The sequence below is a fragment of the Drosophila sulfurigaster genome, chromosome 3, assembly GCF_023558435.1.
Source record: "Drosophila sulfurigaster albostrigata strain 15112-1811.04 chromosome 3, ASM2355843v2, whole genome shotgun sequence".
Taxonomy (NCBI): domain Eukaryota; kingdom Metazoa; phylum Arthropoda; class Insecta; order Diptera; family Drosophilidae; genus Drosophila; species Drosophila sulfurigaster.
The window spans coordinates 29643101-29715189 of NC_084883.1; the positions used below are offsets into that span (position 1 = coordinate 29643101).

Below are 72089 nucleotides of genomic sequence, written 5' to 3' on the forward strand. Positions count from 1 at the left end.
TGAAGAGAAATATTCTTTCAGTAATTTTATTTAGGAATCTTTAGTTTTTTATGTATGTGATATAAATTTACTTAACTAATTTATATATATTTTGTATTAAACTCAGCAATTGATTTTATGGTTAGTGTATTAGTTCCATGTAACTCATTTGATTTAACTCATTTTGAAAGCCAAATATACTTATTAAATTTAAAATGTATTAAAATCTAATTTTAACATTTATTGAATACATTTTCATGCTCAAAAAAAAACTTTACTAATTCTTTTTTCTTTACAATGTTTTCTACTGATATGTATTAAGGTAAATTCTTATTCGTATATATATTTATAACCACCTGTCTGCTTTGCATTTCCATATTCCGTGTTATCATTTTATTATCTACTTTTCACAATATTTTGTACTACAAACAATTCCGTCATTTCTAGCTATTGCTCAATACTTTTTATAATATAGATAAATTCTTTGCTCAAAGTTCCTTTAACTCGCTTTTGTCGGAGCTATCAATCGCATTCTTTAGCTTTGCCGAGTTTCTCAATTGCATTTGACGCTCTCTACTCGGTTTATCGATCGACTGTTTGCTCATCCCCCCCGCGATACAATCTATAAATTATTTCCACATTATATTCTGGTTTACTCAATCCCAAGCCAGCTTGTGTCTTTGTCCAGTGCTTCTACTGTCTTCTTCCAGCGAAGCGCAAATAAACAAATATTGACCAAGAAGAGTCAGAACTCATAAATAAGTGAGCAGAGTCCATTAGCAGGCAAGCGACTCGACTCCGAGTTTCTCTGCAGCTGTCTACTATATAACAAAAGCGCTTGCACAACAATTGCAGAGGCGGAGTTTACTATATAGAAATCAGAACTGAAATTCGAACTGGAAAACTGAAACGCAAGGGGAAACTGAGGGGCGGTGGTCACGCCTCGGCTAAATAGTAAAAAGCTAGCCAAGTTTATCTTATCGTCGCCTGCCTGTTTTCCGCTTATCAGCAATACACTCAAAGGTAAACATTTGATAAGGCCAAACGAGAAACTTTGAATCATTGAACGCTTCTACTTTGCTATAGTAACGCATCGATTTCAAAGTCAAAAGAATTAGAATATTTAAGAACAACGCATAAAATCATTTTTATAGCCAGCAAAGTTCATCAAAATGCCATCAAAATTAAGCGAAAATTAAAAAGAAATCTTTTATAAGCCAATTTCTGTCTCTGAAATAGGCAAAGCAGATTTCTTTCTCTCAACATTGTATATAATTTATGTTCTATTCGATAAATTGTATATATGGTATTATAGTCTCTCAACTCGAGACCAATTTAACAACCAAAATCTCTCTCTCGCCCACAATTCCCTCTTTGGTGTGAATGGCACGTTTTAAGAATCTGCCTGGCGACCTGATTATGAATGCAATGTCTGTTCGAATATGCCCCATATAATATATAGTATATCTCTCTTTTTCTATCAAATAAATTCAGGCATCTCTCTCTCCCATTCTTTGGGGCTTTCAATTTTTAAATATTTTCAATTTTAATTGGTCCAACGTGAGTGCAATTTTAAAACAGACGCGCATCCGTTTGGTCAATGGTGAATTATGTTAATTAAATTTATTATTGTTTTTATTCAACTTGTTGTCGTTGTTGTTGTTGTTTCATTCCAACCATTGAGCACCACTAACCAAAATATAATGGCCCAAATAATGGGTAATTATTATCGCATGTCGCTCAGGTTTCAGTTGTTGTTGTTTTTTTTTCTGTTTTTCAGTTTCAGCTCAGTTTCAGTTCATTTACAACTGGCGACGTGTGTTTTTGGCTTTTCTCTCTCTTTTTTCAACTCTACTGCTCACTGTTCTCGGTTTCGGTTTCAGTTTTGCTGATTTCATTTTTTGATTGGGTTGTAAAAATTAATTGCAAAATATGTATTTTTAATAGACTTTGGCTGTCGGTTGGAGTCTCGCTATTAAAGCGATTGCTTTGACTTTGACTTGATTTGTTCGCTGCTTTTGTGAGTTGTTGCATGCTCAGAATTTTCTGTTGAAGTTAGTTTTCAACTCGGCTAAATTGACTTTAACAACTCGAGAGTTAAGTGCCATTGGAACTTGTTGAAATTTGCAACCGATAATTACTAATATTTGATGTGGATGTCAAGGTTCAAGTTATTTGGATTACAAGCTTGATATTATCTTAATTATGGTGCGGGTTTCCGAGAAGAATTAATTAATTTTAAAATTAAACATTATTTTGTGATATAGATTATTGTCTAAAATAAAAGAAACTAGATAATAATAAATGCAACGATTGAATCTATATGTTTATTCTTGATTAAAGATTAAAGATAAACCAAATTCCGTTTTGTTTATTTGTTCAATTTTTATGATAGAAATAATATGAAATATATAAGAACTATAACTATAATTATTTTAATTGTGATTGGAAATAATGTAAAAAAGATATGGGATATAGTTTGGCATATAGTATATTATATATACTAAAAATAAAATAAAAATTACAAAAGTACATATAAATTAGGATCAAAATCACATTCAATTCAATTAAATTTTTTATTCCCAATTTAAAACTTTTACAAATAGTATATAGCCAAGCATGTAGTATAAAAAATTGTATACCAAATATACTAAAAACCAAATCAACATTATAATAGTACTCTTTTAAACTTCTGTATATAAATTTTGATCTAAAATCAAAGTCACATCTAATTTAAATTGTTGATCTCCAATTCAAATTTAAATCACATTTTATTATCACAGCCTTACATTCTTTATGGTTACACAACATAATACTTATTCTTAATCTGGTTATATATAGTAAATTTATTCGAATCGCAATAAAATCTCATTAGCTATACTTAGCACTCAAGTGTTTTGTCTTCAGACCTGTTTTAGGCGCTTACATCATTCCCATTAGATTTGAATAACCTTCGGATATGAACAAGCATGCAAAATGAATGACATTTTCTCAAATGTACTACGAGTACAGTGAACACTTAGTATAATCGCATATCGCTAATTTGCATGAAACTTTCAGTTCGTTTTTTTTTTTGTTTTTGTTTTTCGATTTTAATTCGTTTTGTCTCGCTTCACACTTGAATTTATTTATGTGTATTTTTTGTTGTTGATCATTTTTCGTGTATTTCTCATGCATGCGAAACGTGTTTTGCAATAATGAAATAAAATAAAAATGACATTAGAAGACCGAAAAGTTTTTCGAGTGTACTCGTTGTAGATTTCAACTCTATGTAAGTTGCCGCTATATAAATAAATGACTTCATTTTGTTGTAGTTGTTGTAGTTGTTGTTGTCTTTGTTGTTGTCTCGCTAAGTGACTCGGACTTGGCTGTCAAGGTGAGTCAAGTCGTTTGTATTTAAATTTCGAAACGCTTTCAAATGTTCAGCGCACAAATCAGAGATATAACAAACGAGAGAACTTTACATAATTAATTAATAATTAGTTGCTTCATTGTTGGACAGGTGGCGTCTGCATTTCTGTGTGTTAAACACAAGTCGAGAGAAAGACGAAAACTTTTTGCCCCACTCGCGCTCTCATCATTAAATATTTAAATGAACTACATTTCCCTCTCGCTCTTTCTCTCTTTCGGTCGTGTGGCGCCCTCTATCGATCATCTATTTGCCTTTGTCTCACTCTCGCATGTGTGCTACACATTGGGATTGACCCAATAATTTGTTGCACTTAAGTACACATTAGATAAGTATGTGGTTTTCAATGTGTTGACATTTCCTCTGGTGAAATTGATTAAAAGTAAATATTTTGTACCAAAACTCTCTCCTTCTTCTTCTTCTTCTCCTACTTCCATTCGCAGTGTTGTAAAGAGACACAAATTACATAGTAAGCTAAGCATTGCCGCTGGCCAAATTCAAAAATATTCGATAGCTCAGTTTGATGATTTTGATTGGGAGGGAGTTACCCGAAATTATTGATTTTTTGCCGAATTGATGTAGTTGTTGTTGTTGTTTGTTTGTTTGTTGTTAGTGTGCTTATTTGTTTATTTAATGTTTGCCTGACTCGACAATTATTTGGGTTAAATCAACAGCAATGTAATCAATGAATAGACGAAATGCCCAATACTCAATTGAAAGTTGAATTTGTGAAAAATGAAAACGAAAACGAAAACGAAGCTGAAAGAGGGAAAATATTTGGAGTTTTGTTGGCGGCATAAATACTTCCTGGTTGCCGCAATTTGTTTAACAATTTTGGTTTTGTGTGAATTATGGTTTGTTTACAACCAAAACTCTGAAGTGGGCGGCGGCATTTCATCAAAGTTTGTTTAGCATAAGTTTTGGGTCTTCGAATTGAGCTGCGGCACTTTTTTGAGTTTATTCAACTGCAAGTAATATTAAAGCGTAAAGAATTTTGCGGTTATATTATTTCCCCTATTGACATTCAGTGCACTTGAGAACAATTCATTCGCTCTTGCTCTATAAATTAACAAAAAATTGCCAGCATTCAGATTCAAATACGAAACGAACCTAAATTGCCTGCGCTCCTCTCTCAGGCACGTGTCTTATCTGTGTGTCTCTCTCCCTCTCTCTCTTTCATTCTCATTGGCCTCTAAGTACTCGTACACAGACTATTCCAGAGTTGAGTTGTCACAGCTGACGGCAGCAGAAGCAGCAGAGGCGGAAGCTCTGCTCGCTGACGACCCCTCAGGCACTTATCAACAGCTCAGCGTATGAGAATTGTACACACACTCAATCGCACACACACACACACACACACTTGCACTCGTACGAGTTTGCCAATTAAAGTCGACCTAAGCTTTTACAGTTTGCAGAGCTTAAAGCGTCGCCCAAGTCAAACTAATAACGGGATCAAGCGAAAGGCAAATGCGCGCAGCCAAAGGCAAATGCAAAGGCAAAGGCAAATGTGCTAAAAGGTTTGCAAAGGAGCGTGGACGCAATGTTGACAAAAAGCCATAAAATGCCAGACGCTGAAACACAAGAAGCTGCTTAAAGGAGTGTGAGTAGGATAAAGAGTAAGACGAAGCACGTAGACAAGGGGAGCACATTGTGCTCTGGCGAAATAAAATGCTAAAATTATTCATTTTGCAAATAAGCAGCGTAAATATTTAATTAACAACTCAGCGCACACACAACAAGCAAGCTGGCGAGCAAGCTAAGCTAAGCAAGGGCTGAGAGGGAGCACACAGCACATGAGTGTTGTTGTTGCTGTTGTTTTTGTTGTATGAGTTCATGTCACTGGTCTAAGGTTTCCTCTCACTCTCACTCTCCCACTCACTGTATGTGTGTGTGTGTGTGCGACGGTAATACAATATTTATTTATACTGTGTGTCGCAGGCAGCAGTCGGGCGACAGTTAAATTCACCTACGAGTAGCTGCCGACAGTGACGTCACAACCAGCCGAACAATGACATTTATGCTTTTGGACTTCGGGTCGAGCATGTCAATGACACACCAAGTACACTGCATAAGAGGTACATAGTCGAATGCTCAATTTGTTATCAGTCAGTTAACCGATTAAATCGTTGTCCCCATTCATAGATCAGCAACTATTTGTGCTGATAGCGTTTAATAAGCTGAGTCGATATTTGATTTGGGGTAAGCATATCTACAAGAACTAGATTCGAGACTGTACGGAAATAGCTTTCATATATTTTATGAATTTTTGAGTTTGGAAATCAATGCAAGCCAAGCACTTTAATTATATCAGATAAGTGGAAATAGAATAAATTCTTTTTGATTCATAGAACACTCTACTTTAATGAAATTGAAAAATTGAGAGAATAAAATATGTGTTTGGAGAGTATTACAATTATTCTAAGAATGATTTTAATTTTCGGAAATTTTTTTTTTATTTTTCTTATAGTGTTCTATCACGACATTAATTATATTAGAAAATAATTCATTTTACTTCTAGGTGTATTCGATTTTATTTATTTTGGAATAGAACACTATATTTGAAATTTTTTATTATGATCTATTGTATTTAATATAGATTGTAGTTTTATATCTTTATTGAAATCAATACAATTCAAGCATTACTTAATTTAAGTTAACTAAATCAAGGATTTTGATCTTTTGTTATTTCTAATTTGTTTGTAAATTACAATATATGATGAATTTCAGAAAATAATATTCTATGCTAGGAAAAGTTTATCAACTTTAATTTTATAATCAGCTTGTTCAATTACTTAGAATATTTTACTTAATTCCTGCACCACTTTAACTTATCTCATCGCTGGCTTAATTTAGTTCCTGTTTTGCTCCATTTACTTTTCCGTAGTATTGGCAAACATTTCCTTGTTGTAACTTCTATATTTGCAATATGCCTTAATTATATTAGATTTGCAGGGCAAATTGCTGCAGCCATTCATTTATTTCTTACACCTTTTCTCGACTGCTTCGCTCTGCATAGCATTATTAAGATTGTCTCGCTCCACGTTTGATTTCATTTGCAGCAGGGCGAGGGGAAAGGACTAAACGCTTGGCTGACCTAAAAGACCCTGTGCTGACCATTTGCAGTTCCCCCCATTCCCCTCTCTTGGTTGCCCCTAGTGCTGTGTGCCCTGACTAATTAAATTAGTTAAGTCTGCAGTCGAGACGTTGCCGTTGTTCTTGTTGTTGCTAGTCATTGTAGCTGCCTCAATTGTTGTTGTTGGTTCGCTTTAATTGCTTCTGGCCTGGCTATGACTTAATAGCTTTAATACCAAACCAATCCCGAGCACGTTGCTTACGAAAACTTTAGTTTTTTGTTGTCTTAAAGCGGCTTAGCGAAAATCGATGGAGCCGCTAACACAAAACTGTGAAGCAATACGCTGGCAAATAAAGCAATTAATAACAAATATGTTTATGCATTTTATAAGCCATCAAAAGCGGCTCAGCACGTACCAAAAAAGCCCTGGACTCGAGGATTTTATGTGCAGGTGCTTAAATATTCCATTAAAAGCGCGTTAGAAGCCAGTTCACAGGAAGTGGGAAACACTGGACGTATAAAAAAGTCCGCAGCTCAAGTGGCAAAAGAGAAATGGAAACTCAACGCGGGGGAAAGGAGAGAGAAAAGTGTTGCGAGGTTTATTCGTCATTGTTTCAATGTGCAGAGCACAAACAACTCGTAAAAGTCAGCAAATATTATTGCCCGACTTTGGGGTCGAGCTATTAAAATGTCATCATTCCAAGCAAAGGGGTTGAGCTAGAACAAAGTGATAGAGAGAGAGAGAGAGAGAGAGAAAGAGAGAGTTTTGGTGCGATAAGTCAAAACACGCAAACTTCAATAGCATGCGCCCGTTTTTATTGGCTGTCCAATTCCCCAGTTGGGAGACCAGTTGACGTATTTATTATTTAACACCTAGAATCAGTCAGTAACAGTCGAAAAGTAACAGTCAAGACACCAACACCAACAGCAACATCAACAGCAGCCTAAGCGGAAAATAGCTATAAAATGTTGACCTTTTTTTTGGTTTTCTTTTTTGCACGCACCTTAAGTCAAGACATCATTCCATCATCATGCACAAGCCGCCTTCTGGGTGGTCTGTCTTTTTATGGGGTACTCTAGTTTTTACGAGTCGGCACACCATAAGTTCAAATATTTAAAAGTGTGCTTAATTATGCTGTGAACCAAACAAACAAACCAACGAACGAAAAAAAAAGAACCAACAACGTTGTGCTATAAACAAAACTCTCTGGGCACGACAACTGCCAAAAGGCCCATAAAGTGTTTTTGTTCGTCATTTTCTATTCTTTTGGCTCGCAAAAGTAATTTCTAAGCGCCAATAAAACGCAAGATATATTCAGAGTAAGGGTTTAATGTAAAAGCAAACAGTGAATGCTTCTGTATTGGTGAGCTTTTTACCTTGCCTATGTTTTTGCCTAAGCTGAGCCTTAAGCTCGTTTTTGCTTAAACTCTGTGTGCCGTGTATGTGTGAGCCTTTAACGCTAATTACTGGTTTAGTTAAGGAATTATTTTACTTTTTATTCCCACTCTAATCAACTTTTTTTTTCTTTCTCCATTTACAGTTAACCATCCACAGCTGCTAACATCATACATTTTTTTTGGGTAAGTTTTAACTGCATATCGATCTAAACGTTCCAACTGTCCAACTGTCCAAGCTGCTCTGTTCACGTGTTGTTTAACACGCTCTGGCGGCTGCCTGTTACCAATTTTTCCCCCACTCTCTGACCAACAACGAACAAAAAAAAACCTGAACTCGAGGCTGCTGCTGCAGTCGCTTGCTATTCATGTACGCTATCATAGACATTCAAATTGAATTACAACAAACACTGGCAACTGACAGCCGAATGGCTTTGGCTGCGAGTCCGATTCCGAGCCTGAGTCTGAGTCCGAGTCTCGACTCCATTCCCAATCTGAGTTTCGAGCTGGACGCATAAAATATGCAATTGCAAGTGCAGACATTGAAAGCAACTATGCGGAGAGTTTTGTGTGTGAGAGACGGTCACAACTCAGGTGATATATCGCAAAACTAGTTTACGCAACATGTGGCATGTGCATTTTGCATGCCACACACACAAGAAAATAGCAACAAAAAAATTGACATTTTGACATGTGGCGGTGCCTCAAGATTTGCCACAGATAAACTACAAGCAAAGAGCGAGCGAGAGAGAGAGAGAGAGAGAGAGAAGAGCGTAAAGTGTCTTTTAAATACAAATGGTTATCTAGCAACATGCAACAGAACAAATATCAAAATGTGTGTGTGTGTGTGTGTGTGCCACACTACGTGCCACATAATAGCATATATAGTTTTTTTTGGTGCTACAATTTTTAATGGATTGACGGCAGACAGCGAATACACATTAGAGATACTACCTGAGAGAAGCTGCACTCCAGAGTCATGCACACACATGAGCATCACTTTTGACTCTTTCCCCCTCCGCCTGGCTACTGCAATTTTCTTTCAATAACTGGCCGGCAGTTAGCAAGCCAGTTGCCAGTTAGGCACGTAACTGGCTTAAAGTATCTGTTGCACACACACCAAACTGGGAGTATCAGTTACCCAGTTAAACTCTACGGGTGTCAATGGGCGTCGCCTTGTGACTCTTGATATTGCATATATTTATTTTAATTGCACTCGCACTCACATTCGCATTCGCATTCGCATTCGTTGAGTGTCTTCGCCGATAGACAGTGTCCAAACTCTCGACTGTTTGACTGTTTGTTGTTAGAGGCCTTGTTTTCGCTTAGCTAATTGGCAAATTGAACAGCAGTTTGCGTTGCATTTTGCCAAACGTTTTCCATTTATGAGTTGCAGCCACCGTGCAACTATAATTTGTTGCACGTTTTCTACACTTTCGGCTGGGCATTTAAGTGAATTTCAAATAAACGGACTTAGTTCATCATTAAGCAAATGATTGGGTCAAATGTGAACTTTGATGCTTAGCAAATTACCACCAACTTAGCTGTAACACATATTAAGTATACGCTGACCAATAATACCTTAAACAACACTACACATATTAAGTATACGCTGACTGATAATACCTTAAACAATACTACACATATTAAGTATACGCTTACTGATAGTGTCCAATATACAATAATACTACACATATTAAGTATACGCATACCCACAATAAACAATGTAGAAATGAATTACTTCTATGTCAAAACTAATAACTATGAGTATGTATATATGTATGTATATTTTATATGCCTAAATTTATATGCCTAGCAAACTAACAGCTACTAAGATACTGAACTTATTAAGTATACGCATAATCCACTACCCATAAAATTGCCATAAATATTGCGTAAACACCACAGCCATCAAACCAAAAATACATGATTTATTTTTTAGTTACTTGTTTGAAAAATTCTTTTAAAATAAATAATAGTATTTAAATATCAAAATGAGCATTTAAAGATAAGTGTGTTGTTGTTGATGTTAGTTGCAAATTTTAATAAAAATAATAAAAGATAAATAACAAATAAATAATCAAATAAAATAAAGTTGAAATGCAAAGTATAGTAATTCAAATAATATAAAATAATACATGTAGTACAAAATTCTTTAGAGTCAGATAAATTTGAGTAAATGGAAATACATAAATTCGGAATCTAAGTATCATAACAATTATAATGTAGAGTTATAGCAAATAATAAATTTAGGCTGCATAAGAGTTCTCCGAAAGTTGCTTTTAGACATTTGTGTAATGTATTTTTTATTGCCAGAATACCAATACATTTTAAAGGCAGCACTTAACAAGTATCTTTTTGTTTTACAAAAGAGCGTCTAACAGCTGTCCAAAGTGAAATTGGTTAACATGCTTGGTAGATTTTGCGCTCATGCATTTTTCATGCAAATATCTCTAGACATATTTTGGCTAAAAGCATTCTTATGGCCAGGCCAAAACGGCGTCTAGACGTCTGTTTCTCTGACTGATATTTGCTTTTTTTTGAAAGCAGTCAACACTCTGTTTAAGCGCTGACTCAAACTATTGACCATGAGCTGATAACTGAGAAGAGAGAGAGAGATAGAACTGTGAATTGGAAGTCTCATAATTGATATTCATGTGCAGCTTTGTGACTGCATCTCATTAGCATCGCATCAGATAGCTTCGCACATAGCTTGTCCTTGGAGTGTGTGTGTTACCTGCGCTTATAAATAAGCACATAATCAGGCGACAAAATTGCGTTGGCAGTGGCAACAGCAACCAGTCGCATGCCACATGCATAAATAAATAAATAATTTGCAACAATTACCATAAGTTGCGTTGACATCTCTACAAAGCTGCAAAAGTGTTTGGCCATTCAAGTTATGACTAACTTGTCGTCGGCCTCAGTTGCTGCTGCTGCTGCTGCTGCTGCTGCTGCTGATGATGATGATGTTGATGATGTTGTTCCTAATGATGTTGATGATGATGTCAGCGATAGCTACCAGTCGATAAACATAAATAGAGTCTCTTCTCAATCTCCTCACTCCCCATTCCATCCCGAAAACAAACTCATATCGTTAAGTGTTTGGCTTTATGGCCAATGGGCGTCAGACGCGTCTCAATTCCGAGTTGCGGAGTCGGCTTTAATTAGCGGCTGACAATTAAATAATATTTTTGCCAGCTCTCTCTCGCTAGCTTGCTGCATGCCTCTTCTTTCCTTACTTCCTCTTTTTCCTTCTTCTCGCTTTGTGATGCTGCCGACTTGTTAACTCGCTGCCTGACAGTCTGCCAACAAGTTTTAATTACCAGACGGACAACGCAACGAAAGCAACGAAAAATGCGCAGAGCAAAAAAAAAAAAAAAAAAATTGTCTCCCGGGCAGTTAGTTTTTGATAGTCGCTGCTTTTTAATGACTCGCCCATTCAGTTGTTGTCGCTTTTTATTATCGTAGTTGTTGGATATATGCAAATAGTAGTATGTATTTTTTTTAACACATTTTATGGTCTGTGATTGTTATCCGCGCGACGGTTTTTAAAGCTTTCATTTAGGCCCAGTTTTCCCTCTGCTCAAAAGTAAAAAAAATATATATATGTATACATATCGCTGCTGCAACACAATTTGTTGAATTTATTGCTAATTTTATTTATTTATTTTTTCGTGGAACCTATCGATTTACGAGCTTTGATTATGACAGGCTTCTGGGTGTTGATTGTCTGTCTGACAGATTTGACATGCATTTTGTCAATAAAAACGGCAGCAACATCAGCATCAGCAGCAGTTTGTCATTTGATTTGATTTCAGTTTGATGAAGGTCGTTTCCATTAGCTGCTGTAAAGTTACGGAAATTTTGTGGCGGCCTTCCACATCGCTGCCAATAAAAAACCTTTCCCCATTTAAGTGATACAAATTTATGACAGCTGTAGAATGCGATAAAGGTATTCTTTTGTTGTGATAGTATTAGTGAGCTTTTGCTCACAAAGCTCTATTTGCATAACGTTGGCTAGAATGAAAGCTTTGTGATGCAAAAGCTTCTTTATGCGTGTGTCTCTTATATGAAGAGTTCTAGTTAGAATAAGATTAATTTTAATGAAAATCATATTAATAGACTTTTGTTGAAAAAGCTTACGCTACATTAAATGCAGATCAAATTCTTATTAATTAAATTGTAACTTTAATAGAACTTTTGGTGAATAAATGTAATGTATTTGAAGTGAGCTTTGGCTTAAAAAGCTTGAATTGCATTACATTTGATACACTGAGAAAAGCTTTTAGAATTTAAAGAATCCTGGATAAATGTATTCTAACTTTAATGTCATTGTTCTAAAATTCTACAAATGAAATCAGTGAAAAAATATTGGTGAGCTTTTGGGTATAAAGCTCCTTTGGCATTATTTGCACTAAACTACAAGACAAAGATAATATATTTCAAGTGAGCTTTTGCTTAAAAAGCCTGAATTGTATTACTTCTGCTGTACTGAGAAAAGCTTTTAGAATTTAAAGAATCCTTGATAAATTAATTCTAACTTTAATATCATTGTTCTAAAATTTTACAAATAAAATCAGTGAAAAAATATTAGTGAGCTTTTGCTAAACTACAAGCCTTCTACTGGAAAAGCTTCTCAAAGCGTGTGTCTTGCTCGTGAAGTGCTCTTATTAAATAAACTTTAACTTTAATGCTATGATTACAATTTAGTTTGCTCCGTCTAGAATTAACTTTAATTGAATTGACTTGCCATGTTGCTGTTGCCTTCTTTAGACGCTCTAACCTATTTCGCACCAGCTGCTGCTGCTGCTGCTGCTGCCACTTTAACCCGTCATCAAGTCAACGAGCTTCAGTCGGATGATAACGCCTTTTAGAACTGCAAACTGGGGAAAATGGGGAAACTGGAAAATGGGGAAACGCCCTTTAATACGCGAATTGCTTTTCGCTTTCTGCCTTTTCCCATTTGATTCTGCGTTCTTCGGCTTATTTACAACTTGACATTTCATTTGCCTGAATCGCGGGCGGGCACTTCAATGCGCTCCAATTGCATTTTATGACAGACCAAACTGACCTACTTAAAGCTCCCTTGAACAGGCACAAACATGCAGAGACACGCTGAGACACGCACACACGCGCAGCGTTGTCGTCGTCCTTTTCAATCGCATTATAAATTTAATGTGTTGACCTTTTTGGGTTCGGCCTCTCCAACTTGACTTGACTTGAGTTGAGTTGAGTTGAGTTGAGTTGAGTTGAGTTGAGTCGACCGCAATTTCAATACGAGTAGATTGCCTGCAGAAGAAATCAGCGCTAAAGCGAAGCGCAAAAGCGCTCTTAAAACCATCGTAAAATTTAACTAAAATGTCCATAAGTAGCTCTAGGGGTCATAACTGCAAGGAGAGAGAGAGAGACCTACAAGTGAGCTGCGCTTTTTTCTGAAGTCGTTTTGTATCTGGCAGATACTTTAAAGTCCTTTTGCTAGGGTTGTCGCATTTCACGCTCACTGCTCACGTCTCTCTCTCTTTGCCCCCCACCCCTCAATTGTGTGTCCGCCTATATACTTAGCCATTTCCTGCTTTTGTTTCTTTGTCTCTATCTTTTGTTAGAAGGTCGCCAGTTTTTCTTCTTTGGCACTTGCTCAAGTCATGGCTAAAAATTGTTGTGACAAAAGCTGCGTACTAGCAGCAAAACTTTGCAAAGAGTTTTTCGGTTTTTAATTTTTGCTGTTGCTTGGCATTGAATAAAACGTCTTCAACTAGAAGCAAAACATTGTAAATTGTTTTTCTTTGGCATACACAAAAAAAGACCCCCCCCCAACTCTTCTTTCTCAGTTTCCTTTCCCCTTCTACACATGTGTTCAGTGTTATTTTTGTTAAATTTTTCAGTCGCTGTCATCTCTTTGCTGTCTTCCTGGCCATGTGCACTTCAAACGCAGCTTGGCTAACGAAAAACTTTTCTTGTTTCAATGTTGTTTCATTGCCTGGGCCACACTTTTTTGTGAAGGACTTCCCTTTGGTCCTTCCTGTATTGATACAAAAGTCGTGCGCTGCGCTTGACTGATTTTTACTTGTACAAATATTTTATTGACTATTATTTTGGACGCTGTCCTTGCCGATGTGGCTCAATGCCGAGTTCTTCCTTTTGGTCCTTTGGGCCTGCTTTTATTTAAGGGTTTATTGCGGGTTCAATATACATGGGGATTCCGTTCTTTTTGTTGATTTGCCGCACAAACTTCGTTTAGCAGATACACACAGAGATACTTTGGCGAATTTATTTATAAAACGCGCTTTAATGGCCAATCAATAAAAATCAAATTGATGAGGTCTACTTTAAAATTTGTCGATGGTCAAGTATGATATATATTGAATGGATCTATGTGGGATAAAGATTTATTAGTGTAGATTGCTAGAAATGTGATGAAAAACTTGGCATGGAATCGTGATTTTTTTCATTAAATTAAAATATTTGCTTTTATCTGATACTTATTATTATTGTATTTTCCCTTGAAACAATTTCCAATCTTAATTGACTTGTTTAATAAATAAGAATATATTATTATTAAATCCAAATTCGAATGAGTTGCTTTATTTAAAAATATCTTTTTTAATCATTACATTAAATCTTGCATTTCATTTGTTGTGATTTCTTTTTACTTTATTATATCAATATTTCATCCAATTACTCAACTTCTAAAATGCATAAGAATATATTATTTTTATATTTAAATTCGATTTTATTATTAAAAAGCTAGAAGTATATTGTTTAATCACTTCAATTTCGTTAATATTAATCTTGCAAATGTTGACTTTCAGTTTTATCTTAATTAATACATTCTCTTTTGCTTTAATTATATCAATAACTCGTCAAATCGTTTAATGGCTAATGATTAAAATTATTAATACAAATTTTATGCTAAACAGCCTTTAAAAGAACTTTTCATTTTTATAATGCCAAAAGGCATTTGATTAACATTTTGCTGATAATCTATCAAAATGTTCATTATAACAAATTGTTCAAATTGCCGCTAATTTTGAGCGTTTCAAATTTTCGCACATCGCATTGGATCGTGAATTGCGGCAATTAAAACATTTAACACGCATAGAGAGAGAGAGAGAGATAGTGAATACAATTTATCATCACGACTGCGAATATAATATTTAAATAGAATGTAAAATATTTTATTCGTTTGGTTTCCACGCGGTCTGCGATGCTCATGCAATTAATTGAGTCGAGTCTTCGCTTTGGGGTCGCTTCAAACGGCGCGAAACTAATGAAAAAATCATCACGAAAAAAAAAACCCAAAAGAGCGAGGCAAATACAAATAATTAAAAGAGTGATGACCACAGGGAATGAGTGAGAGAGAGAGAGAGAGAGGAGGGAGAGTGGGAGGAAAACAATGCGTTTTAAAGTCATTGCCACTAATTTTATTGGACTCTCTTTTTTTTTGCTCGTGCCACGTTTCGTTTCTTGTGCTTGGCTCAAATGATTATGGCAAGCCATAAAAGGAAAAAAAGAGAAGAAAAAAGAAAACAAAGCATAGACAAGTTGCTGGGTGGGATCACAGCTGGTAAGAACAGAGAAATGAAACCATCCTTGAAATCTATTGTCTGTCCTTTGGGGTCCAAAGTCCAGACGCAATTGCAATGAAGCGGCCAAATGGCAACACACAAAAAGGGAAAATGCGAAAAGAAAACAGAAAATAAAAATGAAAACAACAACTGATGCCGCCGCCCTTACATAATTGAATAACATCAAAACAAACGCACAGACATCAGCATCAAAATGAAAATGGCAACAGAAACAGAAACATCTACAGAAATAGAAATAGAAATGAAAATGAAAATCAAAATATCTGTTAGATACAAGATAAATGCAATTTCAGACAAAATTGCCATCTTAAAATTTCAATGTAACGAGTATTGCTCTAGGTCTCATTTACTTTTGGCGACCCTCAACTTGATGTTTTCCCTATAACATTTGCATTACTTATTTGCCTGCTTGTTGTTTTGTAATTATGCTGCAAATTAAAAGAAAACATGCACAACAATTAAAAGTAAACAGCAAAATGGGAAAACAGTGCAAACACTCACAAACAACAACAACACAATAAACGATCAACAATAACACAAACTATTAGATAAATAATAAATATGCCACAGCAATTTGCCAATTTCCATTGTCAGGCCAAAAGTCAATTGCATTGTTGCAGTTGTAGGTAAATATTTTATTACAATAATTTGAATACATTAATCTATTTCTAGAGCCTTAGGCGATAATTGCCATTTTACTCTTTATTTATTTAGTGCCACAATTTGTTCATTAGATTTCTTTTTAAACCGGATGTTCTTCGTTGTCTTCTATTTGTTTTGTTTTTCTAAATGTTAAACACATTTATGTTATAAAAATTGATGTATATATTGAGGTAAATATTTATTCAAGGAATTGCTGTATACGAATATTTTTTTTTTTGCTTTTGTGAGTTGTATATTTTGGTCATAGTTAAGACATAAATTTGTAGAGCTTTTTCGTGAAATTACTTATCAGCAGATATTATATTATAGTAAACACATTTATGTCATAAAATTTAAGATTCATTTGGCCTTCAATTTTTTAGGTAAATGTTTAGTCATATTATTGTGTTCTAAAATTGGTTTTTCTTACTTTCCAATAAATATGAAATACAAATTCGTGGTATATTTTTGGCATATTATAATAGCTGCTGTTGAGTAATAATATATGGGCAATTCCGACAAATGGTAAACCATTACCGAAAAAAATTGTATCATTCATTGTATTTTTTTGTATAATGTCATAGAGAAATATCCAAATTTTCATAATACAAGGAATCCATAGCATATCTTAGTTGCTTTTATAAAAAAAATTGCCTAAAAAATGAAAAATGTAATTTTTTCACTTTTAGCTACTTTTATATGAATTATTTTGTTTAATTATTTCACAAGGAAAACATAAGATATGTTTGAATTTTTTCTACCAAATCTCTTATTAGCAATCCAATAATATATATATATATACATATATATATGTATATATATTATATACACAAGAAACAATAGTTTAAGCTCTTTATTTTAAATCATTATGTGCACATAATTTGATTTAAATTAAGAGGTTTTTTTTATAGTTTTACTTCCCATGAAATTACCTCGACACTCATCAGATATTACATTGCGTTTTTTGCAAGCGTTTTATGCAAGCGAAGCTCACGTCATATCCCATTAGCAACTAATATACCCAATTAAATGCGCGTGTGAAGAGCATGCAAATAGTCGAATATAATCATTAAGTTGACTTGCCATTCCAGTTGTGACGCTGTCATTACCATTACATTAAAATAATGAAAAGCTTTCACTTTAATGCAAAATCCGCCGCAGCAGCAGCAACAGCAGCTAGTCAAATGCCAGCAACAAATGCTGTGTAAACACCCCAACAGCAGTAACTGCAACAACAATAACAACAACAACAACCACAGAAGTAGCGACAGCAGTGAAAAAGTAAATGCCGAAACTGTGAAATTGTTGTTTGCCCACGTGGAAGCAGCAATGAGTGGGTTACTCACACACACAAGCATACTCACTCACACTCTTTGTCTCACTCTCACTTGCATAGGTACATTTAAACAGCAGACTGGACAACTGTTACTACTGCTCTAGTTAATGTTGTACTCTGGCTGTTGTTGTTGCTGTTTTTGCTGCTGTCGTTGCACGTAGGTTTCGCTGTGGCTATAAACAAGGACACGTACGCAATTAATTGCAGAATTATTACAAATTTCATTACATGCTAAAATATGCAAATTGTTTGACGTTGGCGTTTGCGATATCCCCCAGCCCCAAGTGAATCTCCCCTCCCTCTCTGTCTCTCTCTCCCTCTGTCTTCTTCTTCTGCTTCCCTGGCATTTGCCCATTGGTGTGTCCATGCAATTAAATGCATTTGCATACATAATAAATAAATAATGCAACAGCGGCAAATGCGGCAACATTTTGCACCAACGGTGCTGCAAAAAATACAAAAAAAACGTGCAAAATATATATGTGCATACATTGAAATGCCTTTTAATTATAATTTTAATGCGTTTATGAAAATTAGAAATGCATGTGAAAATTGCTCGCTAAATGGGGAGGAGAATTCAGAGTGTAAAGTGTAGAGATTAATGAGAGCGAGTGAGGGACAGCTGCATGAAAGGGACACAACCACACAAAAGTTGCTCGCACAGCTGCTTTTGATGCGAGGGCCCATCAAGTGGTTTAATGCTCTGCTATGACGGGGGTTGCTTCGACAGTTTACAGTTTACAGAGGCAACACAGTTGTTGTTACTGTTGTTAGCTGTCTGCTGTATATTATTGCAATTGTTGTAATTGCGCCTGTTTGCCATTTTGATGGTGTTGTTGTTGTTGTTGGCATAGCATAAATATTGCATGTCTACAAAATATTTGGGTTAACATTTTGCACGCACACACACACACACACACATACAATTGCATGCATATAAAAAATGTTTTATTTGCATGATTGCACACAGAAAGGGAGTGGGAGTGAGCAAGGGAATGAGTGCATAAGAGTGCGAGAGGGAAAGGGAGAGCATAGGCTGCCATTGCCAGTTGAGTGTCAGTTGAGTGGCGTGTATGCTGCCAGCGGCGACAGCGGCGTCGACTGCAATCGAATTGTTTGTGTAATTGTTTCTGTTGTTATTTTCATGCATTTTTCTTTTTTTTTTTTGCTTTGTTTCTTTTGCTTCCTTTTGCTGATTGTTTGGCAGCAACAATAACACAAATAATAACAGCAAACAGCACAAACGCAAAAGCAAACGCACCTTGCGGTTTCTGTGGTCGCCGCGTGCCGATTGAGTGAGCGAGTGAGTGAATTGGACTTTAAAAGATAGAGACGGGGAGAGGAGGCGCGAATGTAGTCGACGTCACATGTGGAGCAAGGCGTCCGTTTTGTTTTTGCTTTATACTTTATGCATTATGACTGAATGGTTTAGAAATCGTTTTGGGACTGCGGCACTTTGTTGCCAGTTTTTTGATAGTCGTAGTTTTTGTAATAGGTCTCCAAAGAGATGTTATCAACAAAATTGAAGTGTTGACAGCTTGTGAGTGCCGCTAAAAAGTGGAACAAAGGAGAATGTTCGTACATAAATAAATGCTTTCATACACAGACAACTTAGACTTGTTTATTTCATTGTAAAAACATTGAAATTTTGCACGAAATAAAATGATTTTTATCGAAATACTATAAAAATGTATATGAGAAACAAATAGCATATGTTGCATCCCAATGCCACTGCTTAGTGACGTCAACTAGTATGTTTACACTGCTTGCTTTTCACTATGAAAGCAAACAGCTCATAAAACAACGAATGAGTAATCACACAACGCACACATTCTTACCTGTCAAAAACGAATGCTGAACGAGTCAGAAAGAGAGAGCGATAGCTGTTTATTAGGCAGTCTTATCTTTTTCTATCTTTCCCTTGTTGTATTGCGTTCTCAGTAGCTGTTTTGCTTAGGTTGTGTTGATCATATTTGCGTTGGTCAAGAGGCCTCAGGTATATGAGCACATTTTGACATTGTTCATTCACCGTCCTCGATAGTATAGTGGTTAGTATCCCCGCCTGTCACGCGGGAGACCGGGGTTCAATTCCCCGTCGGGGAGAGACGTGTTGCGTTCTTTTTTTTTTACTTTTTTTAAATTTATGTATGTTTAGCAATATAAATTTTTTACAAAATTGTAGCAAAAAAAACAGCATGTAATATTTATTGGTTTTGATATAATCTTTGGCCAGCTCAACCGTTAGCCAGAGCATTTTCACAACTCATGCTAAAACTATGCACACACACACACAAGGCCAAACAAAAGCCACACCCGCCCACACACACAAACACACGTAACGACCCCGAAAAGCGAGAGAAAAGTGCGTTCCGATTCATTCAAGCCTGAAAAAAAAAAAAGTTCACAAAAAACGACGAACACAAAAAAATGTAAACGAAACCAAAAATCTGCGCAAAACCGCAAAACAATAGTCGAAAATAGTTCAGGAAAAATCTATGCCAAAGCTATTGTGGCTTGCCCTTAGCCCCCCTCCAGCCCCGCCCCTTTTGTTACTGTCGAGGCATTTTGGGGCCTGTAGGCCAATGTGACCAATGGACCACAAAAATCACGTTATTTCAATTTTAATGCCAAACAATCGCCGCTCTATCAATGGGGTCTATCTCTGCATATCTATGCGTGTGCGTTTTGTTGGCATTCTTGAAGCGCGCTCGTAAAATGGGCGTAGGGCGGAACTTTCGGTAACGCCCACATGCGAAAATTGAAATAATCCCAAAGTCGTCGAATGCGTAATATCGCCAATTTATCACTAGGCGTTAGGTGCCACACTCAAACTCTGAAAAGTAACAGTAGCTTGTGTGGGTCGCTTTTTTCTTTTTCTTTTTTTCTGTTTTGAATTGGGAGAGATACTTTTTTTTCGGGGGAGTCTTTCTTTCACTTTCATTTCTAGGCTTTTTTTTTGTGTGTGGACGCCTCTTCAGTGCCATAGTTGTTCATCCATTATCGGATGCGTGGTCTAATGAAGAATTATGTTCATAATTTCCCAAATTTATCGTCGGCGACCCTCTGACAACTTGTTGTATATATATTATAGTACTACACAATGATCATAGGAGATGCCTGACGATGATGATGATGGTGATGGTGATGCAGGCTGTCGAGTTCGTCGTGTCGGCTCTGGTGTCTAACACTTAAGTGTGTCAAAATGTTGTCGCTGCCACACACACACAAATTGCTGTGGCATGCAGGCGGTTGTGCCTCATCGAAACATCGAAGCGAGAGAGAGAGAGAAAAATGGACAGAGTGATATATATGTATTTATATTTATGATGCGTCGAGCTGAACTTAACTCATTTCATCTCGACTCATCTCAGCGTATTGCATTGCAACGCATCTCTTTTAGTTCACAGTTCAAAAAGTCATTTCAAGTTTCTTGTTTCCACAAATTTCCAGTGAAAGTTTTCCCTCCTCCCCCTTTCCAACATTTCTCTGTCCTTCTTTTCTTTTAGGTCTTTTCCTCTGTAGCTCAGCTGGAGTGTGTCCATGTGGTGTGTAGGCTATTAATTTTCACTTTGTTTAAGTTTCCCAGTTCGTATTAAATTTCGTCGTTGTCAATCCTTTTGCCTCACTTTAAATCGAAACAGATGACAAAACATTTTCACTTTTACACATTTTCCACTTGAACAACAGTAGCAAAGTTTTTTAGTGTTCGACAGACTGGATTAAATTCGAGAAATATTTTTAGCTGCTTTTAATTTACTGCTCAACTTTAACAATTCCATCTCACACGCTCTCCTCTCTCTGTCTTTCTCTCTCTGTCTTTTCGCTGTTCTTAAGTGCTGGAGAATTTATGTGACAGCATATTAAATTTATACGTTTGCTCTTCATTACAGATTATTATGCAGCACAAATTGTGTGTGGATTAGTCCACGAGTGGATGCACATGTGTCAGCTGTCCCACAACTTTTCTGGGTAAGTGTTCGACATTAGACATAAGACATTCGACATGGAGACTTATGTCTAGATTGACCCAATAACACATGCCGAGTTAATTGCCGCAACGAAAAGCTATAGATCTGTTTTGAAATATGCTTAAATCCGGGTTAAACACAAGCAAAATTAAGTGGTTAAAAGTTAAGCAATAGATCCTCAGAATAAGTAAGTAAGTAGTTTTTAATTAAAAAATCTTTAATGAGTTATAATAAAATTGCATAAAAGCGAAAGTAAATATATAAGAATCAGAAACAAAACAACTTAAACTAATGTTTAAGGATTGTTATTATATTCCAGAGATTAATATCATAACATGACGAAATGAAATTGTTGAAATATTTCTCAACATTAGATGAATATCACCAGGTTATATAATTATCAGCATGCTAATTCCCCACTGCGAACAAACCTTAAACCAAAAGTCAAGCAATTTAAAAAGTGAATAATCCCATAATAAAATAAAGCCGCTTCAAGGTCGTTGCTATAATAACTTATGCCATTAGAACAGGTTCCAAATGCCAATTTGGCTCAAAGTACGACTACAACAAAAATAATTTATGACCAAGGAAAATAAGTAACAACAAAAATTGCTGTTGAGCTCAGCTCAGACATTTAAATTCCCCAGAAAGCAAAATAAGTGAATTTTTGTATTCGTGAAAAATGCATATCAAAAAATAATTTGCATAATGCGCAAAATGTTGCGGCTAATTAAGCATAATTCGAAAGAAAAGTTCGGGGCAGCTGGAAAGTATTACGCAATAATGCTGAATTCAGCAGCGTATAATTTGGACAAGCGGAAATGCATTTAAAAATCTTTACGAGCGCAAGATACTTTCGCTGCAATCCCTGAGATACTTTTTTATCATCATTCTATGTGTTGTTTTTTTGTCAATGCCGCAGGACAACGTGCAACGCGTGCGTCCTCTAAAAAAAATGTGACGCCTGTTTTTACTGACATCGTTTTGTAGGAGGCATTTCGCCTACTTCCAATCCTCTCTTTCCCCTCTAGCTTCCCTTCTTGCCCACCGCTTTTACTGTGGCTGAGAGTCGACGCCTGTTTGTTATTTACCGACAACTTTATGGCCACATGTCGACGTCGTCAACGCAAAAAAAATTGTCATCATAAACAACAAGGCACACAAAAAAATGTTGCTTAAATTTCTGCCTCGTTTTTTTCGCTTATTTTCTTTTACTCGTCGTCTTTGTCGTTGTTGTTACTGTTGTTGTTGTTGGCGAGCATGTGTGAAAAATAAGCAGCCGCTTGACTGTTGCCTCTTGCCTCAGTGGGTAATGTTGTGGGCGTGGTCGCGTTTCGGAAAAGCGCCGCGGCGTCTATTTAATGAAGTGCCATCCCAGGCCAAACCCAGTCCCCAATCTTCACTCCCCAGTCCCCAGTCGCAGTTCCCTTCCTCACCCAGAGAGTTGGCCTGAGGCCTTTTGTCAATTGTTTGTTGTTTGCCACATGATGATGGCAGTGTGAATTTTCACATGAGTCTCCGCTGAGTTGAGTTCGAGTCGAGTCGAGTCGAGTCGAGTGGAGTGCAGCTGAAATTGTTTTAGACTTGACTCGCTACGACTGCACAAAAGTGCCGCCATTGAGTTGTTTATCTTCGTATTTGCTCAAGGTGCTAACCTAGTCAGCTCACAAGATTTGTGGAAGGCTTCAAAGTGTCCCAAAATTGAGGTTGAGGCAAGGCAAATAAATCTGTTATGAAATAGGCGGAAGAATGAATAGATCATATACTGTGAACATTTTTAAAAAACGAGCTTAAAATTAAATAAATAAATTTTCAGGAATTAATAATCATACTAAGAGAATACATATCTGTCTTACGTGTAGGCAGAAGAATTATTTAATGAGACACTGGGAATATTTTTGGCAAGAATTCTAAAATTACACAAATTAGAATTTAAGATTTAAAGTAGTAGTATAGTAAATATTAAATAAATAGCACAGATATGCAGAAGAAATTTGAAAGTTAAGTAAAATAAACAAAAACGTATCTGTTATAAAATAAGTGAATGAATAAATAATTGAGAAACTATAAATGTTTTGAAAGAGAAATAATTAAAAAATGAATGATAGTAAAACTTAAAGAATATGTCGAAGAAATACAATTAGTTGTATAGGTTTTCAAGCTATGTTAATAAAATACAAGAATAATTTAAATACAACTTGCTTGTAATTAATTTTCTCTAATTTTAATTCAATTTTAAATACATTGTAAATATACTTTTTTTTTTTTTTTTGTTTGCGCATCTAAACATTTTTAAATACCAAATCCGACAATGCCAAAACGCAGCTGAATCAATATTAATTTTAAGTATTTTACAAAACACACTTGTACACCAAAACCAAAAAAAAAAAAAAAAAGTATCAACATGTAGCTTCGACAAAGCCTCGACAGGCAATTTGCTTAGCGTTCAAATATTTATTTTAATAATTTTTGTTGAAATTCTCAACATGTAATTGTCATTTTGTCAGACAAACAATAGGCTCATGTCGCTATGTAGCTGAGACCACAGACTCGAGACTCAGCCCCACCCAACAGAGAAGCGAGGCAGAGAGGGAGGAGGGAAGGGGACAGAGTGTTAAGCTCTCCATTGTTTGCCTTTTGCGACTTGGGGAAAAAATGCGCAACGGGCGCATAAATAACATGAAATTAGCAGGCAAATATGTCAAGTCGAAGTAGGCAAAAAAAAAAAAAACACCACAGACAAAAAAAACGAAATAAGACTGAGAATAAATCTAGAGAACTTGTTTCTCTGACTTCGACTTGGAAACACCTGCAAAAATGTTGTTGCCGTGTTATATTTTTTGGTTAGAGTACTAAATCACCTGCTCTTGGTTGAGTAAAAGTTTATTTTTATCTAATTTGAATTTATGCGCATAGATCTTTTGCGCAAGATCACAGAAAACATCTGAAAACACAACTGAACTGAAAACTCTTTTCAAACTGGGAAACTGGTTTCGGACCAGGTGATTTATGCCACAGAGACATAGATGGACAGAGAGAACTTGCCGCCAGAAGAAGCACAAGATTGTCACTAAAGATATGAACATTTTTTTTATGGAAAATGATATATAGTATGCCTAGATAGATGCGATGCTCTAGACATTTGATGTCGATTCTATGTAAATTGTGTCATTGTATCTCAAGTTAACCCTGAAGCAGTTTAACCAAATCTCAAGTCCAACTCATTAGCTCAAATCAGCTGCCGAAATGGTAGTAACAGGTGGGACTCAACTTCAGATTATGTTGAGTGGCACTTGTTGAGGGGCTTTTGCTATGTTTCTCTTTTTTTACGTTTTATGGATTAGATTGGTTTTCTTGACTTACAAATGTGTTGAAGGTTTTTTCTGTTTTTGAGGAAAATAATATGCTTATGAGGCAGCAAAGTAGGCCAAGCTGATAAATCGGTGCATTACAAAAGGATTACACGAATATGATAGCCAGTTAAAGAGGTAATTTCTTAGAGTGAAAGCATTCGATTTGTGTGACATCATTTCTAAATTTAATTGAAGTTGAAATTCAATTCGTTTCCCCATATCAAAGACGAGTTTTTATTTGTAGTTCATTGTTCCAATAATAGAACAACAGGATAACCCAAAGAGCAAGCATTCAACGTTATTGCGATAACTTTTTCTATTCGGCAAACAAAAGCAAAGGCTGCCTCATTCTATTCGAAACTCACATTCATCCAAGCGTTCCATTGATTTTGCGGAATCTTTGTTGCAACAACAACAACAACAACAACAACAACAACGAACGACTCATAAAACTACAACATACAACATAATAATCAACAGTGAGTGAAGTAATTGGAGCTCCAGCGGCGCAGAGCTTGTAAAGTCCGTAAAAAAAAAACAAAAATATAAAACTACAGACCGGTATGTGGAGTGTAATGCAGGGGGAATAGAGAGCATGAGTATAACATAAATCTCGAATAAAAAAGAAATTCATCTTCATAAAACGAAAAAGCGGCAGCCGCTGTCGATGCAATGTCGAGTCGAGTTCGAGTTCGAGTCTCGGATACTGAGAGATAGTTTACTTTCGATAATCACACCAATCCAAAAAGCCACACAGTTGCCAGAGTTGCCGCAATTTTCACCAGCTGCCTACTGCTTCCTTTCCCCTTTCCCCTTTCCCTCAGCTTTTCGTTAGGCCCCCGTCATAAACACTTGAAAAACTGTTCAAATTTGATGTACCACTTACAAGTCGACTGGGGTTCGATTTGTGTCTGCTCTGGCGGCTTCTCTTTTGGTTATTTTTTTTTTTCTTTTTGGGATCTTGCCTCGCTAGGCAATTACTTTGGCCCGAAAATTACATATAATGTGTTGTTGTTGTTGTTGTTGCACAGATTTTATTTCTTCTCTGGTTCTTTGCTTTGTCGATAGAGGCGTGAACCTGTTGAAATACATATCCAGCAAACTGCTTTCATACACACATCCGTTCTGGCCAAAGAGCCGCAGGCTATTTAAGCCAAGCCAGACTCGCATTTTGATTGTTTTCTTAGCCCACATCAATAGAAGAACAACATAATTATTTGTTATTGCGCCTAGAACTTGTCGATGATTTCTTCACCTTTTTTTTTTTTGGTTGGTTGTTCGACTGACTGTCGACCTTAATCACATTTGAAAATTATGAATTTGGATCTGGTTGGGATTTGTTAATTGTCGTCGGCTTTCTTTATTTTCACTCGGACACTTGGCGAGTACTTTTGCCCCACTGTGCTTGTTGGCTAATTGCCATATTAACCTATGGCCTCCCCTCGGTTTCACTGATGATGATAACTCCGTGCTCGATTTGTAAGTGCCTGACTCAAACTACTTCTGTTGCTGTTGCTGCTTATTTGCAAGATTGAACTTTGCTCGATATTCAAGTGAAAGTAATTAGTTAGTGTTGCCTTCGGGTGAAAGCTGAACCTTTAATTGTATTTTTCTTTGGCTGCCGTATAATCAATCAACGCACAGCATTCGCATGACTTGTGACGAGCTCTTTCCCCCCTTCCCCTCCTGTGGTTGGGTGTGTCTCGGGTTTGTTTCCGATTTGGGCTTGGCTTTGATTCTCTTTCACTGTTTGCGGCGAAAGTGATTCTTGGGGTCAGAGATATGCGCGTTTGATTAGATTGATGATCTGTTTATCATTTCGAAACGAAATTCTTTGGCGTTCTGCTGTAGATGACTCAAGAAAGCGAAGGGAATTATTATTATATCTTTTATCTATTGCTTCAGATGGTTGGTGAGATCATTGCTGATAAAATCTTGATGTAATTCGGCTGCAATCTTTGAACAACTTAAGTGCTGACTCATCTGTAAGATAAATATACGATATTTAATCAATTTAATTTGCTGATCTAATCAAGAAATTTTTATGGAAACCATCTTGATGATTCTCGGGTAGTTTTAAAATTTTAAATCAATAAAAGCGAATCAAAATTTGTTTAAATAAACTTGAAATTGATAATCAAGCATAATTTCTATAATTTCATCTTTATTATTAAAGTATTTACCTGCAACTTTATTAAAAATAATCTTTTGTTATCGATAATTGCTACAAGCTTGCGATCGTTAATCGTTTTGAACATTCTGAAGCCTTAAGTTTAAATTGCTCAACTGTCTCCAGGGTCTGATTTTAGAGATGCCACCCATCAAGCTTTCTGCAGTCATTTGTCTCCCTTTGATCGCGCTCTCACGCTGCAATGCTCTGCATATAAATATATGAGATAATGATCCTTGTTCAGCACAGACATTGTTTTCGACAATAATCTACCCCCAACTCAACTTGCACACACATTCCAAAGCGTTTCACGCTAAACTGGGCCGAAACGGACAATGATCAATGATCAAGCGTTGGCCCCATATTCAACATTGCAACCGATCTGGATCAGCAGCGCATATCCCGAAAAGCAAGACTGAAAGAACGAGTGAGATGGGGGGGGCAGGGAATGAACATCAAGCAGCGCTGATTGTCATAATTAAGGATGTTGTATGTTGGCATGCCAGACTCTCAGACATCTGAGAAGACGCTGCTCCACTCGAGGCACTTGTAAAACCAACAGATAACCGTAAGAACAAGTTTGAGAGCTGTGCAAAAGAAAGACAGCAAAACAAAGGCTGAAAAAGAGAGAGATGAAGACGATGGCAAAGCTTCCGGTGTGCAGGTTTCTGCCTCGGCAGTTTCAAGATCAGCCGCAACATCTCATAATTGCAGCTAAGCAAAATTATATAGTACGTCCATTCCAGACCGCAGATCTTCACAGATCTCTCTCCTTTCCCCTCTCTCTCTCTCTCTCTCTCTATCACTCCCTTTCAACGCATGTGTCATCCTGAAAGGGGAGAAGCAAGAGAGCGATTCTTCCACTTCACTCGACTCTGAGTCTGTCTCTCTTCATGTATGTGTGTGTGTAAATATGCCAACGGTGAAGATCTTCGCTCAGCTGCGAGCCACGACAATTACTCAACTTTGTGCAACTGAGTGTGTATATGTGTTAGTGCGAATGTGGTTGTGGTTGTGCGGAGTGTAGACTGTTGCTATTGCAATCTGTGGCCAACCGCTTGCTGAGCCGCACTCGAGACAAATGTATATCATTCATCAAATTAAAAGTTCAACAGCGTTGCAGTTGCCTGCCAGTTGCCGTGAGGCAGCATTAAAGCGAGGGCAGATACAAAACTTTTTAATGGTGTGAGGAAAAATTAGAAGCTTGGAGATAAAGGATTTCTGAAGATAGAAAAGGATTAAAAAAGAAAATGTATTTAAATGATTTGATTTGAAGAAATCAAATTAAATTATAATGAAAGAGAAATAATAAGATAAGGCAATATAAAAGATCGGAAATAGCTTTGATCATAAGAAAAGCCTTTATCAATTAACACGAATTTTATGAGTAATATCATAAAAGGTGAAAATTGTCAAAAAAGTATTAATATAATATCGCAAAATTTTATATCGACACTTTACTATTAGAATATGAATTGTACGATAAAACTCATCATAACCTCACTGTCTGTATATATTAGTTACCATTGAAGATGTAGAGTAACCCGATCGTTATGAAATTTAGAAAATCATAAAAATAAAACTCGAATTTATGAATTTGTCATTATTCAAGAGCAGATAGCAGATATTGAAATTTAGGCAGTGTTGCGATGTCAAAGTTTAACCGGAAGTCGAATTGGCTACTTCAGCAAATTTAATGAATTTAAAAAATCTTCTTTCTTATTTAGCTTAAAGTGATGTCAATTGAAACGCAGGAAATACAAGTTTTTTAAATAAGTAACCGACCAATTTAACGAGCAACCCTCGCTAGCGGCAGCAAAGCTACTCGACCGCAAGTCAGAGTAACTGACAGTGCAACTGTTGCTCATGTTGTTAGTGCTGCCGCCGTTGATGTTGCTGCTGCTATTGTTGTTGCTCTTGTTGTTGTTGCTGTTGATGTTGCTCTATTTTACAGCCGGTCTTTAGTTCGGGGTCTGGGACTGCCAATCATTGCCATGGCTTGACGTCTGTTGCTCATCTTTGGACTCCATTCACTCAAACATCAGCTGAAGAGGCTTCACTCGCTTCTCAATCCCCTCGCAATTCCCCTTGTCGCATTTGCCACATCTGCATTGCCCTGACACTGGCCACTTGTTGGCATTGCAAGTTAAGAGATGGACAGAAGGAAAGAGAGAGAGGGAGAGAGAGAGAGAGACCCAGGGCCAATGCTTATTAAGAGGGGCTTTTCAACTTGAATGGTTTCCTGGGCCACTTTAATATTTATGTAGTAAAGTAATACACAGATAGACACACAGACACAGTGACAGACACAAGTGACCCCAGTGGGAAGATTTACCCTTTTGGCCTCGCGTCGATGTCCTACTTCAATTTGTTGCTGTATTTTAAAACAGCATTTATGAGCTTAGACGGCTTAAGACATTTTATTGGTTATTAGTTTATTGCCAGAATTTTGTGTCTCTTTTGGCTTGTTAGTTTTTCAAAAGGGGGTGGGCTTAAAGTTTCCGACTTGAGAAATCAAAGCATCTAATGAGCTTAGCACGTGTTGGCCATCCATTTTGTCCCCCTCCCCGCCTCTTCCATTTACTGGCGTCTGTATTCTGTGTGCGGTTTTAACTAGCATCCATTTGCTGTGGGGATACTTTAATCTTTAATTGCTTTTAGGGTTCCACTGAGTGTATATGTATATTGTATATAGTATTTAGAAGCATGCAAGTGCTTTGCTCTTTCTCTTTCTCTCTGTCTCTGTCTCAGTTTGCATTTGTATTTATTTCTTAAATGCGAAATACGAGAAAATACAAAAGCAGGCTCCAAGAAAAGGCTTTTGTGCTGAGCAGCTCAGTTTGCACTTTGCAAATTATATTCAAAACAAGTTGTACTCGTAATTTGCAGCCAACTTGCGATGCTCTCAATTTAATGAAATTAAAAATCACCAGCTAAAGTTATACGATTATTAAATAAACCGATTTGAAGCATTCAAAAGCGCTTTGCAGAAGTGAAAAGCCACAGTCAATAAATCGATACAATTTAGGATTAAATCGCTATATTCAATCGCTTAATTGATTTAAGTATAAAAGAAATAAAAGTTCGATTAAGTTGTACGTAAATTTAGGTTTATATTTTGTAAATTGATCAAATTGGCAGATGAGATGCATCTCTTGTTTAAGTGCTTTTTTATTTGCTGTTTAAAGTTACTCAACAACAATTTAAAATTGATATTTAGATCTGTTCGCAGTTCGCCAACAAAATAAAACAAATTTCCCATGCTCTGCTGTCAGTTGAATTCCAAATGCATACAACTTCAACTCTAATGCCAAAACCGAAAAAAAAATAAAAAATAACAAAAATAGTTAACAAAACTTTGTGAAACTCGAAACAATTTCCATTAGCAAATGCAACCGAACTGACCACAAAAAGCTGGAAGAGTTCTACAATGTTTTGTGTGTGTTCTGTTTTTGATTTTCCGTATTTCGTATTTGGTATTTTGCCTTTTCTATGCGCTACTTTTTGGTGCTCGCTCTACTAATTTTCATCCAATAATTTCCACTTAACTGTTGGCTACAGGTTCGGGTTTCAGTTACTTTCATATAAAATTCTCTTTCATAAACAAATTTTGCAACTGGGGGCCTCACAACGAAAGTTTGTGTTTGCCTTTTTTATTTTTTTTTTTTTTTTGGGCGGAAATCTATAGTGAATCCAGTGAGTGAATAAGTGGTTGGCAATGTGGAGGAGCGAGGGAAATGGTTTAAATTACGTGCACCCCACAATGGTTCAATCGCAATGGATACCACAAAAAGCCAGAACCAGAGACAGAGACAGAGACAGACATCCAACAGATACGCGCTGGCATGCTGAAATATTGCAAAAATACTGAGATACATCGTTGTAGAGAGAGGGGGAGAGGGGGTAGAAAACCAAGTTAAGGCAGCACACAAAAAGACAACAACAATGGCTAGAGTTTTTATTTACATTGGATACAAATACTGAATACTGGAGCAAGTCAGACAGGAAAAGCACACATTGAAAATATTTCCCGTAGCGCTTACGGCTTTTTGGCCTGACACTACACATAAGTTATTATTTGCACTGGCAATAAGTTGTAGGTAGTTCTCAGCAGCAACAACAGGAGGAGGGGGAGAGACAGTTCTTCCTTCCCCCCAGGATGCACAACAGCTCTAGTTTGCCAGTCAATTGCGGTGCAGCCCTCGCCAACTTTTTCTGTTCTTTTTTTTTTTTTTTGTTCCCATTCTCGATGTCGTTGTCGCTGTCTTGACTGTCTTGGCTGTCGCTCTGTAGTCTGTTGCTCTGTCGTTGTGTCTCTGTTTCTGTCGCCCGCCTTTCAATACAACTTTCATGGAACGCCGCATCCAATGAAGCACGCCGGTTGTTCGATTAGTTTCGGAAATGCAAAGGGGAAGTCATAAAATAGCTTAGCAAAATGTGGGAGAAATTTAAAGGGCCACAGTAAACTATCTCTAAATCTATTTTAGTTCTGCTTTGAAATAAAATTAAGCAAACAGTGGTCAAGTAATAAAACAATTTTTATAATTGGCTAAAAATATACTATTTTTAATAGTTCCTTTAATTAATTAATTTTATAATAATAATAATTTTTTAAGAAATGCTGTTGAGAAAATGTTCTGTAGTTGATCATTTGCCTAATAAAATATTATTTTCAATTAGTTGGATAAAATTCTTAAGCTGCCTTTCTTACTTAATATCACTATTTATGTATTTCCTTCCTTGTGTCAAAAACGAAAACGGATTAATTTATAAACTTTTTGCATTTAAATTTGCACTTTAATGCCAATTTATCTTATTCTTTTGTAGCATCATAAAAAAAGTGGGTGTTCATTTTGAATATAGTTATATAAATTTGTATTTCGATAAATTTATAACTATTATAATTAAATATTTTTCTAGATTACATTTCATTTCCTAACTTAACTTATAACTAACTTGTAACTAACTACATTACTTAACTACAAGTTACTTAATTTAAAGTGTAAATCAAATGATAAACTGCTTAATTTTAACTTGAATGTCAATTTATCTTCATCGTCCTTATCCTTTAAAGCACAACTTTTCAAACGCCTTTCGCCTAGTTTTCTATGCTCTCTTCAATGCAATTTCGGCGAGGCTTTTGTTTGGGCACTCTTCTGCTGATAAATAATGGTTAGTTTTTGATTTCAAACAATAATTCAATGGCAATGGCAGAGCTAACCCGTAGACAGGGAAACCGAGAGATAGAAGGAGAGAGAATTGTATCTGCGAGTTAGTCGCATCCATTGTGGAGCTAGCAGTCAATTTGGTGGCGCTTTGCTGACCATTTTTGGGTGGCCCCAGCTCCGATGCCAAGCAATGCGACGCCTCCTCTTGTGGCAAGAGCCGCCGCACGCGTTGTTGCCGCCGCCGCCGCCGCCGTCGTCGTCGCTGCTGTTGGCCATAAAAAGTAAGACAAGTTCCAGAGCGACGCGATGCCATGCTGTCGCCTCAGCTTCAGCCTCAGCTTCGACTGAGGCCAGGCCTGTCAGTTGTAGCTGTTAGATACAATTACAGTTAGCTGCTGAGATACAGAGATGTAGCACTCGAACTCAAACTCGTACTGCAACTTCACATAGTGTCGACTTTGGCGGCACTTCTCAGTCGCTTTTGATGTCTTTGGTCTCTCTCTCTATCTCTCTCTGTTTTTCCCCCTACGGCAGCTCGTCTGAACACTGAAGCTAAAGTCTTCTTAGTCATGTGCGGTCTCCATCTGCAATTTCTCTATACGTTTATACGTGTGTGTTATCTGATACAAAACGCCTGTAAGCCGAGACATAGAGCAAGTCCAAGACAATTTCAAGCTTTTATTGTTTCAAATGTAAACTTTCTGCTTTGATTTGCTTATCGTGTGTATCATCTGTATCTGAGTTTTATGCTGCTGCTGCTGCTTACTCTCATATCCATATCTCAACGTTGATTCAGCTGCCTCAAGTTGCCTTTGGCCAGTTTGCTACATATCTGAATACTTGAATACCGTGTGAATCATCAAGATACTCGTTTTAGTAACTGCACATTAAACTGCGACAAGTGTTTTTGGCCTGCAGGAAAATTGCATAATTGCCATACACCACGGTTGAGTCTTTGACTTCGTTTCTCGTTTTCGCCTTTTTGCTTTGCTCTATATAATTGCTCACTGATTCATCAGCAGTTACTGTTGCTGCTGCTGCTGTTGCTGCAGTTGCGCCTTTACAACTGATCTGACCTCAGAGATATGCGAAATGTGTTTCAACTTGCACTCCATTCATTTAATTGGGTTAACTAACGAATGCTCTTTTACTCAAAGTCTTTTTGATTACATAGTTTTGATAATACTGCAGTTGAGAATTAAAATTTATATAGAAAAATGCTTAATTGCACAGCAAATGAAGTAAATAAATAATTGCAAGTTTTGTACATATGTATAAAGAAGAAAATTTAGAAAATGGTCTTTAATAAGAAATAATATCAGAAGATAAATTGGAAAATGTATTATTGTAAAGCAGTTGAAATTAATACACAGTCTAAAGTTTTGTTCCTAAATGTACAGCAACAATAATTAAGAAAATATTCTTTAATATGAAATGTTGTCAACATGGAATGCAGAAAATAAATTCTTAAATCAAGATAAGAATTCTACAATAATTATAGATTTGATGTTCTTGAATAAGATTATAGTTTTAAATTTCAAGAATGCCCAACTTCGAAATATTATAGAAATATAAAATTGGGTAACGAGTAAAATAAATGTACATTATTGAAAAAATACAATTCACAGCTTATATTTCTAATCCATACTCTTAAATAATTTAAAGTTTTTAAGTATTTTTCATTATTTAAACTTATTTTACATATTCTTTAATTTTTTTTTACAAATTTTTTATTTATTAATTCTTTCATTTTCGAAAGTTAAGAATTTAAATTTATTTTATGTTCATATGAAATTACAAAATAACTATGAGTCTAGAATATTTGGAAGTGTTTTTTTTTTTTACAGTAATAGATATTGAAATTTAACAATTCAATGAAAAACAAAATAAATAAATATACTAAGAGCATAAATTCATCATACTCATGTATGTAGATAATAGGTGCGTCAAAATAATCTTATTTAAAAGTTACAACTCTCATGTTAACAAAGTGTGTGAAGCATTCTGCATTTATGCCAAAGATCATAAATAAATTAGTGCTGAAATTGAAGTGAAGTTTGCCACACATTTTGAGAGCTGAATTGCATATGATTATGGTATGGCAATTGCGCAATCAAAACTGATTACAATGTCATCAAATAAATTATAAGTATACAAGCAGCCAGAGAACTCTTTTGCATTTTCCCAGCTGCATACGAGAGTATGCAGAATATTTGTAAAAAAAAAAAGAAACGAAATGGAGCAGAGATGAGGACAGAACCCATAACCAAGCGCAACAAAAATAAACATCATTTAAACGCAGAAGATATGAGGAAAGAGCCAAAGAAATACGAAATATGAGAGAGCGAGAAATTGAAACCATGCAAAGTTTTGCTTTTGCATTTTGTTTTTTGTGCATTTCTTGCTTCGTATTTCTTAAATAAAAATCAGAGAATTCTCTGTTTTTCCCAGGCAACTGAAATAATATTTATGTCATTTTGGTTGTTGATACAACGAACGAATGAACGAATGAATGTGCTTCAATTTCGTTTAAAATGACGATATTTACATGAGAGATTGTAGCTTGGCTGAAATGGAATCGTTGTTAATCGCCTTAAGGGCTGTAAATAATGCCAAAGGCAAACTGTTCTTAACTTACTCCTACGCCTGCACAAAATCAATTGATTTCTTATTTATAAAGTGAATTGGACTCAGCTTCGGAGCTCTTAACATCGAACAGGAACAGGAGTCATTTTGGCCCTAAAGGAGCTTTTGGGAAAGCCAAAAACCAGCACCTTCTAAGCACTAGGCAAACAGAGATACGCGATGAGAGAAGAGAGATGGAAGAGATGGGAAGCAAACTCGTATAGAAGTAAACAAACAAGACCATAAATAAATTATTTACATTGGCCCCCAAGAACGCTTGGAGTAGTCAAACAACACACTAGGAAACTAGGCAGCCTGGGGAGGTGGCAAATATTTTGTTTCTTCGCTTTTTTCTCTTTTTTTTTTGCCTTATTTTTTGCAAAATCAACAGAACTGAAATGACAAAAAGGCAGTCGGCCAGCAAAAGCTGACAATGGCATAAGACTACAGTAACTTCTACGTGGAAACATTATCAAGGCAAACAGAGGCATAATGGACGCGCATAATGGAGGGTCCAAGACCGCAACAGAAAAAAAAAGAAGAGAAGAAGGGACTGAAATTGAACAACTAATAGTGGCAGCAAAAAAAGAAAACAACAAGGGAAATCCCAGAGAGAGAGAGAGAGAGAGAGAGAGAGAGAGCGATGAGGAGGCGATGTCAATGTGTGTGGTCTGGCAGCGAAATTAAATGAGGCGAGGAAATGACCGAAGGAGCTTTTGGCACAGGACTCGGAATAGAAATAGGAAAAGGAAAAAAAAAACGTCGAATAGGGCTGGCTCATTGTGATAATAAATAAATAAATAGCCACAACGAAGCTGCCTTCTTCCTTACATCGATTTGAATTACGAGCTTACGGGAATATGCAAAAAAAAACAGAGAAATAGAAGAAAAAAATTGACAACCGCTATAAATACATCAAAAGGCGTGGCGAGGCTTAAATGCTTTATGTGGCGAGGCTTAAAGTTATCACGGCTGCGCATTAAGGAATCTTAATGCAACCGAGATGATTTGCATGAATGCAGATTATGCTCGTTAAATTAATTGGCACAGGAAATGGACAGTTCACAGAAACAAATCAGCAATTAATAACGGAAAAAGATTAGCAATAGTTTATTGCGCTGTCAAGACGAAATATTTATAGCATTAGTTGCATTTAATTAAAAACAATTTTGACAAAATTCTTATCTTCAATTCACGAATAAGTAAAGCTGTTGTCATTAACAAATTGCCAGCAAAAATTCATGGGAAAAATTGTATTCAAAATAGTGAGCTGACAAAATGCAAAGCCAAAGCTTGAAAATTATAATATTTATTTCGAGCTGCGTCGCATTATCACATCGTTTCCTCTCTCGATTTCCCCTGAACGTCAGCAGCCAATTAACCTTTGAAATAAATTCAAGAAAACACACAACAAAATGTTGTGAATAAAAATAAATGCAGTAATCAATACGCAGCTTGAGAATACCCTAGAATTTAACATTATTGCATCAATGTTGCTTACAAAATTGTGAGTCACATTGGAGAGGTAAAACACTCATCACTCAGCCACCATTTACAGGGTATTGTCTGTGGCTTATCAAGGGAAATACACGTCGATCTACACAACATTTACAACTAATACCAATACATGGCGTATTTCCATTTGATAATTACGCTAAACGTTATGCGCATTTATTTAACAAAGATTTTGCATTTTATATTTGGTATTATTTGATTTAAAATCAAAATCGAAATGCATACAATTTATTTGGTCAAAGTCAACAGTTTTTATGTTTCTGCTTTTATTTTTATTTTTTTCGATGTCTCTTTTGTTTTTGTGTGTGCTTATTAAGTATGCAAATCGCTGGGGTGTTTAAAATGTTGTACAACTTAAATATGCAGCTTACATATCGAACAGCAAGCAGATCGAACTAGTAAGGCAGCAAACATTTTATAAAATTGACCAAAACATTTTTGCATAATGCGCCAAAAGCCATTCGAAACAATTTCCACTGACCAACTGACTGAATGACTTTTTTTTTTTTTTTTTTGGATTATAGTTGAGAGCGTTTGGGTTTGGGAATGTTTTGCGACCCTAATGAGCTGCAGTTGGGTCAATTTCGAAGCCCCTCCGCAAAAAGCGTGTCTAATCAAAATTTGAATACGAGTTCTCTGCAGTTGCAAGTTGGCAACAGACGTTGACAATTTGAAATTCGACTCGGATGATGTCATTAGAGTGACTCCTCTCTTCGGTTATGGAATGCATTGACCTAATTTGTTTATTTATTGAAATTGCTTTTTAGTTCAATAATCAAGAGCATAAGAGTGAGAGCGGTAGCGAGAGAGTTTGATATAGATTTTGTCTGCAATCAAATGTATTTTGCCTCAATTATTATTTAATTTCACTTGCAATTTATGGTCAGAGCTCAATTTGTCACAGCATTTTGTTGCTGCCACTGATTGTTTTTGTATATTATTGTTATTTTGTTGCTGTTATTGTTGTTGGCACTGATTGGGGAATTGCTTGTGTGATATAATTGTTGCAGGTCACAGCCTTGCCAGTTTAGCATGTGGCATTGATTTTGAGCTGTCTTTCTCTCTCATTCTCTTTCAATTGTCACGATTTTCGATACATATTTAGGTTATCTCTCCAAATGGGCACAACAAACAGCAATTGTGCAAGCTGCTTGATTTAATAATAATAATAAATAAGCAAATGCTCTGTAATTTCGAGTTTATCTAACATTTTGATGTTCTTGAAACAAGGATGAAAAGGAATGTGAATTATATAAATGGAAATATTATTTCAAAGAGAATATGTAACCATAGACTTATTGCGAATGGTTGATACAGAAATTGGTTGAATTATATTTTCCTTTCTTCATGCAAACTTAACTAAGATTCATGAAATTTAGATGTAATATTTTTAGGTCAAACTAAATGTAAAGATTTCGTGTTAAATTTATCAAATAATTTAATTATATTTGATTATTAATTAATTATATTATATTTGTTATTTTAGATTTTCTTAAAGCAAAGTGCAGCTCAAAGATTTTTGTACAATATTTTGAGTACTATATTTTGCTTTTCTTCAAGCAATACATAATGATGTTATTTAAGTATCTAATGTTTTGTTAAGCAATTTTCCACGCACGCTTTTCTTTATAGTAGTTACATGGCCTCTTCAAGGTTAGCCTCAATTTTCTCAGTATAAATTACCTATGTAAGTCTGTGCTCACCCAAATTTATGCACGCACTTTTGTGAACTTAAAAACGTTTTGTGTGCCGTTTTTCCCCCCCTCGACTTCAGTGCAGTAATGTCGCCTCTGGGCAAACGAAGACTATGCGCTATTCCCTCAGTTTGTTTACACTTTGGATGGCTGGTTGTAATTGCTCGGTGTAATTTATGCGACCGGCGAGCCAAAGTCAATGTCGTGCTAGCGACACAATATGAAAATGAGACGCAAAAAGTAAAAAGAAGACAGACAGACAGAGAAAAAAGAAAAAACAAAAATAAGGCAAGCAAACACATTGCGCTGGCGACAGACACGAAAAACCGTTTATCTGAGCAAATGTATCTCAAGGCAGTAATTACAATTTATTGTTGGTAATTATGTAATTTCGTGTGTATGAGTTTGGGGGGTGCGACAGATACAAATAGTTTGATAGAGGGCGAGACTCTGACAATCCAAGTGCGTGTGCAAAGCAATTGCTCTAGGTCAGTTGTTTCGGTTGCCAAGCAAGCTAAAAGCTGCAAGTTGCAGAAGAGAACGTGTAAGAAAGCTACAGACGAGTGTGCTCGACAGTGAGATACCCGCGACCCATTCTAAAAATATACCAAAATAAATATTCCAAAAAATACTAAAAATACCAAAAGCTGTATTTGGTATATTACATTAAACAATACATCGTAGAATTAATATATCGATAAAATAAAAAAAAATACCTCTGGCTATATTAGGTATATGTGATATTATTCTAAAAATATACAAAAATAAATATTTCGAAAAAATACTAAAAATACCAAGTGCTGTATTTGGTATATTACATTAAACAATACATCATAGAATTAATATATCGATAAAATACTAAAAAAAAATACCTCAGGCTATTTATTACATTAATAATACTCCATAGAGTACAGAATATACAAAATTGTCTACAAATTTTTTGTATCTGTTGTATTGTTGTTTGTATCTGTTATGAGTTCAGAGATGCCTCCTTTTACCTTCTCTTATATTACCCTTCTACCCTATGGGGTTCGGGTATAAAAAGGTAGAATGAAAAGCGACATTTATTGACGGCTTGTTAGCTTTTCGCTAGCTGAAGAGAAGAGCTAGAGAAGAGCAAACATGCAAGCTACTATGATTGCTCATAGCTCGACTTTTGCAGCTGCTTAAGCTGGTGGGCAACTGGGCTTATTAAGTTGTTTCCCATGCCTTTGATTGCTGCATTTCCTGTCCACGCACTGTCAACTTCTTTTGAGCGCATAATACACGCATTTCCGGCGCAGATTAAGCGTTGAAATTCTAGCGATTCAATATCGATTGCTGCTGCTCCCAATTAAAGGCAGCTATCTAAAACGCATTAGCTTCTAACTCATTCCCCTGTGAAATGTATTTCCTGGAAAATTGAAATTTAATTTGAGCAACGCAAAAAAAACGCAGCTTCATCAACAACATTAGTTTGCACATATTCAAATCAGCCACAACACAAAACACAACGAGAAAAAATATCATTAAAATAAAAACAACTATGCGAAGAAAGACAGGAAATACGTTTGGCTAACTGAAAGGAGAAAAACTGGAAATCATCGTCTCTCTGTTTGGCAAACCTGGGTAGCACATCATTAACATACATTTGAAAACGCAAAATACGTATTCGCTATGGCGAACAGCTGCCTCCTTTGGGGTGATAATGTGGTCTCGGCACATGAAAATTTGTAAGTATGTTAGGACTTGTCACTTGCACACTTCATGCCCATATTTGTCACATTTGCGCCAAGCTCTGCCTCGACTCTCTGTGCTGGACTCGGTCTGAGGACTCGACATAGAGACGCCAGCCAACCAGCCAACCAGCCAGCTAGATAGCTAGCCAGCCAGCCAGCCAAAGAGTGGCTCGCGGCGCAGCGTCCGGCGTCGTACATGGGTTTCTATATCTAGTCCTTCTGGCCCGTCGTTGTCAGCAACGTTGTCGTGGTTGTTGCTCGTTAGTTGCGCATCTGATTTGCCCAACTACCAACGACGACGATGACGACGACGACAACGACATGGAAATTCGTTTTGTTTCCTTTTTTTTAAATACTCAGCATTTGAAGTGAGGTAGTTTTGGGTGTATAACATATTGTTCTTATATTTTAAAATATTTGTTGATTTTTAAAATTTTTTATAAATCAAGCATATATTATATTATAATTTTCTTTTATTTTTGAAAATTTTTGAAGTTTTTAAAATATTGTCGATTTTTATATTTTTGTATATTAAAGTTTAATTATTTTAAATATTTTTTTTTTAATTTCCTTTCATTTTATTTGATTTTAAAATTTTTGCCAATAACTCGATATTTTTATTGTAAAGTCTGTAATATTTTTTAAAATTTTTATTTAAAAGATTTGCGAATTTCCTATTTTTATTGTGCAAATTTATCGGATTTAAAAATTTTTATTTTGAAACGTTCGTTAATTTTAAAAATGAGAGTTTTGAGATCCTTTTCTTCACTTTGATTTATATATAAAACCTTCACCTTTTTATAAATTTTGTCACTTAGGGCATTCTGTCTTTCATCAGCTTTTTGCATTATGCTGGCTGACTTGTTTTATTGTTTTGCCTGCTGCCTTTGCGGTTGCTGTTGTTGTTGCTGTTTCTGCTGCTGCTGCTGCTGCCGTTGGCCATATTTGTATGAATAAATGCGTATTTAAGCACATACTTACAACACTTGCCTTGTACATATGAGGCAGTCCCTCCCCTTCCCACTGTCCTCTTTAACCGTTTTGCATTTCCCTTTGCGCTTTTCCATTTCCACTAGTTTTGCTGCTGTGGTTTTTGTCGTTGTCACACATTTGCTTTATGCTCTTTATGTTTTCAAGCTGCAGACCGTTGTCTATTTTTCTACTCTTTTTTTTTGTAAATTATAGTTGACCAAAAGTACAGCAACAACAGAAAAAAAAATGTGTAGAAATTGTTTATTAATTATGCTCAACTTTTAATTGCACTTGTAGCAGTTAATTGAATAATAAAAAGTATTTATTCATAGTTGTACAAGTGGAAATCAGGTCAACATGAATTAAAAATTGTAATTTCAACTGACAAGTTGCAAAATATGTTAGTCACACTACACTAACTTTAGGTACTTGAAATAAATTGTAATTTTAATTAAAGTTGAAATAATGTAAGCAATTATTTGAGCTGATGTCAGAATATATATTTGATAAATTTTATACCCTTTCAAAATGTTTTTTATTTATTTTATGCTGAAATTTTATTTACCCAACACCAAACAAATCTTTCAAAAAAATCATAATACCCTTAATTAACACTCTAAGTTAATATGCTTTAATGGATTTTATATATTCAATTGAACCATTAAAACATTAACATAAATAATTAAAAAAAATGTTGAACAAGTGGCAAAAATTCAAAAATGAATGCAAGAAAAAAAGAGATATGAAAATAGTTTAATGCATATTTTAAGCTCATCATAAATTGTTGCTGGCATCAAACTGCGACATTATTAACAATTTACTGCCGCCGCAGCTGCAATTTGTAGTAGTCTTCCATAATTTATATGCTTTTTCCCACATTCTTTTCTCATTGCAGTGACAACAACAACAACAGCAATAATAATGTAAAAAATGCAATATGTTTGACAACAAAGTTCCGGCGTTGAAATTGAAAATTAACAAAATAAATGTTTTAAATTAAAACACAGCAAGCAGAACGAGAACGCAAAGAAGATAGCGCATTTTGAATTGTTAATGAGCCACAAAAAGTGTTAAATGTTCATGACGTCGCCGCAGTCGCAGTTGCAGTCGCAGTCGCCGTCGCCGTCGCAGTCATCGTCATCGACATCAGCTTCGATTACTCAACAGTGCTGAAAAGTCAATTAAAGGTAATCAAATCGAAACTGATTGCATTACAACACCAACTACAGCTGCAATTATACCATATAAAGCACAATATTTAATGCGTTTTTATACAATATATCTGTCATTAATTTGCTAAATACAACAATTAATTTGGCTTGCAAATGTCGCTCGGCATTTTTTTGTAACACCTTGAAATGGAGCTCGATGCGACGCGTTTTTTATCGCGTGCTATTCACAGGCGATAAAAAACGCCAAGACATGAATATGCTAATAACTTGAATTTATGATAGTTCAGAGTAAAATTTCATAGAATTTGCATTGATTGGCTATTGAATTTATTCCACGAAATAAATATAGATTTATATACTATTTATTTTAATGTTAACAAAGTCTGACAATCAATCTTCTATAGTTTCCAGCTAATTCCGTTGAATACGATCGCATAATTTCAGGGCAATTAGCAGAGTCTATTTGGCGACATCTCACATTTCTGAGTGTCGCATTTAACACTGCTTGAAATGCAATGCCAAAAGCAGTGTTAAGTTTGCCATAAGTATCGAAGAATTTCAATTGCTTGGGTATCATTTAATGCGTCTCAACAGTTCAGTTATCAATTGAAGACTTGAGCACGTTTTAAACGCGTTTAAAAATTCAATGCGCTGCTGTTTTTTGAGATCATTTGGCTTCCGCATTGATGCGTTGGGGCATTGGCCCCACTTGGTCTGCGGTCTGTAAATTGCGTGACAATTATAAGAGAATAAGAGCAATAGCATTCTGTGCATTCTGCTTTCACATGCCGCGGTGTCTGACAGTGCGTATGAGTAACGTAACTTAATTAAAGCCAGTGCATCAATTGTTGAGTTTGTCAACTTTCTTCATTTATTTAATTACTCTCAATGTTGCGTTGTGTTCAATTGAGACAACAGCAACAACATGATGCATTCGAAGTGCATAAATCAATTGATTTGGGTCAACCCCCGTTTTCCCGATCACCGATCACCGATCCCCGATCATCGAACAACAACAACAACAACGATGACGATTAACGATTGTCGAGTTCCCTTTTTGCCGCATGCAAACAGTCAAACTTCAAAGCACTCAACTGGCAAGCAACTGACTGCATTTCAAATGCAGAACCACATCATTCATTCATTCACTTAAACACTTGTACATCTGTTCGTTTATCAATTATTGTTTGGTATGCGCCACTTGAGAGTTTTGCTCTTTGCCTCTGCGACGTTTTCCACAGCACAGTTGACCGACTTTGAGTTATTGCTGTTGCTGTTGCTGCCTCAACTCTGCTTGTTGTTGCTGTTGTTGTTGTTGTTTGTATGTTTGATTTTCATTAAGTCGCTCCCTTGTGCCATTCAAGTTCTCTATGCTTCAAGCTGCCCACAATCCCCAGCTGGCGACTGTGCAACATGCCAACTGCCAACTTGCAGCTTGCAGCTTGCAGCTTGCAACTGGCAACTGGCAACTCGCTGTGCAGTTGCAATTACTTGCGTCATTAAGCAGACGACCATTGCCGGCATTGGGTTACTTTCTGAACCTTTTGTGTGATTTATATTACTTCCAGTCTTAAAGTCACTAAAGATTTTCAATTGAGTCGCTGTCCCCATTGTTGTTCTTGTTGTTCTTGTTGCTGCTGTTGCAGCTGCAACATTAACAACTCGCAATTAGTGTGCGGATGGTTTCGCCTTTTGTTTGCTACTTCTTTGACCCCAAATCAAACGGCACGTAGCCAAAAACAGAAGACCAACTCATGCTAAACAAAGTTAAGAATACTATACTATATGGTTTAGTATATAAAGTTGCTGATTTGGCACAATAAATGCTGCTTGCAACTCTATACAAATTGTTTCCCAGCAGCAAAGTTGCCCGAAAAAGTTGTTAGCAAAAATAACAAAATAATGCAAAACTAAATTGGCAGAATATAATTTATTGTGCTATTACAATGTGAGATTCAATTTTGTAATTACAGTTTGAATTTTAATACGAATGAAATAATAATTGAAATTTATTTCTTGAAATTCAATTTGATTCATTTTTAATAGTACAGAAAATTTTAATTATTACTGATTAAATATATAAACATATTAAATAGTATAGTATTGAGTATATATTTTTATTTCATTTGCTTAATAATAAAACTAAAATTCGTTTTTCATGCTAAACTGTTTTTATCTTTATTTACACAAATTTGTTCTGTAAAAGTTTTGTCTGCATTTTTACTCGTAAATTTCTGCGTGATTTTCATTCATTCCCTTATGAAATTCTTAAGATGCCAAGCACAATAGGAACAAGTGCTGGCATATTATCATATTAGTCTCATATGCAGTCGTTTTTATATACTTGTTTTTTTGTACGCTCGTAATTAAATTAATTAAATTCTTGCGCTTCAATTAAAATCTTATTAAGTTTCGCCTTCGCCGGCCTATGCTCGGGAAACAATGAATAAAATGGTTTGAGGAATGGACAACTGGGAGTTGAGGAAAAGCGTCTTTGCAAAGCTTACTTATTCACACATTGGGCATCCGCTGTTGGAAGGAGAGGAAGGAGCGAAAGGTTGGGAAACAGACGCGACTGGCAAATGCCTTTTCCTGTCTTCACTTGCATTCCCCTCGCACATTTTTCAAACAATACTCCTTGTACGTCCTGTAGAAAAAACGGCGCCAGCTTCGTTCGGCCTTGTTGGTCCTTTTCCTTATTGTGTTGTTGTGGGGTTGTTTCGGCTGGCTTTCAGCTCTGTAGGAGTGCGAATTGTTGTTGTTGTTGTTGTTATCGCTGCTGTTGCACATATTGCTTCTGCATTCTTCGCATAAATTTTACCATCGCACTTAACTCATGTCGCGTTCTCGACACTGCAGACGCTTTAAATGAGTCTGGTTAGCTCTTCTCTCCCTCTCTTCCCCTCTCTCTCTCTCTCTCTTTCATTCACACACTCTGCACGCCATGTGTCTCTGTCTCTGCTGTGCATAAACAATGCCGATGCTTAAAGCAAAAACCTCGACTATATGCCCGCGATCTCTCGCTCTCACTGTTTCTCTGTCTCTCTCTGGATTCCCCGAATTCCCTCGAAAATACGCTAACACATGTGACGTTGTCGATGCAGCTTTTGCTTCATGTTAAATTCAACTTGCCGCTGCTGCCGTGGGAGGTGGCAATAAGCACTGGGGCATTGCGGAGGCAGCGTCGGCGGCAGTTGTCGACTGTAGGCAAAAGTTTTACACAGCGGTTGAGCGCTGGAAATTTAAAAGCAAATGCAAACAATATGGAGCATTTGAATGCACAGTGGTTGGAGTTAATGCATTCCGCTAATGAAAATGAAAACTACCATTATTCTGCTGCCAACGCAGTTAAAACTTTTAAAGAGCTTCTTTAAATGCACTGCACACAGATTCTGAAAGTTGTTTCAAGAGCTTTAAGCTGCTAGAAAAGTAACAAAAATAGCGAAATTTAAGTAAGGGCTGCAAAATTATTTTCAATGTTAATAAAATTATTATACTTATTTCATCGATTCCATTTTATTTAAAAAAAAAAATGTATATAGCGAAAAATATAAAAATACACCAATAGCTATACTTGGTATATCTATATAGTATAAAATATACCATAGAGTACTGTATATACCATATTATCAAGCAAAGAAATTAAGACCGGACATCTGCTGTTTTTAGCCTTATACAATTTATTCTGCTAAAATTGTATTTTTTAGTTGCTAAATTTATTAATATTTTCCCAATGGAATTAATCCCTACAAAAATTAAAAATAATTCCCTTAGCTTTTGTCTTCAGTTTTCAAAACGATATTCTGAATAAACAAATTTTTAAACTAAATCGATTTATGCATTTTCTTGTCAAATAACATATACCAGAGAAGATAAAGGCCACGTGAGCTTTAAGACCGTTCATTGCATTTAATGCGCCATCGCATTGTCACCAAATTCGAGTTTATTGTTTCGCCATCTGACCTCCATTGTGACCCGCAACTCAGTTTTGGCTACGGCAATGGCTACGGCAACGGCTTTTGGGCCAACTTGAGAGCGATGGCCAACTAAATCACCGCAACTGTGCAACTAAATTTCAGGCGCACTAAATTTCCTGCACGCCAACTGCAACTGCAACGGCAACGGCAACTGCATCGGACTGAGAGCATGTGCCGTGTTTCCTTTTGGTCTAGATGCTTGTCTGCTACCTGCAGCTTGCCTCTAGTCTATACTTAGCTGGTGTAGTCACTTCTCTACTCCACTACGACTACTGTATGCTATCACTATGGCTCTTTTGTTACTTCCATGCTGTGCAATTTTCACCATTTTGTGGCGCACTTTGCGCCCGACGCCGCCGCCGCGATTTTCAAAGATTTATGGCCGCGGTCAACGCTTGGCAGTCGCTACTTAGTCCCAGGTGGAGTCTCTCTCTTCTCTTTCCTTTCGTTTTCCTCTCTTTTTCAGTCTGCCAGCTTGTTGCAGCTTTGTCGAGTCAGCAACAAATGCAGCTCGTGCTTCCTTCTCTAATGCCTGTCAGAGCATTGTCGCGAAGGCAACCCTAAACCCTGCTCCAACTAGCGGTAAATCCTTTACGCGCTTTTAAGCTTTGCTACTCAGTCTCTTTCTGCGTCTCATTTTCAGTGTCGTTTTCATTTTCATTCGTTTGCATTTTCCTATTTAATTCTTAATTTAAACACAAATCCGATCTGCTTGCTGACTTTTTGTCGATAAGCACACCGAATGATGCCAAAAGTTGGCAAACTTTTTAGGGAAAGCCAGCAACAACAAAATGGAAAAATAAAAAAAACCTAGCTACAAATGGAAGTTTAATTTGCAAGGCTTATGCAGCAATTTTTCCACTTAAAAATCGAATTTTGTTCTCTTTCAGCTTGAACAGTCTTTTGAATACGACAATTATGTGGCAACTTTTTTCATTTTGCTTCTAGTATTTACAGCTTTAATGCTTGATATGTTTTGCTTTATTTCCATGCTGTGATTCATCTTTTTTCTGTGAATGCAAAGAGGATTGTTGTTGGCTTCATGAAATATAACTTCTACTTTATTCCTGTCTTTTAACTTACATACTTTCTGAAAAAAAAATCTTTTTTGCATTCATGTTAATGTTTTCTTTTGGTTATTAATTGTTTCTCTATTTCTATCTAATCATAATATTTTACTTTTCCCACGTTTGTACCGTGTCTTTAGACTACTCTTTAAATTATTGACAGCTTCAAGTTTCACTTTCAAATAAAGTTCTATATTTTTGCTATGTATACAAAGTTCTTCTAAAGTACTTTTTCTTTAAGTTTATTATTTTTTGCATATCTGTTGAAATTTATACCAACTACCTCTTTGAAACATTTGTTTCCGCTTTATGTTTGCTACTTGATACTTTTTTGCTATTTGCTGATACTTTTGCTGCTGTCTTAAATTCTAATTCAACACACAACTCTTTAACATTCTTTTCAACGCAAACCTTCATATCAAACGTTATTATTGTTCTTTAATTATTTGTAAAGAGTTTCTGTATTGTATATGCTTTCTTTTTAATTATTTTTAAATTGCATATATCTTCAGGTTTAATCCTTCTTTAAAAAATTTAACTTTCTTTATTATGAATGTGAATTATTCTCTAATTATTGTCAGTTTTTCCTTCTTTTTTTTTTTTGTGCTGCACACACAATTGCTATAGCTTCTCTTTAACAGAAATGTGTGTTCGCTTTCATTTCAAACTATTTTCTTTATTATTCTGAATTTTCTTGCACATCTCTCAAGTAGTATTTTCACTTTTATCAACTCGTTTTGTTCTTTGCAATCCTTTCTCGGTTTGCTGCTCAAAATGCTGCTGCTCAGCATTATCTTCACTTCCACTTATCTCTATAAAGCCTCGACCTCAGCTTTTTCCTGTAGTTGTCAAATTTATAGTTGCACTTTAAGCTGCTCTTAGCATAAACATTGTAATAAAAAGAATGTTCATACTGAGATGCCTTAATTTTCAAGTCCGTTGCACTGCAACGCGAACTCGAGCTCCAACTGAGGATGAGGATGAGGATGAGGATGCGAATCCATGGCAAATCTCCAGCCGTGCAAGGTTTATGTTCGACATGCTCTTACGATGCCATATGCGCGTTTATCAAATGGCAAACTCAGTAGTCAGGATTCAGTATATACTATAAATGTATGTATATGCATACTATATATAGCTGTAGTTTTCCGTTTGCCGTATAAATTTGTTGAAGACATATAGCCGGGATCAATAGCATGCGATTTATTGTTTGCCACACATAACTTTGCCTTGGCTTTAAACTTGCCGAAGAGCAGACGACGACGCGGGGCAAATGCGTGTGGCAAGGTCGTCGCCAAGTGAAGTTTCTCAGCTTCTTTTTGCTTCTTTCTTACCTACTTTTGGCCAGTCGCCCTTTTATGGGCAAAAGTCCAAGACACAAAAAAAAAAAAAAAATAGGAAGTGCGAGAGAGAAAAGTTATGAGAAAAATGGCGACATCGTCTAGCCCACACCTCGGTGGTATTTTCCAAAGTGCCTCCGCCTCTGACGACGTCTGCTTGCGGTCGTTTATATGTAAAATATTTGGTTTACTTTATGACTGCTTTGGGTATTACTCTTTACTTTCTTGCCATGCCAATTCGCAGCCGACACTCGCCTCTCACCCGCCTCTCGCCACTCGCTCTGCGAGTCAAAGTTTTTTTTGGCAAGGCAGTAAAAACCAAAAGACGGCGCTAGAAATTATGCCATAAAAGCGTCGTCGAGCCAACGTCACCGAAATTCCGGATTCTTGGCTCTAGCAGCACTTGTTCTACAACTTCCCGTCGTCGCCGAAGTTCGTCTCAATGTTCAAGGGACACATAAAATACATTTTGATGTCGACGTTCTTCCCCTCATATTCTTTATGAGAGTGGGAGATTACAGCAAGCTTTTCAAAAAAATTACGAAATTACGAAACTACGCAAAAAACATGCCAGCAAATGAGCCAACTGAAACTTAAACTCCCTTGAAGCACATTCTTGGTTACACCCAAAAAGCTAATTAGAGCAAAAAAATAAATTATTTCATTTAATTGCAATCGTCAAAGCAAATTTGTTTGTTACCTAAATTAGTCATCAAGATGTTTGTCACAAGATATAATAATACATTTTTAATCAAATATAATAGACAAACATATTTCGCCTAACGTAATAGCTTCTTCGTTAAACCAAATTTTTAATTAAGTAGTTCTAATTCTTTTTTTTTTAGAGGATACCATATTTATTTATATTTGCATGAACTGTTTCATGATGATTTCAAGGAAATGTTTGTCACAAGTTATAATAATATATTTTTAATAAAATATAATATATAAACATATATCGCCTTCTGCGTTAAACCAAATTCTTAGTTAAGTAGTTCTAATTCTTAACTTTTTTTAGGGGATACCATATTTATTTATATTTGCATGAACTGTTTGATGATGATTTCAAGGAAATGTTTGTCACAAGTTATAATAATACATTTTTAATAAAATATAATAGACAAACATATTTCGCCTAACATAATAGCTTCTTCGTTAAACCAAATTCTTAGTTAAGTAGTTCTAATTCTTAATTTTTTTAGGGGACACAATACTTATTTATATTTGCATGAACTGTTTGATGATGATTTCAAGGAAATTTTTGTCACAAGATAAATCTTCTATAATATAATATAATAGACAAACATATTTCGCCTTCTGCGTTAAACCAAATTCTTAGTTAAGTAGTTCTAATTCTTAACTTTTTTTAAGGGATACAATATTTATTTATGAACTGTTTGATGATGATTTCAAGGAAATTTACTAAAAGATTAGAATTTCTATATAAAATGTGTTAGTAAGAATTTCTTAATGTTGTTTACTTGAAATTATTGTCCACTAAAATGTTGCTATGAAGAGCATGCATTTATTGCTCAACTAGCTCAAAATCACTTCTAATGAAAATCGTTTGGCTTTCTTTATGGAAATGCCTGGAATTTTCATGCGCTGCTGATGCCAATTCAAATTTTATTGTAGCTTTGTGGTTGCTTGAACAACTCGGCAGCTGCTCGAAACCAGTTCGCAAAATGCAAGCTTAGCTGCGAAATCCCAATCAATTGGCGAGCAAACTTGCAAAGCTATGCGCAAATTCGCAGCTTGCAACTTGCAGCAGCAGCAGCATCAACAGTAAGTAGTTGCAACTTGGAACTTGCAACTCGCTGTTCGAATGCCGATTACCATTACCCAAAATTGAAGTAACATGTGTGACGACGCGTCGTCGTCGTCTTCGTTGCAATTGCAAAACGCCCCCAAAGGCGGCATAAACAGAGCTCCAGAGCTTCTCTATCCCAACTCTGCCCCAGCATAGCAGCATTGTTTCGTTTTCTATTTCACAGACGACTGGCTGCCTCCGACTTTCACTGGCACACAGCCTTCAGCCTTCGGTAGTGGGAGTTGCAGTAGGAGTTGAAGTTGTTCTGGGAACTGCCCCAAATACTTACTGCGAAGTACGTTCCAAGTTTTGCAGCGTGCGTGAGCTTCAAGTTTTTCTGCTTTCCTCTTCGTTTTTTTGTGTGTCTATTGTTGACTCTGGTTGTTGGTGTTGTTATTGTTGTTATTGTGTTTTCTGGGGCATTGCAAATATTTGACTGTGCTTGTTTAGCAACAAAAAGTATCTTACAGATGCACAAGCGACGCGAAACTGCTGAAACTGTAAGCTGTGCAAATAGCAGCAAAGGAGGAAGGAACTGGGAAGGGTGAAGGGGATTCTTCAGCGGAAACTGTGCCAAAAGACGTATGGCACAAAGCAGGATAAATTTGCCAAGTTTATCATAGCACAATGAGGGGAAGAGAGGGGAGAGAAGGGGAGAAGCGGGCTGATACGTTGGCAAAACATGAGGCAAAGCATGAGCATAAAATATTGTCAGCGATATTTTAACGCGCGCTCAAGCGAAATTGTCATATAAATAACACCAGAAGCAGCAGCGAGAGGGGCGGAGATTGGTGCTGGAGAGAGGGGAAGCAGAGTGCGGGCGGTTGTCAGACAACGGATATGGAAAGTGGGTTTTTCGCTCTGCTATTGGCTGGCGTTACTTTGAAATATTAAACATTTGGCAAACAACAACAAGCCGCTTGAAGTTTATTGCTGACATTGATGGCCAAAGGGGGACTGGAGGAGACGAGGAGGAGCTCTGCCGTTGGTGGAAATTGGAGCAGCTCAAAGATGGCTGTGAAATTAATAAAACTGGCACAAAAGAGTTGCGGGCGGTCCGCGTCGCTTGAAACAACGAAACATTTGCCAAAGACTTTGTATAAATACAGCAAACTGAATTCGCCTTCAATATTATTTTCCTGTGCTCGCTATTAAATCAGAAACATGCATTTATTTTGCAATTTCCCGTAAAGAAAAAACTGTTGCAAAACTACAACAATGCTTCTTTTTTTTTGGCAAATTTTCAAAAACTCGCCCGGCTAAACAATAAGCAGCCAGGAAAGTGTGAAGGCAGCTGTGCAGCAGCAGCCGAGGGACAAAAGCGGAAGTCATAGCAAAAGCCTGGCCAAGAGAGAGTGTGAGAGTGAGAGAGTGAAGAGTGAGAGACACAGACAGACAGACACATACAATAAAAGAGTTTTGTATTTTTTTTTTTTGTTGCCTGTTTTGGGTTTTTTGCCTTTTTTGTGGGACATGGCCGCAAGGCAACACAGCCACAGTTGAACTGACAGCCAAACATTTATAACAATGGCCAGTTGGCGAGGACACGAACCGGACTCGGACTCGGACCCGGACCCGGATTCGGAACGAGACTGGAAGCCGTACGCGGCCGGACACAAGGCAGAACTAATAAATGAGTTCAGCAGCAGCAGCGGCGGGCAACAGTCGAAAAAGGTTTGAAGCTGACGCCGATGCCCGTAAACCAAATAAAAACGTCTACGAAAAAAGAATCTCAGCTCAGTTCATGGCGGCGGTTAGCTATAAAATATTTAGAGCATACTTTTCAGCGTCGCATTGAGAGGGAGTCTCTGTGTTGCGTTGTATGTGTGTGTGTGTGTGTCTCTTGTGCCAGGCTGCAGCTGGGGTGACAATTTAAATGCTGCTAACTGACAAAGCAAAGATTTGTGTATATCTGATATCAAAGTATCTTTTGCTACTGCGTTTTTATGGTATGAAATATGAAGCAATTAGTTGAAAGCAGCGGGAAATCTAAAGGTAAAGAGTAACTGTTGAACAAAGTATTTACGAGTAGAAATATTTAAATGACTTCAGTATTTTCCCATTTGAGCCTCATATCGTATGTGAAATGTAGACTAATTTTTTTAAGAATCCGAACAATTATGTTCTTAACTAAGAAATTAAAATTAAGAAAGCGAAATTGAAGTACGATTTTCAGAGGAACATAACTATGAATTCGAACAATAAACTATTAGATCTTTTAATATTGAAAGGGTAAAGTAAATGAAAAAGTAAATTATTACGACATGAAAGTGAAATATATTTTGGAACTGCATAACTAAATGGTTTAAACTTTAATAAACTTATTAAATTTACTGAATAGGATTTATTATAAAATTTATTATTCGTAAATTTGCAATTTCATTTCAGAGAAACTTAGTTTTGAAAATCAAATAAATTTAAATTCATAAAACTCAGCTTTTTTTAACAAAAACTTTTTGTCTTTTGTTTTTCGTAACTGTCTAAGAATAAACCTTATCAATTGTAAATGTATCTGATATTTAATGCAATTTGAGATGGTGCTAATGGCTTAGAGGCTAGACTTGGTGTCACGGAATCACTTTGAACTGACCTTACACCAAGTATATCAACCTACACACTTGCAATTTGTCTACACACATGTTGACTTTTTGCCAGCAGCTTTTGTTGTTGTGTTGGTTTAGGCCAGGTTTCTCAACTTGTTTTCTTTATTGTTGTTTATGAAGGAGTATAAGTGTCTTGTGCGTAAACGAATTGTCTCTCGGCCCCCAAAGAAAACTGTTGTGCTAACTGCCATCATTTTGGATGGACTAAGCCAACAGCTTCGAGCGCTAAATTGGATGGCGAATGCTTGCTGTGGGCCATTTAAAAATAACCTGGCCTGCGGATTGTTTTCGGCCATTTAGCAGCAAAAAGAAAATTCACATTTCAGCAATTTAAATTTGATTTTCTAAGCATATGCCGGCTAAACTGTGTGTTGACTGACTGCCTAAGCAGCTGCCACCCGCACGAAGCGCAAATAAACGAGGCAGCCGAAGCTGGCAAAAGGACTTTGGCTGCTGGCTGTTGTTGTTTTGTGTTTTCTGTGGAAACGGAATTTAGCAAAAGGAAAAAAAAAGTGTAAGAGGCCCAAAGTGAGACTCCAGCTCAGTCTCCATCCTCATCGCAGTCTCAGTCGCCGTCTCAACAAGTCGCTTTATGGCATATGCATGATAATGATGAGAGTCCTCTCGAGCCAAAGCGAAAAAGAGCGAGCAGAGTCTGTGCTCCATTTTTGTGGCGTTGTTTCATATGATTGCGCCCGAGTTGCTCCCGGGTGTTTATGTGATATTTACATAATAAAAACGAGAGTCAAGCAGTTGTTGTTGGTACGCGCCACTCCCAAAAAGCGTAGCTCATTCTGCCAGCAGTTATCCTTTTTCCTCTTTTTTTTTTTGGCAGCACAAAGGCATCAGCAGTTCCTCCCCTCCCCCCCCTCCCACTCTCTTCTCTCTTTCTTTTCCAGTGAAGTATGACCCACATCTATGATTATTTTCATGACGCCTTTGGGGCCCAAAAACCATTTCGCATACTGAAAACAATGCGTAAAGTTGAAAAATATGAAAAAGCCAAAGCCCGAAAAATAAATGATGAGCGAGTGAGAGAGAGAGAGAGAGAGAGAGAGAGAGAGAGAAAGAAAGTGAGAGATACAGAGCGATTGCTGTTTTGTTTATGCGTGTGTGTGTGTGTCGAGTTTTCTCTCTTTAGCTGTTTGTTTTATTTATTTTATAGACCGTTTTGGGGTCTTGAGTGATGTGCCGATATCCTTTTGGCTGCGGCATCCTTGAACTTTGCCCAGTTGTGTTTTGTGAGTGTGTGCGCTAAATTAAGTTTTCTTTAGCCTTCGCCTAAACTGATAAATGTCCCCAAAGCAAACAGAGTGCAAGTTGTTTTTTAAGTTTCACAGCCCCCCTCAACAAAAAAAAAACCAACGAACTATGTGGCATATCTTTTTGGCCTCGTCCAGCTTTGGGTCTTTGGGGAGCTGACTGTTGGACATTGAATGGGGTTCGACTTTGGGGACATTGGGTCAGGGTTGCCACAAACCCGATAAGAGACTCAGCAAGAGAGAAAGAGAAAGAGAGAAAGTAAGAGAGCTAGAAAGCTTTGAAAGTGCGTTCTATGGTACAATTTAAAGTGGATTGCCAATACAATTACTTGAAGTAGAGCTAGAGAAACATTTAAACTTTTTTTGACAGCTGAAAACTATGCAGGCTATTATAAGATTTGATGGAAACCAAATGGATATTATTATGTGCAAACATTTTATGTTTATTCCCAAGTTGAGAATCGGATAAGAGTTCATTACAATACAAGAATTCAAAACAATTCGTATATTTCCTCGAAATATGATAATCATGCATATAGAAAGTGATAATAAATTTATCACATCACATTTTAAGTTCAACTCAAAAATATCTTATAAAGCATGTTCTAACAATGAGAAGTATAGAAAAATTATTGACACTAATTTTAATTCTTTAATTTTAATTTTTTAAAGTAAGAATTAAATAAATCACAGAATTTCTTATGAATATAGTTTCTAGAAAAGGAAGCAGTTTAAAGCATTCATTTGTATTTAAAACTCTATCTTAAATAAATATCTCTTGTCAGATTCATTGAAATTCTTCCATGTCATTTTGAGTTAATATGAACCGATGGTAAACAAAAGTTGCGAGTAGTAAAAATTAGATTGTAAAGAGAAGTCTGCCATTCAGTTGGCATTAAAAGGGGGTCTAACTGGCCAGAGCAGAGCGAGTTTAAAGTCGATTTCAGCTATTAGCAGCTCCCATTTGGCTTGGCTACTAATGTGAATGCTATTGGTAATGTTTGCAGCTGCCTCACTGGTTGTGGCCATTTAAATTGTCTTCATTTGTTTACTGCCCCGTACGAAGAATACGAAATGGAGTTGCAGATACAACTGTAGCGAAATAAAAGGGAAAAATAATCCACAAAACTACCGATTAACTTTGCCCGGGCTTTGGCTGCCAAATCCAATGAAAATCCAAATCCAAAAGCCAAGGCAATTTTCAACTCTAATGGAAAATCAATTTAAAGCGCACATATTAACCTCTCTCACTCTTCTCTTTTCCCCCTTCTTTTTGTCAATTGCAGGCTAAACAGCAGAGAGCGCCACGAATGTCGGACGCCAAATACGAAAGCCATTGGCAAACTTGGCTAAAACGTATTTAACCCAAAACACAGAAAAATAAAAGCGCACACAACTGGAGCAGGAATAGGAAAGAGGACAACGAACACAACGAGGCACAGACAGAGAGAGAGAGAGAGAAGAGTTAGAAAGAGACAACTAAAGGGAGTAATGAGCAGACGACGGTCCTCGTCATCGTCGTCGTCGTCGTCGTTGGCCATGGCAATTACCATGTCGCCGCTGCTGGCCGCACTTTTGCTGCTGTTGCTGCAGCTCGTGCTGCCAACAAATGGCCTGGCAAATTGTCCAAATGGCTGTGAATGCGATGACGAAACACTGATGGTCAACTGCGGTGTCGGCAGCCTCGATGTGCTGCCCATTGCACTCAACCCCTCCATTCAACGACTGGTTATCAAGAACAACAAACTGAAGACCATCGACTCATCGATGCAGTTCTATTCGCAGCTGCAATTCCTCGATTTGTCCTACAACGACATGGTCACCATCCCCGAGCGTTCCTTCACCTATCACGCCAAGCTGCAGCAGCTGCATCTCAATCACAATAAGATTGGGCAGGTTAGCAATAAAACCTTTACGGGTCTCAGCACAATTAGCGTGCTCAATTTGCGTGGCAATCTGATTGCGGAGCTCGAGTATCGCACCTTCTCCCCCATGGTCAAGCTGGAGGAGTTGAACCTCGGACAGAATCGCATCAGTCACATTGATCCGCATGCTTTGGATGATTTGGTCAATCTGCGTGTTCTCTATCTGGATGACAATACGCTGACCACTGTGCCATCTGAGCTCACTTTCCAGGCGCTGCACAGTCTGGCGGAGCTTTATCTGGGCACCAACTCTTTTATGACCATACCGGGAGGAGCCTTTAAGGATTTGAAGGGTTTAACCCGACTGGATTTGCGTGGCGCAGGATTGCACAACATTTCAGGCGAAGCACTGAAAGGTTTAGAAGGTGTGAGGTATCTCGATTTGTCGGACAATCGACTGCAAACGGTGCCCACAGCTGCGCTGCAGCACTTGGCGCGTCTCGAGGAACTTTCGCTGGGTCAAAACGACTTTGAGCTGATCCCTGCCGGCGCCTTTGCCGGACTGCGTGAGCTGCGTCAACTGGAGATCACCGGAGCACAACGTTTGCGTCGCGTGGAGAGCGGCGCCTTTGCAGCGAATACGAATCTGCAGCACTTGAATCTCTCGGCCAACAAACAGCTGAGCGAATTGCAGGCGCATGTTTTGGGCGGTTTTCCTCATCTGCGCACTGTGGTGCTCAAGGAGAATCAGCTGAGCACGCTCTCAGAGAGTCTGTTCCCCTGGTCGGATCTGCAGACACTCGATCTCTCGGAGAATCCCTTCGTCTGCGATTGCCAGCTGATGTGGCTGCGCAATTTGCTCATCAGTCGCAACGACAGCAATCAATATGCGCCAGTTATTTGCGCCTATCCAGCGAACCTACGCGAAATGCCACTCACACAGCTCGCAGAGCCGCTGCTGGGCTGCACTCATGGAGCAGCGAATAAACAAGCCATCATTGGCATCATGGTTGTGGGTTGTGCAGCTCTCATCACAACGCTCGCATTGGTTATCTACACGTGTCGGCGGCGTATACGTGATATGCTGAAGGGACATTCGGCGCTGGGTCGCAAGGAGCGCGAGTATCAAAAGACCTTCTCGGATGAGGAGTACATGACACGACCGCCGCCTGGAGCAGCTGCTGGTGGCGTCTGTGGTGGCGTGCATCCAGCATCGGGTTACCCATGTGCCAGCAGCTACAACTCGCAATATTTGGGCAGCCGGCCGATTCCAGTCACCGAGCTATAGCTAGAAGCTCCACCCCCACCTCAGCTGCGGGGTCGGGGTGGTGTCACACTCCCCTCCTCCTCCTCCACCTCCACCTCCAATGCCACAACCGAAACAGCCGCGCTGCAGCAACTGCAAGTGCCCAGCAGTGCCATGGATGCACATGCTCCGTTCGCCCAACTCAGTCACATTCATTACATGACCAACAACAATGCCACAGCACCAACATCAACAACGACACCGCGTTCGCATCACTCGCAGCAGGACATGCGACTGCTGGCCAATGGCAAATCGATCGGCTTGAATGCCTCGTTGCCTCGCCACATGGCTGGAATGCCGCGTCAGTGTCCGGGCGCCGTGCAGGAGAGCACGCTGTCGCATTACAGTCAGCCGATGGGCAATGGACATGCCGGCATTCGACTCACCCAGGATCACTTCAATCACAATGGCAGCAACGGGGGCGTGGCTGTCTATGCCAAGCCCTGCGATGCCATGGCTGAGGCTGGATACATACACAATAATTCGCATTATTCGCTGCCTCTTGATCACGATATGCCACCGAGTCCCACGCCCACGCCTCCGCCTCCAGCTTTGCCGTTGCGCAATGGACTCGGTGGCCTGGCCTTGGTGCATGGCAATACCACGGGCAGACGCTCGTTCAACAACAACAACAATGTGGCCACGCTCTCCAACAACAATCACAACGGTGTGTTGATCAACGGCAACGGCGGCGGCGGCTGCAGCAACAACAACAACGGGAGTCTGCGTCGCTATCACTGATATACGCTAAAGTCGTGTGGCACGCTGGGTCGCACCAAGCCGCAGTTGCAACAACACAGCGCGGACATTGAGTTGTATCACTTTTACAAGGGCTGATGCTGAGACTGAGACGAGGATACGAAGACAGAGACGGAGAGATGGAGAGACGGAGAGAGATCGGCTCGCATTGTGTTAATTAATTAATTATGGTATATTTATATAAATTGTATATTTAGTTAAACCTTTATGCTTATTCAGGCGCAAGCATTTTGTATAAATTAGCATTTAGTTCAACCACAAATAAATACACAAAACGAATCAAATCTGAATGAAATGCGTATACGTACAGTTTGACACGCACAATGCAGAGTTTGACATTCACAGTTTGGCAGTCACCACGCTGCATTGTGCCTGTTGTACGTTTTGTTTCGCATCCAGTGATCTTAACTATTAAGTTTTGCTTAAAGTTTTCAATTCCTGTAAATAATTCGATTCTATACAAACATAAAATACAAAAGAAATTCAGCAAAAAAATCCAAACAAAAAAAACTACTAAAATTGTATACAATTAATTTACGCTTTTAAGCACAAGTCATTAAAAATATATATACATGTATTTAGTATAAAATATTGCAAAATCTATACAGAAAAAAATGAATAAAATCTGCAAAAAAAAAACACAACTACGATCCAAATATGATTATGCAAAAAACAAAGGAAAAAACACATAGAAAAAACCCAACAAATACCAAGCTGAAATCAGTTATGAAAAAACGGGCTAAAGATATAAGAAATATCATAGATAACAAACCATTTTTATAGTTAATAAATTCACAACAAAAAGCAGTACAGTACGTAAACTTAAATTACTTATTGAAATAATAAATAATGCAAAGTTTATGAAAGGTAACAAACATAGCAAAAATTATGCAAAACTACGCAATATTCGTATATATATAGATATATAGATGGTACTACAAATTGACACAGTATGAATACAAAAGCAATTTATGCAACATAAATAACTATATAAAAAATATGTGTAAATAAAACGAAAACAAAAAAAAATTATGCTCGAACAAATTTAATTTTCAGTTGTTTTTATATTTGGCCATTTGGCTGATTGGTTTTTTTTGGTTTTCAATGTATCTATTTTTTTCAGTTTAGTTCCAATTTTTTTGTCAATTTGTGACGAGTTGGCAACGCCATTAAATAATTCGAACTGTACATAAGTATTTAATAAATTTAATGGAACAAAATGCAAAACACATACAAGGGAGTTAAGCGTAACCTAAAACTAAACAGAACAAATTTATAATTGAAAAACTTATTCAAACGTAAATTCATATTCATATTTCATAACAACACAAATCTCTCATCTAGTTATATAAATATATACACATACGACTACATATATACATATATATATATATAGATTGATGAAAAAACGGAGAACAAAAACAACGCAAAAACAAAAAAAAAAGGAAAACAAAAACAATTTAATTAAATTCCAAATAGTGTGTAAGCAAATTACAAGGGACACGAATATAGTTAAAAGAGCGTTTAAAAAGGCAACAAGGAATATAACAAAAACAAAATGGACTAGCGAGTAATTGAATGAAAACAAAAGAAAATCTACCAAAAATATGTATGATCATCTTCTATTAACAGACAAAGCTAACAAACTTATAAGAAACATACAAGGAACTCTCAAATACAATTAATCGTATGCATATACGAATATGTACGTAAACGTAAAGAATATATGAATGGTTAATGGAATATAAAATTGCAAAAACTGTTCAACAACTAGAAGATAAAATCAAATAAACGACAAACTTAACATACTTATTAAACCAACTGGACTTTTTATTGGTATCTTCTGAAGGCAACACAAGCAGAAAAGCAGAAAAACAAAGTTTTTCCCTTCATTCCTCGAATGTTGCAAACTATTTGTCACTCAATTTAATCTTGAATATGCAAACTAAAATTGGCATTCTATAATTAACTCTTTTGCTATTTTTGAGATAAGCGTCCATAATACAATTCTATTTCACAGCTAGAATTTATTTGTTAATTCAATCAACTTCAAAGATATTCTAAATTTCCCAGATACATTTTCTCTACGTATATCAGAGCTCAAATTCCATCGACACTCATGTGGTAGCGTGGCCGAGCGGTCTAAGGCGCTGGTTTAAGGCACCAGTCTCCTCGGAGGCGTGGGTTCGAATCCCACCGCTGCCAAGCTGTAAATCTACTTTTTTTTTAATTTTTTATAAATAAATTACCATTAAATAAATAGTTTGCATACATTTATTTTAATTTGTGTGTCTATTCCTGTTTTGTTAAGCCATCTGTCAAGCGTTGGCAGCTGTTTGTCAACACAACTACAGCCAGCACATAGCTAAACACTTTTCTATGCAATTTAGTTAATACGACAGCGGCAGCAGCAGAAGCAGCAGCAAAAAACAACAGCAGCAGCGACATGTTGGCACTCATCTGCATAATTTAATTACATTGAACAATAACAACAACGCACCCTCGTGCACTCACTCACACACATACACACGGACACAAACGGTGTAGAACGTGCTGCGTTTTGCACTAATAAGCGCGAGTCGACAGACTGCCTCCATGTCTCCATCCGTCTCTCTTACACTCTCGCACTTCCAGTTTACGTTCTCCCTGCAGTTGCCTTGTTACTTGTCAAGCGGGCACACGACAACAACACCAACAACAACAACTGCAACAAAAATCTCAAGTGAACAGCGAAAGCGACGCTGGCATAAACAGTTACACATTTGCATGACACGCCTCCTGCGCCCGAAAGCTCCCTGAAGTGGAGCCTCGCCTGATGCTGCTGCCACCGTTCTTGTTGTTGTTGTTGTTTGCACATATGCGACATTAGCGCACGCAAACAACGTACACACAATTAGAAGAATTAACAGTAGTTAAGGCAGCAACAACAACAAGCAGTGCTGCGGGTGGGAAAGGGAGAGCGATACGCCATTGCTGGCGGCTGTACTCAACTTGTTGTTGTTCCTGCACTGCTTGTATTTTAGTTGTTGGGAAAGGAGGAAAAGAGAAGTTTGCAGCGCGTTGCACTTTTCGTACTTCGCATAGTTTCGACTTCTACGGCCTGTCGCCTACCACACACACACACACACACACATGCACTGCGTCTGAGCGGATGAGAAGGTTAGCTTGGGGTTGGGGGAAAGTGGAGAGAGCCGCTCTGTGGCAACTTATTGGCCACAACATGCCAACTTATTAGGCAAAAGCGCAAAAGTTATAAATTGTTTTACGAGGCGCACATTGTTGCGGGTATAAATATGAGAGCATAACATAAGGCAACGAAGCCAAAAAGTTCGACTGCAAGGACAGACAGAGAGGCCAAATACACTTCCCAGACGGCGAAGCATGACAAATATTCCAAACTATAATTCTATTATTCTATTAAATAATTTAAGGTTTATTGAGTTTAAAGAATACAAAATTAAGCAAAATAAATATTTATGAATTTCTATAATCTCTAAAGATTATTATTTATTTTTATTATTTTCATCAAACAATTATTTATATTCTAACAAAATATATTACATCATATATACTTGTATATCATCATCATAACATATATACTATATTACATAAATTGAACACCTTGGTTTTTTTTTAATGTTTTATCTTTGTTAAATAAATTATTTTAAATATTTTGTTTGTGCTACGTCAGTGTTAGTTTCTAATCAAACTACATTCAGAATATCATATATCAGGAACTCAAAAATAAGTGAATTATAAACATTAAAAAATACATTGATGTATTTTCCCTTTAAGAGTTCTGTTGCTTTTCTAATTTCACTCATTTAATTAGCCTTAAAAGTTATACAATTTATTTCTTGGAATGGGTTTTAAATTAAAGCCTACCCTTTAAGTCCTTGACAGCATAGTTGTAGGGACTGCTGAACGGGCTTTTAGTAACCCTACTTGGGTTTCTAGTTGACCACAACCGAGTGACCGGAAATCCGTACAACACGCGCCACAAGCCAAAAATGTACGACATCCTTCGTGCCCAGGATCTATTGTGTAATATCCGTTGACTATTATTCTAATTCGAGTCGAAAATTAAAAAGTTGCCTATGAGCTGACGAGCCCTCAGCACGCCTCCGTCCCTTTGCTCTGTGGTCTTTGCTCTGGGACTTTTTGTGTACGTTCAGCAAAAATTTCATGGAAAATAGAACCCAAAAACCGAACAGAAAACAGCACAGCACAGAACGGAACGAAACGAAACGCCTTTTTTGAATAGGGACAACGGCTGGCATCCTTTTTGGCTTCTTGTTTTATTTCTGTTATTCAAAATAAAGCTACCGCATCAACAAAAATAGCAAAACAGCACAAAATTCTCGTAATATGCATACTATACGAAATAAATAGAAATATGACAGAGGGAGGAAGGCGTATAAAAAAAAATTAACATATAAATTAGCACAACAGACAAAACAGAGCAAGTGAGGACTAAAAGGAGAGCCAACGAAGGACGAAGGACGTCTGCTTTTGTTTTGGAAAACAATTTCTGTTGCATAAATTTGGCAATTAAAAATATTTTTTTTTGTGTTCTACTTGTATTCGCGCCCGCAAGTATTTCCCTATTTGACCGCATTTTGTTCTGGCAAAACTTTCACATTTCCCCTCCAATGATTTGGATGGCAAAACCGTTGCATTGTTTCATATTATGAATACTCCCCCAACTACTATTGAAATAGACCTCGTCAGCAGCCTGTAACATCTTCAACTCTCGAAAGAAGCATTTAAAAGCGAGGCACACAAAACGCACATAAAAAGTGCTGACACCTTTGAAAAATTTTCACGCTAATAAAACACAAAACATGTCACTGGGAAAGCGTGAAAGAGAGAGAAAGGGCGGTAGATGATGGCGATAAAGTCAGAGCATAAAGCTTCAGCGTTGACAATTCTCAGCAGAGAGAAAGAGAGAGAGCGAGAGAAGTAGGGAAGAAGTTGAAGAAGCTTCTCCCTCTGGCAAAAGGAGCAACCACAGAGCTTGGCCGCCTACCAACTTGGGGAGTGGCGCTGCCAACTTGTTTTGTATTTTTTCGCCCCATTTTTGTCAACACACAACAACAAAGCAAAGCAAAGAAAAGAAGAGGGAAGAAGAGAAGAGGAGCTGAGAAGAGGACAAAATGATTCAGAAATTTGTTTTAATGGTGCGCATTTTTTTATGCTTTTCTTTACAACTTCTTTTCATATTGTTGTTTTTTTCTTCTTTTTTTCATCATCGCCACTTTGCCTTCTCCGGCTCCTTCCCTTTTTTCCATATTGTGTTTCATTTGTGCAGCGACAGCAGTAAAAATGTTTTCGCCCCGCTCCTTCGCTAAAGCGAACCGCAAGTTGTGCAACATCATAAACCCATTTGCGTTTTTAATTAGTAACAGCGCGTTGCCCGACCGCCAGGACACGCCAGGATACGCCAGGACATTGGTCAGGGATATGCGTATGGGAGCAGCATGTCGTCCTCAAACAAGAGACGCCACGAGGTGCCGCAATCTAGATGTCACACAGTGCTCCCTCCCAGTTCTCTGGCAAAAGTAAAAAAAAAAAGGAAATGACCATGCAAAATTTGCGCTACAGCAGAGCGAATTGTAAGTGATAAGGAAAGCCAAAAGATGTAGTGGAGAGGGTCGGAGGGGGAGCACTCGAAAAGTGGAGCAAATAAGGTAAAAATTTTTAATTGCCACAGCAAAAGTGAAGCAAACGCAGAAAAATTGTTGCAGCTAAAATTATTAAGTTGCGGTTTTTGTGGTCTGTCGGGGATGCTGCTACTCACACAGTCTGTCAGTCTCTCAGACTCTGAGTCAGTCAGCCAGTCAGTCAGTCAGTCAGTCAGATAGCCAGCTACTCAGTCAGTCCTTTAACTAGCCACGTAATAGGAATAGCAGCAACAGCCACAGCAACAGCAGTTGGGTCATTCATTCCCCCCTTTGGCGTGTTGCAGCGGCAACAAAGTTGAATGGTTAAAAGCACAACTTTTTTATTCAAGTGGAACAGTTTTTCGGAATTGATGGCCAGCAATTTGGGGCAACGACCGCAGTCAGCAGCAAAGCAGTTGCATGCTCAGATGAGTGCTATAGTTTTGCCAACCAGAGATAGCACCAACTGTGCTCATCGTATCATAGCAATTCAAATAGAATGGATTAACAGACCAGACTACACTTCAGCTCAAATGCATATGATGCAAACTTTTTAGGTTCTAACATTATTCCAAATATAATGCTGTATAGAAATTGTTTTAGCAGCAATTGCCAGACGAGATTGTTGCGATATAAATTTCTATAGTTTTGTCAGCTCAATTCCAATTTAGAATATTGTTTTTATAAATCTAATATTCGAATTATATACAAAAATTTAATAGAATTTATGAAACTTGGTTTGGCATTTATATAAAAAATCATATCTATCTTATTGTCAAAATTTGTAACGTATGTATTTAAATGTTTATTTGATTGGAAATTGTAGCATATATAATATTACAATAATATAGTCGGAATAAATTGATGATTTACGCTGTCTGAGATATATTGGATTGAAAAGAATAAAAATTTACCTTTCTTGAAATAAATGTAGGATCGATATCTTCTCTTAAGAATTCTGGTTTCAATAATTTTAAGATTTGAAGATCGAGCAGTTAACATCGAATATTTTAAAAATGTAATAATATTATTTAAGCGTTTAAAACGTATCTTTTTCTCTATGCAATCATTATTCTATTTTAAAAATGTGTGATGAAAAGTTTAATTTAATTTTTTAATATTGTAACCTTTCTCTTTAAATATAATATACAAAATGAGTATTTGATCAATCAGATATATTTTTCATTAAAAAGCTTACAATCCAATCAATAGAACTTCAACAATGCTTCTCTTACTTACCTTTATACATTCAAGTGCTTTGACTTCTCCATTGATTTATGTACTTTAGAGTCATTACTCAAAGCATTTATTTGCCAGACATTAATATAAATAATTGCATTTAATTTGTAAAAATTCCTCAAAATTTTGATAGCTGTAGCTCTGCTCGTGAGCTAATCGATTAGCTACGGTCGATTTCATAATTTTACGATATAACTCGTAAACAAATTTATTCGAGTCGCCTTTCTCATAGCCTTCGCTTTGGGTTCTCTTTCTCTCCCTCTCTCTGTGTTCTCTGTGTGCCTTTTGGCAAAGTATTGAAAAGTAAATAATGCAATTTGCTACGCAGAAACAGAAAGAGAAAAAAAATCGCAGACATGGAGAGTGGAAATCAGAACTCGGAACACGGAACAGAGTCGAGAGTATTGTTGTTATTTTTGCCTTTGTCTGCGATGTTGCAGTTAAGCAATTATGTAATTTTTAATAGTCGTCGTCGTTGAAATCGTTGGGCCAAAACGTTACGCAATTTATGATGAGGAGAGACCTGAATGGGCAGGGTGAGCTATAGAAGGGGGGTGAGAGGGCGCTTGTAAAAGTCAAAGCATAATTTATTATTGTCAGTCGGAGGGCAAAAAGTGAAGAATGACGAACAAGGCAGAGCCACCCCCCAGGAAACCAGGACTGAAATGATGAAAAACGATTAAAATGCGTCAAAATGTAATAAAAGCAGAAGCGACTGAAGGCCAACTGAGGTCGCATGTGTGCGTGTGTGTGTGTGTGTGTGTGTGAAGGTGGAGCAAGGAGCAAGGGAACAGAAAAAGACCTCGACCCTCAAGCGCAGCTGCAAAGTGCAGGCGAGTGACTTACTTGATGTTGTCCCCGCTGCTGTTGCTGATGCTGTTGCTGCTGATGTGACACGTGCAACGCGCTCCACGGATTTTGTAGCGCACTCACGTCCCAGAGACTCAAAACTCCGGACTGGACTCCATTCGAAGCTGAGCTGAGTGCCGATTCTGGGTATTGCGGCATGTGTTAATTGTGATGCTGTTCTGCAGGCTGCTGTCAATTGCCACTTGGTGAGCAGAAAGAGAGAGAGAGAGAGAGAGTGAGAGGGAGACTCTCCTTTATTCCCTCTCTTTGTACGTGCTGCTCCAAAACTAAAAGCAAAACTCGAATAAAATATGCTATGTATTTGGTGCCAACACATGCTAACTGGGCACTGAGTCTGGCACTGGGTCGGGCAATGGCAATCGCACTGGTTACCGGCCACGGACACATAAACTAGCGGAACTCTTGCTCGGAACTGGGAACTTGGAAATGGGGAACGAAAGTATTTGCGATTACCGGGCAAAGCGTTTAGTGCTCACATTGGCCATGTCCATAAAGTTGTAAGTTTAACAGCTGGCAAATAAAAAGCTTTGAAGCATTTGGCCAAAAAAAACTCCATACTCCTTCCTTTATACATATTTTTCCTTTTTACGATGATGGCTTTAATAATTTTCGTTTAAAAATTGTGCCAAGGGTGAACATTTTTAAGTGTACAGATTTGACAGGACGAAAATTAAAGCATATTAATATTATATGTATATAAAAATTAATATAGTTAATTTTCGGTTTTATATTTGAGATTGTAGTTTTAAATAATAAAAGTTTTCTTAATGTTAAATAAAGCATATTTTAAGTTGCAAAACTGCTTTCAAGCCTTGAGACTTTTCAATACTAAATAAAGAAATATCTATAAAATCTTGAATTTTACTAGCTAACTATCGATTCTACAATTCGACAGTATTGAAAGACTTTAGATTGGCAACAAAATTTTTTCGGGAATGAATACCTTTTTCATTTTTCCAATCTAAAATATATTTAATATTACATATACAATATTAAAATAAATATTCATTTGGTGTGTGTAATTTATTTGTTATCTATATGAAAAGAAGGAAAAATTCGTTGGGTAAAATTAAATATGCTAGCAGAATAAACTGCTTGTTTACGATTACTTCATTAAGAAATTGAATTCTCATAAGTGAACTTGACTAAATGGAGTTGTTTGTTCAAAGAAACTGAGTCAGAAATAAATTCCTTCATATAAATCCAAATACTTCTCTCATATTGCGCACTTTACATTGAAATGTCGCCACAATTTTCTTTAATAACTGCATTCCTCAGCTGTAGTTTCAATGTGTAAAATGTGTTGAGCTTGGAAAGTTTTGAATCATTGAAACACAACGCCCTTGACTTTTACTCGAGTCGCAACAAAAGACCATTTAAAGCTTCATTTGTGTTGACTTCCAGCAATAACTTGCAGGAAAAACAATATGCAGAAAATGAAAGAAATAAAGAGAGAAGGGATTTCATTTACTCGTATAGCTAACCAAGAAAACTATAAGAAACAACAACGGAAAGTTTTTGTAAACAATCGGAAGCCAAACAGTCGCACTCCCTTGAGAAGAGAGTTCCCAATCCGGGCATGAGAACTGTGGCAACACACAAAGTAATTGATTGTTTATAGCAATACAATTTATGTGGCACAATTTGATGTGTGCATGTAACGGTCTGTGTAGTTGATGAGGAGGGTAAAGGGAGAGTAGGGAGTAGCGAGGAGTGCGGGGGAATGGTTACAAAATATTGACCATTTGCTAAACGATAATTCAAAATGTTAAATCGACAATTTCAATTTGAAGCGAACAACTCGCCGACTCCCTGGGGCACTTACACACACACACACACATATACAGTTATATATACTATATGTGTGCGTGTCTCTGTTTGTAAATATAAACATAAACTCTCCATTTAATAAAGGCGAGTGCGATTTGCCCCCCTTCGTTTGGTTCATGGGTTCGGTGAAATCAATCGAACGTGTAATAAAATGCAATTTTGCAGTGCTACTTCTGAATGGAAGCTCCCCCCTTCGACTCCTTCTCCTCTACCTCCTCCTCCTCATCCTTCTTGTCGGCGCATTTCATTAAAAAATAATGTAAAAAACCAACAGACTCGAATGTGTAGCCTTAGCCAACGTAACGTATGTGTGCCACATACGAGTTTATTCCGACTGCCCATTGGGAGTTTGCATTTACCCTTTTTGCACTTTGGGGTTCAATTGCTCTGTATAAATGTTGGCCAGTAGTCGACAGTCGACAGTCGACAGTCGATGTCGTCCTCTCTCACTTCGTTGTTGGGGCCGTGTTGGCTGGTTAAAAATCAACACAGTATTGGGGGGGAAAAAAAAATAAAAATCCCTTCACTGGTCATTGTTATTGCTTATTTGTTATTGCCGCTGTTGCTGTTGCTGTTGTTATTTTTACAAGCAATTTAAACAATCTGTTTGCTGTGGGTTTTAGCTTAACATTCGTGCAAACAACATGCGGGGAATTTTACAGCTCAAATCGACAGAGATTTAAAATTTACAAAAATATGTAATTGCTACAGATCGCATCTGATAAGACTGTTATAATGATTCATGTTGTAAATCTGCGTTTGTGTGTGTGTGTGAGGGGGATAATGGTTGTGTTCTAATGTTAATAGATTGTAAACATATTCATAAAACAAGTTAATATTCCGAAATGATAAAAATTGGCATTTAATTTATTACATGAATTACTTATTAATTATACAGCATGATTATGCACAGCAAATTTTGCATTAAGAATGCTAATGTACAGCATATGTATAATGCATATTTCATTTATAAATATTTCTCCACTTCATTTTCATTTAAAAAATTCAGAAAAAAGTATTCTTGATATGAATCAAAAATGTATTAATATAAATTTGTGCAATTGAATTTAATACATTTTGAGTTAAGAATCTTAAATCTGTGAATTGCAAAAAATGAAAATTATAAATAAATTATACCATTTTTGCTACTACTAATAATAATATACATTCTAAATCAACAATTATTAGTTTTGATATGTATGTTAGTATAGATATGAATTAATATGTTGATTACTAAAAAAAAACTACAAATACAAATTTTGCTATAAATATTTATTTATTTTGTACAATTTTAGATACAAATCTTTAAATATTATTTATGAAAGGAGAAAATATAATTAGAAAGATTTTTGGTATTAATTTGAATTTATTATCTTCAGCAATATATTTATTTTATTATTTTCTATTGTAAACTTTAGTTTTGAATATTCATATATTCTACAAGTATAAACCCAAATAATATGTAAATTACTAAAAATAGAAACAATTATAATTAATACACTATTTTCTTAAAATATACTTATATAACATCTATACATATATTATGCAATTTACAACTAATTTTACTGTATTTACAACTATAATCTTTGGTCTGTCTAATTAAAGACATTACATTGACATAATTTGCATCAATTTGCTTGCTGCCAATTTTGCTTTTGGAGTTTCCCATTAACAATTAGTTAAATGTTTTACGATAATGGCCCTTGAACAAGAATGTTGATTATCATTTCGAGAATATCTTAATTGTTGTGCTAAGTATGGTTTACATCCGCAGCTTGGAGTTGGGCATAATCAGAAGCTAAAGCAATTCACACGCTGCCTGTTAACCGATATGCCAACTTGGTAATTTGTTTTTCTTTTTCTTTATTTCATCTTCAGATTTGTATTTTTTGTACTCTTCGCCACGCATAATTATGGATTATTAAAACTCAATTAAAATTCGGCATTAAAAAAAAGTGTTTTTTCTATCTCTTTTTCTTTCTGCAATATCTGTTCACGTCTCTATTTTTATAGCCTTCAAAATGAGCTTGTGGTGCTCACACCCACTAACAAAAATACAAAAGCTGGCCAACAACCACCTGCCTCCCAGCAACAGCAACAGCTGCTGACCAAGTTAAGCAACTTGGCCAACTGGGCAATGGCCAGTCACACTTTTTGTTGCTTTCTTTTGTAGGTGTGTGTTGTGTGGTGTTTTGGCTTTGATTTTGCCTTTGCTTTTGCTCTTGCTACATAATTATTATTTAATTTTGATTAATGATTTGTGTAATGCGGCGATTAAAACGTGACTTTGTATGAAAATCGCAGAAGGCAGCCGTTGTTCTTTGCTGCGACTCGCTGCAAAAAGTTATTGGACTGTGAAACCCCCAGACGGATGGGATTCATGGAATCGAATCGATTCCGAAGAGGGGCAAAAACGTTGATATTTCATTGGAATAGGAGCAGCTTAAATCAATATAGTATTGTTCTTGTTCTTGTTGCTGCTGCTGCTATTTTTTTTTCGTCAGCGTCGTCTCTATAAAGTCTATAAAACGCTTTCTGATTGTAAACAATACAGACGATTTAATATTGCGCGCTCGTTGACTCGCCTCGCCTCGACTTGACTCAACTCGACGATTGTTCTCCCCAGTTCCACTCGATTCTCCAGCTCCCAGCGGAAACTTCAAATAAGCAAACAACACGCTGAGCACGCCACGTCAGGAATCAACCCAAGGCAGCTTCATCGAATTGATGAACGACTAAGAGATACTCTAGAAAACATTGATGGTCTTAAAAACAACTTTTTCAGCTCTTAGCTGACATTAAATCATACTTAAGAATCAATCCATGGAAACTGTATCGGGCTGATGAGCATTGATTACTTGACAAAAAAGTTTTCAGTATTCAGCTAATACTAAAAGTGGCATTGCCAATCAATGTTTAGTACAAACTTTCTTTAACATTAAGCATACCCTAAGCTTCTACAATTCACATGGTATAGACACACAGAGCTCAACAAAAAAGTTGAATTGAAACGCATGTGCGCAATGGATTCACAAAAACGTAGGGGAAGAGTTTTTCTCTCTATGCGTGTGTGTGTGTGTGTGAGTGTGTGAATGGAAATGAAAAAAGTTTAAGTTTAATTTGAAATGGCAAAAAACTCGACAGCAAACGAGCAAACGTGGAACAAAAAACAAAATACACTGGATAGGTTAAAAGTGATGAAAAACTCAGGCCTAGAAACTAGGAAGAGGTAACGGGATGTGTGAGGGGGGGGAGGGAAACGTGTAAAGAAACGGAAATACGGAAATTGTAGCGGGAGGATTTATTGACAGTTGGATGGTAGAAATATTTAGCAATAACAATCTTTGGAGTCAGCATTGAAAAGTGTTGAATGCCACATGACAACGCACAGCAAATAAAAACAATGATTGCCAAAAGAGTTGCTGGCAGGTGGCAACTGATTTGATTTTGATAGCACTACAAGTGCTGATGAAATAGACATGCAAAATGCTTAATTAAGGGAAGTAATTTTAGAAATAATATATGGTATAATTTTATATAATTTAATAATAAAATATATCAAAAACATTGCTGAATATAAAACGTATTACAATGGTTTAGGTAAGCACTAATTAAATTCCCTTCCGAAATGAAACTAATAGATACATTTGAGTATTTTTGTTTACATCCAATTATTGTTCCATAATAGATTATGTATGTATTGAAAGTATTTCGAAGTTATTGAAAGTATTTATTAAAGTTTAATCAACATTTAAAGTATTTATTTTGAAAATATTTTATTTATTAGAATATTCTTTCTATATTCGGGCTTCGAAAGACAGATTTACAGTTTTAATTTGTGAAATATCATTTAATTAAAAAAACACGCGTTGTCGATTTTTGTATTTTCATATATATTAACTAAGAAAATCATAGCCTTAAAAATATCTACTGGATACATTTGAATGTTTCTTTAATTTCCTGGCAATGATAGGCAGCTCAATCTATTTGCTGGCATCACGGTAAAGTATCTGATATAATTTCAATACAAGTAACTAAAAGGAAATATTGTGGGAGACTTTTAGAATGTTCATTCTAAATTATTTTCTATAAAATAACACATTTACTTTGCAATATTTTGCAAAAGGTCGATTAGAATATTATTTCTATTTCCTGGTGTCGATTGGCAGATCAAAACTGTTTGCTGGCATGCAAAAAGGTAAAATCCAGGCAATTGAAGTGCACTTTAAGGCAACAGACTAAGTGCCATTTGGATTGGGGATATTTTTCAGGACTTGAGCGTCTTTTCCCTCTTGGTAAGCCATAAATAATAATCATGACAATATTTAGCCCAAGGCAATGTGAACTTCTGGCTCGATTTAAGGGGCACACAGCATCTGCCTCCCTCGGCGAGAAAACTTTTGAGTCCTCGCTTTTGTTATTTGCCGCCAAGCAAAAACCGTTGACAACGCGGCCAAGTTGAATTCGACTTGCGACTGAGAACTGAGAACTGAGAACTTGGAGCCGGCTACTGCCAAGCTTATCAAAATTGCATTGCCGGCGCATCAGAGCATAGAATGCTAGCTAAAAATTGTTGAGAAAAGCAATGCGAAGCACACAGAAATGAAACTTACACTTTTCAACAAAGCACAAGACAGACAAAAGCAAGACGAAAACAAAAACCAAAAATGAAATAAAAAAAATTGCAGTCTGGTCGTCGGCATAGCCACAATTCTTGACA

General features: G+C 36.8%; 1 protein-coding gene and 2 non-coding genes across 3 annotated transcripts; all 3 read left to right on the plus strand.

The window, feature by feature from the left end:
• Positions 1 to 19454: 19454 nt before the first annotated feature.
• On the plus strand, positions 19455 to 19526 carry Trnad-guc (transfer RNA aspartic acid (anticodon GUC)). Its single transcript has one exon. It is a non-coding gene; the product is annotated as a tRNA-Asp (tRNA).
• A 1787-nt stretch (positions 19527 to 21313) lies between these two features.
• Positions 21314 to 58411, plus strand: LOC133840820 (uncharacterized). The gene is given in 2 exon segments (XM_062272910.1): positions 21314 to 21392; positions 55124 to 58411. A coding segment is annotated over 1 exon segment (2517 nt). The 5' UTR covers positions 21314 to 21392; positions 55124 to 55328; the 3' UTR covers positions 57846 to 58411.
• A 1479-nt stretch (positions 58412 to 59890) lies between these two features.
• Positions 59891 to 59972, plus strand: Trnal-aag (transfer RNA leucine (anticodon AAG)). The gene has a single exon. It is a non-coding gene; the product is annotated as a tRNA-Leu (tRNA).
• The last annotated feature ends 12117 nt before the right edge of the window (positions 59973 to 72089 follow it).